General features: G+C 41.8%; 5 protein-coding genes across 8 annotated transcripts in view; 2 read left to right on the top strand and 3 right to left on the bottom strand.

Annotated features, from left to right (window-relative positions):
- drap1 (DR1-associated protein 1 (negative cofactor 2 alpha)) overlaps positions 1 to 3,762 on the bottom strand; it is a 4,947-nt gene extending 1,185 nt beyond the window's left edge. Inside the window, exons 1-7 of one of the 2 annotated variants that reach the window (XM_079670968.1) lie at positions 3,569 to 3,762; positions 2,879 to 2,951; positions 2,529 to 2,622; positions 2,192 to 2,317; positions 1,430 to 1,520; positions 1,154 to 1,242; positions 1 to 215 (exon numbers count right to left, since the gene is read on the bottom strand). The exon at positions 1 to 215 is cut by the window's left edge and continues 1,185 nt beyond it. In XM_079670968.1, coding sequence (XP_079527094.1) covers positions 41 to 215; positions 1,154 to 1,242; positions 1,430 to 1,520; positions 2,192 to 2,317; positions 2,529 to 2,622; positions 2,879 to 2,951; positions 3,569 to 3,610 — 690 coding nt within the window. In that variant the 5' untranslated portion in view covers positions 3,611 to 3,762 and the 3' untranslated portion in view covers positions 1 to 40. Of the gene's footprint in view, positions 216 to 1,153; positions 1,243 to 1,429; positions 1,521 to 2,191; positions 2,318 to 2,528; positions 2,623 to 2,878; positions 2,952 to 3,417; positions 3,497 to 3,568 lie in introns of those variants that run through there. The other variant, XM_079670969.1, reaches the window with a different exon arrangement.
- A 371-nt stretch (positions 3,763 to 4,133) lies between these two features.
- Positions 4,134 to 5,935, top strand: cUnh11orf68 (chromosome Un C11orf68 homolog). The gene is made up of 2 exons (XM_079670967.1): positions 4,134 to 4,285; positions 4,738 to 5,935. Exon 2 carries the CDS (start codon positions 4,782 to 4,784, stop codon positions 5,523 to 5,525), a length of 744 nt encoding a protein of 247 aa, XP_079527093.1. The 5' UTR covers positions 4,134 to 4,285; positions 4,738 to 4,781; the 3' UTR covers positions 5,526 to 5,935.
- Positions 5,936 to 18,494, bottom strand: rela (v-rel avian reticuloendotheliosis viral oncogene homolog A). 2 transcript variants are annotated; one of them, XM_079670966.1, is made up of 11 exons: positions 18,330 to 18,494; positions 15,752 to 15,787; positions 15,384 to 15,529; positions 14,097 to 14,242; positions 12,373 to 12,464; positions 11,363 to 11,497; positions 9,020 to 9,124; positions 8,358 to 8,573; positions 8,180 to 8,260; positions 7,995 to 8,078; positions 5,936 to 7,712 (listed from the first exon to the last, which is right to left on the bottom strand). In XM_079670966.1, the coding sequence occupies exons 1-11, from the start codon at positions 18,334 to 18,336 to the stop codon at positions 6,883 to 6,885; spliced, it is 1,878 nt and encodes a 625-aa protein (XP_079527092.1). In that variant the 5' UTR covers positions 18,337 to 18,494; the 3' UTR covers positions 5,936 to 6,882. The 2 variants fall into 2 exon arrangements, with proteins under 2 accessions (XP_079527092.1, XP_079527091.1); XM_079670965.1 differs by having other exon boundaries at positions 5,936 to 7,715; positions 18,330 to 18,493.
- A 2,069-nt stretch (positions 18,495 to 20,563) lies between these two features.
- Positions 20,564 to 45,310, top strand: LOC307031311 (serine/threonine-protein phosphatase PP1-beta catalytic subunit). Its single transcript, XM_079668300.1, has 8 exons — positions 20,564 to 20,719; positions 37,711 to 37,842; positions 38,607 to 38,837; positions 41,261 to 41,365; positions 41,561 to 41,632; positions 43,209 to 43,360; positions 43,760 to 43,894; positions 44,789 to 45,310. Exons 1-8 carry the CDS (start codon positions 20,668 to 20,670, stop codon positions 44,891 to 44,893), a joined length of 984 nt encoding a protein of 327 aa, XP_079524426.1. The 5' UTR covers positions 20,564 to 20,667; the 3' UTR covers positions 44,894 to 45,310.
- Positions 45,311 to 46,158: 848 nt separating this feature from the next.
- On the bottom strand, positions 46,159 to 63,007 carry LOC307031310 (equilibrative nucleoside transporter 2-like). 2 transcript variants are annotated; one of them, XM_079668298.1, is made up of 13 exons: positions 62,689 to 63,005; positions 58,743 to 58,799; positions 57,484 to 57,565; positions 56,068 to 56,213; positions 55,391 to 55,530; positions 54,290 to 54,424; positions 53,815 to 53,912; positions 53,423 to 53,492; positions 52,770 to 52,957; positions 51,750 to 51,852; positions 51,551 to 51,636; positions 51,049 to 51,248; positions 46,159 to 49,510 (listed from the first exon to the last, which is right to left on the bottom strand). In XM_079668298.1, exons 2-13 carry the CDS (start codon positions 58,772 to 58,774, stop codon positions 49,399 to 49,401), a joined length of 1,392 nt encoding a protein of 463 aa, XP_079524424.1. In that variant the 5' UTR covers positions 58,775 to 58,799; positions 62,689 to 63,005; the 3' UTR covers positions 46,159 to 49,398. The 2 variants fall into 2 exon arrangements, with proteins under 2 accessions (XP_079524424.1, XP_079524425.1); XM_079668299.1 differs by lacking the exon at positions 46,159 to 49,510 and adding an exon at positions 49,521 to 50,423 and having other exon boundaries at positions 62,689 to 63,007.
- Between the last annotated feature and the right edge of the window lie 8,184 nt (positions 63,008 to 71,191).

Here is a 71,191-nt window from a genome sequence, read left to right as displayed (position 1 = left end):
TGTGTGTGCGAGTAGTGGTGGTGGAGGAGAAGGAGGGGAGCTAAGAGTCATAGTCTTCGTCGTCGTCATCCTCCTCGTTTTTGTGCGGCTCCGGGGCGGGGGGAGGTGCTGCGACGCTGATCATGGAGGGGTGGGGGGCGAAGGCCACTGTGCCCTCCAACTGTGCGGGAGCCATGCTGACCGGCAGGGGCGTGTCCTGGGGGGGTGCTGTTGGGCTGTGGGGGGGGGGGAGACGAGCAAAACAGATGTCAATCAAATACAATTTAGACTAAAGACTAGTTCATATTTAACACATGGTACATATTTAAGACTGCTACTAATATTTTACTGGGGATGTGTGTGTTTTATTTTTTTAGCCTGTGTTTGCGTCTTTTTTTTAATATATATCTACACTAATAATTGTTATCTTTTTATCTGCACCGTATCTCTGCTGTTGTAAATGTACCTGCTGTGGGACGGATGATGGATTTATAATTCTGATACTCCAATGAGTCAGTAAACAAAAACAAATCAACATATGTTATTCCAACAAGTATGATAAACGTGGGCAATAGATTTAAAGGTCACTACCAATTAAGAGACAACAATATTATTTCCATGGACCTTTTTTTCTACATTGCAATTGTCCCGGTGATGAGAAACTCATCCATTTCCATTTAGTGTCTAGCCACACCTTAGACTTTTTTTTTGTGTACACTTTATATGGAAATGTATACAATGCAAATATAAAATATTCAAAAAACCTGCTTAAAATACTAAAGTAATGTGGAATTAGCCACAGCAAGAGCTGTTTCAGAGGAAAAACAGCGCCACCTCCATGTCCACCGGATATCTGAACATCATTTTTTAATAATTTACAATAGGAGCATTGGACTTACAGTGGACATAATGAAACCAAACAGCTCATTCATCTGTTGTAAAAGTGAGACTTTTTCAATGTTGAAAGAAGAAAAAAACACATATTTTATATTAAAATGATAAGTAAAGATATGATACATACCATTGCTCAATTAAACAAACTTTTTCAGATACAGTGTGGCTAATCTTAGCAAAATTCTGACTGATTCTGTTACCTACGTTTCTGTCTGCTTTGATAACCTTGATTGTTGTGCTACAGTTACTGTGTATTGATTTATATGTGATGGGTTCATACCTGTGGAACCTGGATGCAGCCTGCAGGTTTGTGCTGGACTGAGAGCCGTCCTCCTCATCCCCGTCCGTCTCGCTTTCTTCTGAGTCATCCTGTTTTATCACAAAAAACACACCAGTGAGACTTCTTACCTCACACACACATCATTGCAACTGTACGAAATATCATTTATAGGCTTGGAAATAAAGTATTTTTCTGTGCTCATAATGTCCAATTGTATGTTCCGGATGAAACAACTTGTGGATAGCTTTTTTCCTCTGCATGCAAATAAATCCCCACCTCCTGCTCTGACTCTGTGCCAGACAACTTCTTGTCCTTTCCTTTGGAGCCAGCCCCCCCATTCTTGCGGCCAGACCCGGGTTTTCTACCCCTTTGGGAGAAGACAAAAAAGAACATGTGGATTATTCGGAAAAAAACAACAATTGTGATGTCTAGAAAACATTACATTACTTTTAGTTATTTATATACAAAACATGCTCCACATGCCCACAGCTGAGACGATGTTTAAAATAAGATCAGTTTACAACTCATTTAAATTGAATCACAATCGAATCAGCAACACTCTTTGGGGTTTTCACTTAATTTATGTGCGATTCTCTGCCAAGCCCTCTGCTTCTATTTAGCAGTTCCAGTGTTTGATTTGACAATCAATAATGCTTTCATCCTTCTACAATCCTCAATAATTAGTTTTCTTCTCTTGTTGTTTTAATCTACTTTACTTTTTTGCAAATCAAAAACAGAATGGAGATAAGGGAAAGTCGTTAAGATAACAAACATTTGGTCAAAAAACCTTAGTCAATTTAAAGCAGCAGCTGGAGCTCGAAAGGCAAAAGGTAACTCTACTTGTTTCCATATAAGGAGTTAAAATGTGTGTGCATGACTCATCAGAAATTAATGAGTGAAAAATCATGTGGTATACCAGATTAATGAATCAACGTTATCTGCACGACAGACAAAGCTATTATTGTTCTATTCCTTTTAGTTATCATGCCATACAAGCATGTCAGTGTGTGTATGCGAGCGTGAGAAAGAGACACATACCTGCGTGGGACTTTTTCTCCACCCCCCTCGGTGTGGTTCTCCTCCCCCTCGCCCTGCATGTCTGGCACAGTTGCCACCAGGTCTTTCAAGAAATCAAACTGTTGCTCCAGCTCGATACACTGCTTTCTGTGGAAACACAATGTCCAAGTCAGCACACTGCTTTCTCCACAGACTCGCATGCATTCTGGTTTGAGTAAAGAGTCGTACCATCAAATTACATCTGTGGTATGTCAGTCAGAATGAACTGAGCAGAGGACGACTCCCAAACAAGTCCAACTCCAACACAGTGCAATCTAGACCAGGTTATTTATCAAGACACACAAACACACAAACTTACAGATGCGATGTTGTCATCGTCTTTGCATTCCTAGACTGGGTGACTTGACAGGCCTTTGTAAGCAATGATTCCAAAAAAAGCTCCAGGGCTCTCGCTGACATCTTAGATAAGGAAATGTATATGCAACAGGTTTGCTGACTTTATCAATAACTAACTAAATAGTTTAATCATTTTCTGTTTGACTTGTTAACAAAGTTAATGTTTAAACTTACAGTCAGATCATTAGTTTAATGACCTAAATGCCATGTACACAACTTAATCAAATCAAACATACTTTTGTGGATTCAAAACAAATACTGATGATTGATACTTGGAACATGCACAGTGAAGCTTTTTGTCAGGAAGGATACAGATAATAACAGGTACTGCTGCAGCCACTTTGCCTATTTCTTCATCCGTCTGCATAATCTTCTTTATCCTGGCCTGTAAGTACAAAAAAGGTAAGTATTACACATGTGTGTGTATAGTGAGTCAATGCATTGACACACATTTGGAAATAATGAAAAATAAACTTTTAAAGAATGTTTAAATGTATGAACAATGTTAGGGTAACTTATTACTCATACACATTAACGGTACAACACATTTTTGGATAGTCGGTTCCCTGATACGAGGACTTGCATAGCATGCCTGTTTAGCCCTTTTCATCACTGTCCTGTATTATAATGTGTGTGCTATCAAAACACTCACAAACAACGGATTTACCAAGATGTATAACGTTAAGTCTCACTTAGCTTGGCATGCTAAAAACAACGCTAACTGCTGGACTCGCTAGCTAACTTGCGTTGCACGTCTAAACTGTACTATAGGTATCACTGGGACGCAAAGTAAATGGGACAACCAATTATAAAAGCAATTCCGTTTTAATAATGGCACTAATACAACTTACATTTTGAGTTGTAAAGGTTTGCGCTTATTAGCTATTTATGCAAGCAGACAGGCCAAACCCCGATCAAGCTTGCTAGACAAGTTAGCTTTCCATCACACAGTATGCTAGCGCTGCCTACTCTCAACACCGGTTCAGCGAAGTTTAAACTCACCGGAGGGAATCTGGCGTTGTATTTCTTCTTTTTGCTCGGCATAATTAAATAACCCGGGTGGCTTCCCTAAATTAAAATGGAATACACTGTGAAATATTATTCTATATTGTATACCGCGTACACACTTGATAGCGATAGCTACCCTGCTAACTCATTAGCACGTCGTCACTCGTTCCCCGTTGGCTGGTTGCTCGGCTTGGTTCCGCATGGTCCCAGTGCCGTCATTTTGGATCAACTTTGTACAGGATTCAAATGTAAACATGACTTTAACAGTAGTTGGACCCCCCTAACTGCAGTGTGTTGTAGTTTAACGTAAATGCAACAATAACACACATACACTTCGTTTTTACAAACCCCACATTGTACTTTATTTGTATTAACACAGATTGGTCTCATATTTATGAACATATTTAATTTCCGAGGTAAACTTGTGTAATGTAGCACTGGTCTATAGGCGAGTGAAAGTCCCTACTGTTAAACTTTGGGTCATTTTGATGGAGTTTCTCATACAACTCTTTGATACAGAGGTGTGTCAGATGTGAGAATATATTGAAGTTCTTTTAAATTATATTTTGGCTGCTCAAAGCACATGTACCGTAACTGCACGAATAGAATAAACTGCAACATAATCTAAACGGCAACTAGCTTTACCGCAGTCAGTTAGTGCTGCGCGTGAGCGGAAGAACAACACTGGACAACCAACGCCACCAACTGCAGGTACGTTAAGCCTCAACGTCCACAGTTTGACATCTTACCTATTATCCACATGTAAAGTATTTATATTAAAACGTTAGGTGTGATATCAAGCTTGCGGTTACGCTACAACCCTTCTTCAAATTTGCAAATAATGTAACCGTGGACGATTGTTTAATGGCAAGCTAGCCGTTTAGCTAGCTTCAAATATATTTTCGTGTTTAGCTTCCTGTTAACTGTATCACTTACACACACAATTGATAAAAAAGCTTATTTATAGCAATTAACTTTTGTTGGACAAACGTTAGCTTTAGAACCAGGTTTGCTAATGTTGCAGGCTAGTAATTTAGCAGCATTAGTAAACAATCCAGCGGTTCACTTTAGCCTAGATTTGGAAATAGTCCAAACTAATCGACAATGTGCTCATTTGATTTTAATGACCATTTTAATAAAGAACGCATTTCTCATTTCAACAGGGTAAGACGAAGGACTTGTTAAATTCCCCTAAACTAACAGCAACATGGAGGAGGAAGGGGCCCCTGGAGGTGTCGAGGTGGCGACTCCCTTCGCTGCAGAAACCCATGCTGCTGAGGCCATGGCTGCAGACATGGACCCTTGGATTGTGTTTGACTCGAGAAGAACTCCCAGATCCGAGTTCGATGCCTGGCTGAAAACCAACGGGCCCTCCCAAGTGGACAGATTTGGCAATGAAGAAGGTGGAGTGAGCCCTGTGGGGTGGATCGCTGTGCTGGGCCTGAACCACTGCCCCAGCGTTGGGGATGTCACTGGTCTGCAGGAGAGCTGGGAGAAACTTTTGGCCAGCGGCCGGCCAGCCAGCTTCCAGACAGTGAAGGAGCTGGCCCTCAACCACGGAGTGCTCACAGGCAAATGGCTGATGCACTTGGACACTGGTTTCAAGTTGGACAATGCCTGGGAGTGTGTGGCGAGAGCGGCCCTGGATGGCAAGATCTCCTTAGTTAAAGTCAGTCCGCATAACTCCAAGGGAGAGGGCAAGCAGGTCATTTGTGCCTATAACGAGAACTTCACTGACGAGAGCGAGGTCTTGAGGCTAGACTCTGTCATCCGTGCCGCAGGGGTCAAGTGCTCTCTCACCTACAAGCCAGATGTGTACACATACCTGGGAATCTACAGAAACAACCGCTGGAAACTCTGTCCGACCATATACGAGAGCAAATTTGACCTGGAGTGTGTGCCCCGCCGTTCACACATTATCAACAGAGTCACCAATCTTGAAGTAACATAAGTCCGTCAGAAGAAGAGGGTAGTTTTGTGGGATGAAGAAGCACTTCTTGATCCCACGAGCCGACTGTGCTGTACAGCTCACTGACAAATGCTTTTGAATGTCAGTCGCTGAATTTTGATCAAGTTCTTCCTTTTGGCAAAAAATAATCTAATTTATACTTGTGTTTTCATGCTGTTATATTTCCAAAGTGACCAGAACGGTTGTCACATATTTTGTTATGATTATAGTGTGTTCATAAGTAAGAAAATGTGTGTTCTTCATGTTGTAACACCTACCTGATGGACAGGGTGGAAAAGCATTTGTTTTTTGCTTTTACAAAATGCATTTGTCTAATCTTTTGGGCTTTATTTTTTCATTAGTACTGAACCACGATAACAGAGTTGCCAAATAAAGTCTACTTTTGAAGACAATTTGTACACGCAGTAGGTTTTATTTCCAAGAAAAATGTTTGGGATTTTGACAGAATGAATCATTCATAACAGCAAAAAGGCACATATACTATGTTTACATCATACTAGTATAAAATGGCATCTGAAAGCATTTTTTTTACTACAGAGTAAAACAAGTTGACATACAAGTCTTTAAGGGAAACTGCAGCCATAACTTATGAAATAAGTGTAGAAAAACGGACCAGAGGCCGACAGCAAAACATAATCTGATACAGCTCTGAGTGTGAGCTCCTGCTATAAGCATGTACTTATTAATGTAGCTTGATAATTATATATATATATATATATATATATGTAGACCTTCATTTGGTTTGTAACGCATTACTGTACGTGTTGAGACTCAAAGGCACGAGTATAAGAACATCATTTGTTGCTGCTGACCTTAAAAGACAACGTATTTGGAAGTCATAGTCATAAATGCGGATATTTAACTACAAGGATATTATTTGTATAGACTTACCTCCAGGTGTGATTAAAATCCTACTGCGAGCCCCTACCGCTTTAACCAAACTTACAGAATTATAATCACATTAACACTGACCAGAGTTACTACAATTGTACAAAAACATGCTTAACATGTTCCACAGAAAATAACTTCAACAGGAAAACTTTTGATAAAATGCATTCAGCTATGCACATGATCTGATTGTCTTTATAGAACAAAGTTAATGATTGATGCTGAACAATGATATCCGAGAAATAAATCCTACTTATTGAATACCAGAAAGAGTCCTTGTTTTGGTGTTATTAAAAAGCATGTACACAGTGAGCAGTTTTGCTACATATCATCTTTTACAAGCCCTAATTAATCCACCCTCTTTCCTTTTGTAACAACTAAGGACTTACAGTTCTGAAGGGCAGATACATGTGGTCTTAGTTTGTCCGTATAAAAATCACTTGGACAAACTTTAAGTCGGGTGTCCTGACACAAACCCAGCTTGGCTTCCACTGTTAAAAATGGAAATAAGACGATCCTCGTCTGCAGACATCAACTCGTCAAACTCATCGAGCACGGTGGAGCGGTGGTTGCCATTGTTGGACGACATGTCAATCATGCCCTCGTTCTGGAGCAGGTGGACAATGCTGTTGGGGTAATTCATCCAGGTGCTTCCTGGGAGGCCGGCGGGGTCAGATGTGTTCTGGGATGCTGCGGCGTGAGCAGCGGAAGACGAGCTGTGAGCTTGTTGGCATGAAGCTGAAGGCAACATCACTGGGACGTTTCCACCCTCGTTCATGAGGTTCGGGTTCAGGAGGTCCTCAAAGTCGTCCATGTTTAGGTTATCCAGAACACCTGGAGGCTGGGCTTCGGAAAAGCTTGGGAACTCTGGGATATCATCGTCCACAAGTGGTGGGTCCACCCGGTAGTGAGAGCCCTGCAGGGTGAAGGAGCTGCTGCTCTGTGAGGAGGACGCGCCGGCCTGAGAAGCTGCTGTCTCCTGGGCCATGGCCGAGGAGATGTTGGGGAAGAACTCGTGCAGGTCTGCCAGGTTGACGGTTGAGTAGTCCTGGTTGGCGGTGGACGTGGTGCAAGAGGATGGAGCCTGGCTCATTGTGAAGTTGGGCACTGGAGTGGCCTTGGGTTGGGAGCCCAGGCGCAGGCTCTCCATGATTTTCCATGTTTGGTTTGTAGTTGCAGCAGAGACTGGCTCCATCTTGGGCTGGACTGAGAAAAGCTGGCCCGGTTGATATGAGTAGGAAGACTGGGGTTTGGCTCCACTGGCACCAGGGGGCACCACAGCTGCTGGAGACACACATGACACAAGCAAGAAGGAATTTAAATGTCACTATTGAAAATCACATTATCTTTATGCTGAAAATGACCTACAAATAATCAGTTTATGGCAAAGGTGTGCCGATCGTTGGGGTGATAGAGGGGATGACGTGTAAATACAAACCCAGGACCACCGCAGATGGGACTGAGCCCCAGTACATGGCCCATGTTTTAGATTATTGCAGGTCAAATTTACTGCATTTTGTAACATATGCAAATGTTTCTTTCAGACATATTAAACAGACTCACCAACTTGTGGGTTCATAGATGGAGGCTTGGTTGTGATTGTTCTCCTTGCCGGGCTTATGTGCCGTCTATCTTGTGGAATGGACACTAACATTTCAGCAGACATGATTAGATTACATTGAAACAGAACATTTAAATACAATATTATATATATAGCAGTGGTAGTGACACAAACAAATATGTCATACCACTAGAGAGCATGGGCCCCAGCTTCAGGCTCTGGAACATGTCCCCTGTACGCTTCCTCTTCTCATTCAGCCTGTATTCATCTACAGGGGTCAATGAACAGTTAATAAACAGGAACATCTTAGAGTGACTTAGGCATTTATTTGACATTACAGGAATAATGGGAACAATGCCTCTTACCTGGGTCAGAGGGCAGGTACTGGAAGTCCATTGGCTCGCTGACCTCGCGGTCTGAGGGCCGACGCAGCTGCATCTTGACTCTGATGGGCTCGGTGAGGTTAGCATCGCGGTACGGCGGTGTGCGGAACACAATGGCCACCTGCCTGTGGACGTCAGCCTGCGAGAAAGTGCCTTTTCCCTCCCAGGAGTCCTGGAAGAAGCGCACCTCGATGTCCTCTACAAAGAACACAGAATGGGAAATGTAGAGAGATAAGATAGAGAACATAAACTTCACATTATTAACAGCACAACCAAAATACTGCAAGTGGGATCTTTGATAATGATCATATATCTTTGCTTTGTTTTTCTCAGTGTTCTACAGTTGACTCATTTAGTAGGCACAAATACACAGTGCAAAGAAGTTGTCAATGAACATAGCATGTTCATAATTGAATTAGAGCATTGGAAAAAGTGGACAGGGGAATAGAGGAAGACATCTTTTGGTTTGTGATTGAAGTCACTTAGAAATAATGCGTCTGCTTTGCATTACCCTGTGACACAACGCAACCACATATGAACTAAATGTTATAGAGCCATCTTATTCTTAATCACACACTAAATAATATTAAAGTATTTATTCCTTAAATATGTAACCCATCCCATTCTCTACAGGCTTATTGTACCTTTTTGCACTTTGTCACACAGTAGAAATATTTCATCCCCTCCTTTGCAGCTTCCATTGTTGCGGTTGACTCGGCAGATCTTCAGCTCAGCTGTGTTTGGCGCCCCTTTTAGAGAAAAAAAGCATTTATGAAAACTTGTAAATACCACTGAGCTATTGGGCGACCCTGAAAACCTGTAAATACAAATAACCTGACATATTTAAATGCAGAAGGACTCAGGCTATTATTGAAGAATCAATATTGCAACCCTTCGGCAGGAATTTAAAAAATATATTTAGTTTCAATGTATCTTTTCTGTTTGTATGTTTTTTGTATTTTTATAAATTCATTATATTTTTTTTATGAATCTTGATTTGTAGAATTATTTTGTTATTTATTGTATTTCCTCAGATTTTAATCTCAGCACTAACACTTATTCACGTTTTGGACTACCTAAAATATTTATCTAATAAAACCTCAACTTCAACACTGTGCAGACTCAACATTCAGAGTTTCTGGTAGCTGGTAATTACCGGACTATGACCGGTAAAATATGCTGAAGACCGGCAAATCTAAATCTCTCCGGTCAAAATGTCTGGTCAAAATAATTCCCCCTTAGCGCAATATCGCATCAGTTGCACCACTTATGTGACAGACAAGAAGAGTCAATTCTAATGTCTAACAGTGTGGAGAAAGAGATTTATCCTCCTGAAGGGGACATTTTGGCCCCTCATGTAAACAAATGCATAATTCTGCGCTATACTTTGCCGCCACACCCCGTTGCCAAGCAACGCTTATTGTTTGGTGTCCTTTGATAAGCAGGCAGTCATATCATTAGCCAGAACTAGCTAGATCTGATCGATATGGACAAAAACGCGAGTGAAGTCTAATCGGACGCGAGAGAGAGGGAGATCAGATGAGCTGCTGCTGCTGACGGAGACAAGCAGCTCTGCATGATCACCTGCAGCTCTACACGATGCAGCTCTATGATCACCTGCAGCTCTACATGATGCAGCTCTATGATCACCTGCAGCTCTACATGATGCAGCTCTATGATCACCTGCAGCTCTACATGATGCAGCTCTATGATCACCAGCAGCTCTGTCCGCTGTGAAGGACTGGTGAGCGGAGCAAAACACACACTTCAAGTTAGAACTAACACACTTAGCTATTTTATCTACCTCCGGAACAACCTAACCTAGATATAAATATATTTATTCTTCACTGTCGGGTCACTCATTACTGGATCAGTGAGCTGCATGAGACGATACTGACAGGCTGTCAGGAGAGAGAGAGAGAGAAAGAGGAAAAGAGAGGCTCTGTTTATTATTCCTTTGTTATTATCCAAAGTTACTGTACACTTTTGAATAATGTAGTTGATCTACAGTACTATAATTAGTTTGTTTAATATAGAGTCGTTATCAATTTGTTTTAAAGCTCAATAAACAACAAAGAAGACCTTTGACCGGCACTTTTCTCATTTTGTCCGGAAGATTTAAACTTTAACGGACATGTTGACCGGCAAACGGAAACTCTGGCAACAGTACTTAAATAATCCTCTCTGAAAAGAAACAATATTCATGTTTGAAACAGCATGAGAGCATACAATCATTTCACTTCAACATTTATTTACTGGACTTAGTGACACACAATTCAGGAAAGAGATGCGTACATACTATACATCTATGTATAGAGCTGTGTTTTGTGGGTAGGGTTTTGTAGTGTGAATGCTCAGCAACTGAGTAAGAATCGGGATACTTGCTATAAATATATAGACTAATTATTGTAAATACCTTGGGGCTGACAAGAAAAGTTCAAGTGCAAAGAGGAACAAAGAGTGTCTGAGGGAGTTTAATGATGTTTAGGATGATTGTGAACTTGTTTACACAGAAACAAAAAGCCCTTCCAGGGAGGGGTGTAACAGACCTGCTTCTGCTATAAACGCCATGCGACTTGCATTAGATAGCCGTTAGTCTATGTAAACTGTATCTGTCCCTATCAAATAACTAATCAATAAAATAAACACTGGTATTTCCCCCAAATTCATATTAGTTAACCCTGTCCAAAAAATATGTTATATTAAAGAGATTCTACCCAAAAGTATATTTATAAGCCAGGGTTGCAACTACCAACACAAATGTTATTCCTTCAAATGTCAAAACTATTTAGTTTACAATAATATATGAGAAAGAAAGGTACAGAATCCTCCCATTTGCTGGAATCAGACATTTGTTATTAACATCATTAATTGGTTATCACAATAGTCCCCAATTAGTTTACTGTTGATTAACTAATAGATCAACTAATGGTTTCAGCTCTGACATTAGAGTTCCAAAATCTGCAACATATGTGTTGCCAACTCACTGTTGTCAAAGATGGGCTGCGATACCACAGGCTTCAGGGGAATCAGATCCCCGGTAGGCAGAGTGATGGTGGCCTGGACGCAAAGCCGGACCGCGTTCAAGTCAAATTCCTCCTCCCACACCTTCGCATCGGGAACTGCAACCAACACACAGCAGGGAAAAGGGTGGGGTTCACAATGTGTCTGGCAGAGCATTGCAAGCTGTAATATGTAGGCTATCAGATTTAAAAGGGTCAGGGTATTTACGTTTCCTGATCTTATTGTAACGGTACATAGACTTGTTTTTCTAAAATACAGAACCGTTCATATCATAACTATCATGGAATTGTTCCTATTTTGTGTTAAGCGTCCACTGCTGTAGATTCAGAGAAGTTAGTAAAACTGTTGGGACACATTCTATGTTTAGGTGGGCATCATTGCTAATGCTAACTCTACCCAGTTAGCTAGTTTTTAAACATAGCTAAGGTAAAAGCTACATGCAAATCTGTTGTATAAATAGGTAGACAGAGAAACACAGCGATAAAGTAAAGGTATAAGACTCTTAAATTAAAAAAATGTGTATACATGACAGTAGCTAGCTTGATACTTCTTGAACCTATTTTATGCTTAGAACCCACTGCTGTGAACTCAAAGAAATTAGGTAAACAGTTGGAGTTTCTTGTAGCAGTGGCTATCACTGCTAATGCTAACTTTTAGCTAGTTCTTAACAGAGCGAAAAAAAAAGCTAAACTTGCTAAAAAGTTGAAAAACAAATGTGTTGTAGCAGCAATCATAGAGCTAATCTATCACACTGCCTTCTTTCTTTAGCATATTTAAAATGAGATTCCCCTTTTCTTTTTTTAGCAAGGTTTAAGACAGAAATCTAAATATCAGTTCAGTAAAATAGTGGCATCACACTTGAGCAGGACAATCAGGGACTCTCCATGCTGAAGATTAACTCCCCCCCCCCCCCCCCAAAAGGTAACAACGCAGAGTCCTTTGGGTCCAACTCGCTTCTCTCTGCAGAACTTACTGTTGAAGGGGTTGTTGTTGGTCTGCAGCCGACACGTGATGGCTTCATTCACATCCTTCTTCTTGACACACTGTATGCCCAGGTTCTGAAAACTGAAAGCAAATACAGTCTTAGACCGAAACCAGAAGACAGAAACCAATGAAGCATGCATGTACTTTCTAACTGACGATATTCATTCTCATTGGTTTTACAGTGAAACAAAGTAATCTAGAACCGACACATATTGGTGGTCAAACACTTACACTTACAGTTAACACAGGGTAAAGGTTGAAAGGACTCTGTGTGAGTAGAAACATGCTCAGTACCAATATATAAAGATATTTTATACATCCAATATTATGAATATGTTAATGACTAACTGATATTTCACTAACAGAAATGATTATCTGTTTCTGTTCTGTATATTAATGTTGATGAGCACAAAAAACAATGTTTTATTTGGGAAAATAACTCTCTCGCCAAGAAGACCTTATTCTAATTTTGTTGTAGTACTGAGACACTAAGGGTGTTAACCACAAGTTTCAAGATGATGAGATATTATCTCAACTATCAGGACAACAATACTATATTTGCTGCAACAATATGATTGAATTTAGGGTTTTGCAAATATTATAATACAATACCCTGTGCCTATTTGACACAATCTTATATTTATAGCACCCGAGTAAAAAGCTCATTCAATACACTTTGACCATTGTTTTATTTGAACGGAAAACAATCTATTCTTTATGATCAAAGAAATAAAAAAGACCAGCAGTTATGTGCCGCATTCCCCATGATTAACAATTGTTTTAATATTTATAAGGAGGTGTGTTGAAATTAGGCTTGGGAATTTCACTATAATTCTAAAATATTTCATTTCATTTTAATCGTTTATTTGAATAGGGACAAAGCACATTAATGACGCTTTAGACAAATAATGCTTCAAGTGTAAATATGCTGGATTTTAGGTTTGAGCTCATTTCCATCCATAGTCCCTGATAAAAGATCAGGGTATTTTCTTTTCACTTTAGATTCATGATATTGGATAATTGAATCAATCCAAATTAATATATCATTACACCCTAATATCTTAGTGTGTAGTAAAATAACTTATAGCTCTTTTTCTAGCTTTTTATTATGCAATGTACCATTTTCGATGTGAAAAAAAACTAATGACTAATATAAACAAGTGCACTCACCTTTGAATCACAATACACTGACAGTGGTGGGCAGTACACACTGTTTGTTTGAATTGCATCACACTTCTGATAAAGATAGACAGGTCTCTGCTCAGATAGACTGGTCAAATGATGCAATAATAAACCTTATATCATTGAAAAATAGTCTCATTTGCTGTTATTGTGCATTTATTGCAAAGCCCCCCCAATGCTTTTTATTTTATTTATTTGTAGCAGTGACATGTATGATTGTCAAGCAGGATACGATACTGAACCGTATTTCTGTAAGTGGTGTGTTCTGTTAATGTTTGACACATCTATAAACTCGTGATGAAACTGACGACTAAATGTACACGCCAGAAAACACGTCATCTCCCACAAAGGATGAATCTCTTTATCTAGATCAATCTTAAACAAATGCCACAATGTTTTCATGTGGAACAGTAGTTTCCCCTGAGGTCATTCAGTGTCAATTTGAACATTTTTTAAAAAGTGGCATCATTTCCTCCAGTTTCTCTTACGTGCGAGATGTTTCTGTCACACATTAGCCACACCCCAGTCTACCTGTGTATTCTTCTCTCCTGCAGGTCTGCCTCGTAGTAGCCATGTTTGCAGTCTTTTCCGACCAGTTCATGCGGGTGAGGTTTGTGGGGTGGGTTCTTCGTCACCAATGAGATGCGAACATGCAGGGGGCCACTGTAGTTGTGCACCTGTGAGAGGAATATGCAATAGTTTCATATTTCCAAAAGGAAATCCTAATGACACATGAGCAATGTTTATTCGGGTTTAGAGGCTAGTTGAGGGTTATTGTCAATGGCCGACAACTGCTAAAACGGACACATTTCATGTAATATCTCAAAATTGATGTAACGTAGCCCTGTTTTACATTGTAGAATACAACAGATTTTAAAATGTTGTGTTATTTTTGTTTTGTCATGGTCAACGACAGTAAATTCCATTTAAAGTTCAAATTAAAAGTAATATGTTAAAGTTAAAGCTTGACTGCTTTTATTGTTAAGCACTTTGTAACTTTTGTTAAGACAATTCATTTATGTGATGAGTTTCTTATGTCCATTATAGATTACTCTGCCAATTGTTCTTTTCTTATTATTAAAGAGGCCCTAATATAGGCCCTCCTATCCAGAGCACCTCCATTGGAGTCCTTTGTTTGCTTACTTAACATAATGACACCACAATGTAACTCTCTCACTTCTATTGGCTAGCACTCCAACACGTTGTACGTGATAGGCCAAGGGGCGGGATATCTCTAAACTGTGGACCTATCTCAGTACATTTGTAGGGCTGCGCGAGTATGGCCAAAAGTATGGGAGTAAATCTCACTGTAAACTATTTCATCATCACCAAATTTGGTGATATTATGACCGATCATAACTCAGCCCCACACACACACACACACACACACACACACACACACACACACACACACACACACACACACACACACACACACACACACACACACACACACACACACACACACACACACACACACACACACACACACACACACACACACACACACACACACACACACACACACACACACACACACACACACACACACACACACACACACACACACACACGAAAATGAGCAAAATATGTCCTCTTTAACAAAATGGACTTGTCAGATATTTCTAATTGCATGCATTTTTAACAGCAAGAACAGTAGAGTAGTATTGTTTTATAATAGAGGAAGAGTAAAAGTTAATGACATTATGGTTGATACTTTACACCAACTTTGACCAAAGTGTATTATCATGTTATCTAAGCTACATTAAATGGATCCAACCTAGAAAACATCCTCAATAAATGGAGTTTAAGTCTCACCTTGATGGCTGGGTGGGTCTTGGTGGTTTCGTTGCTCTTCTCTCCGGGGATGCTTCCAGCTGACCGCCCCTCACACTTATACCTGAACCTCATGCCCCTCTGCTTCGGCTGCTCGATGATCTCTATGAAGGGGCCCGCTGCTTGGACTGATGGAGAAAGAAGAAGAAGAATGTGACGTACATGTGGTGTGCTGTCTTTTGGAAATACAGAAACAAAGTCTCTGTCCAGATTGTGAAAGCATGAATCACAGAATCAGTGCGTCAACACAGGAATCGGTCTGTTATAGGTACACAGTGTCAAATCTTTACTAGTTCAAAGTCAGAGCCGGGTCATATTAAACACTAATTATTTACAGAAAACCGTCTTACCTTGGTTGTGCGGGGTCATACCCCAACCATACACAGCTGCGGGGGACAACAAGAAGAAAAGAAAGGTTAAACGCTTGTTCGTCAAAGTCTTAGAGCAATTAGTGGTTCTCCATTCAAAGTACATTGAACACAGAATACACTGGTAGTGATGATGACATAAACCAAAGGCTGCTTTCCACACATATTTGTGGTTTGGTAAGGGTTTGTCATTGGGTGGCCAGGGTGGAAATCTACTAGACAGAGCTGTGTCCAAAGAGGTCAAAGGTCGCTGAAAAACAAGGGCTTCCCAGCTAAATATAAAAAATCGCCATAAACTGCCTGCCAAGTGCGGAAAGGAGAAGAAGAAGCAAACAATGACAGGCAGGGTGTAATATTGGTGTCAGATTACATGCCTTGTTGTGAGGAGCCTCCATTGTAATTGGAGCGCTCCGGTTTCAGACTTGGTTAATGAATTGTTAAGATTCATAGAAAGAAGCGGGGTGTGACAGAAAGTCAGGAGGCCGAAGCTCCACCCAAAGGCTAGTAGGACTTGTTTGATGTGAAAGCATTGGTAGGAGGATTCCCAAGTTGTAACATGCCTGCTTCCCAGACCAAACTCATAGAATGTGTTCCACATGCAGTGTTTCCCCTAGGTTTAATGCTTTGGGGGGGTGCTGCCTGAGCGGGGAGGGGGGATATATATTTTTTTTAATCCTCTGGAGCAGAGAGAAGAGCTGTGGATTATTGTTATTGATTAATGCATCAGTGTTTCTTAGGGTCAAAAACACTAAACTCACAACTTAAAATGAAAGTGTTTAGTTTATTTGATTAAAGAGCACATGTTCAATGTGAAAAGTGACAGTAGATATAGATTAGTTGCAATTTGGTGCTATATATATATATAGTTTTTTTTTAAACACCTTGAATTTCAGCGCAGCGCCCCTCCAAGACAATGGTAGGGGAAACACTGACATTACAACAAGCTCTGATTTAGATCAATGTATGCAAGATTAATACATGTGGATCTTGGAATAAGACAAACCAAAAAGGCCACAATAATTACAATTGTTATTATTTGAGAGGCAAATGAGGGCCTGATGTGAAAGGGAAAGTAAAGTAAATGTATACCACATGGCCTCCAAAACTGACTTAATGTACTAATATCAAATCAGAGATGAAGGAAGTGAGACATTTGTGTGAGTTATTTTTAACTTTAAATTACCCTAACAAAAGGGGTTTTGACATGGATTTAATTTCACTGTCTCTTTCCTATCCATATGGTAGACATGGATAAATCATATACAGTATATTAACAAAGTCAATATTTTTGGGAGTTTAGGTCATTGATGTTGTTGATTGTTTATCGTGGTATTTAATGTTATTTGGCTTGCAGACAAAGGTAAAAATTGAATAAAATAGAAAGATGGCAGTTTTTAAGTCATCACAGGACACTCTTCACATCAGCATGCTTTTGAGCCACTAAACAGCCTGTTTCTATTTGGGACTTGTACAAAGTATGAAGTGCTGTTTCCATACGTCCATCCACTAAGACTGAGGTGGGCGGTTCTCGAGCGGTGAGGACCATTCATAATACAATAGATTTTCAGAGGTGGTGAAAGTACTCAGATGTTGTACTTAATTAAAGTTGAAGTACCACAGTGTAGGAACACTCTGTTACAAGTAAAAGTCCTGTATCAAAATGTTACTCAAGTAAAAGTGTACAAAAGTATAAGCATCAAAATATACTTAAAGTAGCAAAAGTTAAAGTAATCATTCCACAGATTGGTCCATTTCAGAATAATATATATGATATGTTTTGATTATAATTATAATGCCTTAAACTAAGTGTTATTACACCTGGTTAAGGTGCAGCTAACTTATATTACTTTGAAAGGTAGATTTGAATTGTATTCCAGGTGACATAAAGTCTTATTCAAGTGTTGATTTCACATCATTAATCCAAATCTGCAAAGTAAACTATTTACCTCTGGATTGAAGGGAAGTAGAAGTAGCAAAACATTGAAATACTCAAGTAAAGTGCAAGTACCTCAAAACTGTACTTAAGTACAGTACTTCAGTAAATCAACTCAGTTAGTTTACACTGCTGGTTTTTAATTTAAACCAATCGCTACCTAGTGGGTTTATGTTTGCCGAACTGAAGATAATTTATCAACAACGAGAAACAACAACATAGTTTATCACATCTTTCAATAAATAGATAGGTAGGTAGGTAAATATAAATATATAGATATCTGAATGAGGTTTTGTATGTTCAGTCACTGAAGAAATCCATGAGTTGGACACCCAATAGGCCCTTTGGCAGCTCGAGACTGTCAGGTGAGTTAGCTACACACAGAGGAATAAACACACTCAATGTAGCATACTGTTACCGGATGTAGCAGGTATAAGCCATTAAAGCACAGTAATGTCAAACTTCCTACTGTACGGTAGCGTACTATCCGGGAACTGCAGACTCCCAATGTTAGCGCAGACCCAGTGATAGCGGGGCTTTCCCCTGTGCGCAAAACAACTCCCTGTACAGTTTCAGCTCCAGTGTCTAATGTGAGTAAACAGGCCGAGCAGCTTAACTTCCACTCACCGTCCATGGCTGTTTCCGTGTCCGACTCACGCTTCTCCGTCGACACCACTGTTTATCTGTTTGTGTTCTGTTGCTAAAAGACGATGCATACACGACAGTGCCAACTCCATAAACTTCTTGACATTGCTGTTCTGTCGCCTTCCTGGCTCCGCCCACCTCGGTGAACGACAGGTAGTAAAGCTGGACGTTGAGAGGGCGGTATGATAATGCAGGGCTTCCGGTGAGAACAGCGCTGAAAAAAGTCCATATTAACTTCAATATCTGCAAGAAAATGTATTTTACATGAAAAATCCACTTTACTGTCTTCATCAAAATGTATTGAAGCTATTCGTGAATTGCTGCTATTTCCATCAATTTATCTGAAAAGTTAACAATATTTAATAAGAATTAAATATCTACAAATACATACTTAGTCTTTTTGAAAATGTTATGAGAAAAAGGAAGACAAAATTAATAAATAGGATAAAATATAAATAACTGTTAAATAAATAATGAAAATAAAACCCAAATAAGACATTAATAATAAAAAGTTAATAATTAATAAGATTGATAAAAGTCAAAGGATTTAAACACCAACTTTAAAGGGAATTTTGCAAATGAAATGGTAAAATAGATAATACAAGTCGAAACCTATAATAGGCCTACCTATAAAATAGATGTAAGACATGATTAAAACAATATACATAATATTAAAGGTAATATTTCAGAAACACTTGCTGTTATATTCCATGGAATGCTCTTAACATCCCGAAAGCAATGAATATATTAAATGCTTTGACATAAATACATTTTAAAAAATGTTATCTGTGGAAGCCGTGGCACTGTAAAAAGCACGACCCATTATTTTAGCCGGCCCGGCTAAAATAACTGGATGGCTACTTGCACTTGAGCTGGTTTCTCCATTCTTACCTATCCTTCCTTTAAGGTCAAAACAACTAATCACTGAAGTTTAATGATCAGTTTAATGAATATTAAAAACAAAGAAGCTAAATTGTACCGTACAATGTCTGTTAAACTGTTAAACTTGATCTTGAGATTGTTGGTTTCTTTGTCAATTGAGGTAATATATCTGATTTAAGTTTTGACGTTATTATTTTTGGACATTGTGCTCAGATTACAGGGACTGTACGTGTTGAGGTTATACGGCTTCTTTTGTTTTGTAAAACATTTATCCTACACTTAGTACTAGGTTAATGTTATTACGACATCCTTACTGGATGCATTTGTTTTTACGTCAATTGACCGTTTTATTCTGAAGAGAAAACCATTCTGTTTCCGGTGCTGTCTCTTGGCTAGCTTGACCCAGTTGCAGCCCTTCGCCTTTTCTCTCTCTGCAGTGCAACTCGCCACCACCCACTCAAAACAGTGCGGAAATACCCAGATGACGCACTTGAAAGGAAACAAAAAAAGAGGTTGTGAGTGGGAGAGGCGAAAACATAACTTCTGGATTTAGTCATAAACTGGAGAGTGTTACACTCTGCTGCTGCTACAATAACATCTATTTCCAGGCCTTGACATTGGCAAAGTATTGCCATTAAACATGTAAGGCTACTACCTCTGTTTATTAAATAGTATTTGTTGTTTACTTTCATTTGTTCAACAAAAAAGAAATAATTTAATAATCATAAAAACAGTTGATCAAGAAACTTAAGAAACACAATTCCCTCTGACCAGAAGAGGGCGCTGTAGGTGAATAAATCAATGGTTTCATTAACAGCACTGTGCATTATTCCCCTCATACAACATGTCTCTTGTTTATTAGTTTGTCCAGACGTTTCATGGGTCGAAAAAAGCGTCTCATAATTACCAATATTATCTGAGTCAGTTGAGAGTCACCCTACAAGTTACCAGAAACGAAAGACACTTGAATATTAAACTCCAAAAGGGTACTCACTAAAGTTTTCAGCTTAGTTTATTACATTTATATTTTTTAAAACATTATTGTATTACTTTTTTATTCGTATTACATTGTAATATCACAGTGACCTGTTGCGAAGGAACTGGATATATCGATGCCTTCAACTACTGTCGGAAATCCCAATGAAAAGTTAAAAAAAACAATACAACAACATTCAGTTAGGCAACTGTTGGAAAGTGGGAATTGCCATTAAACATACGAATTATGTGTCAATATTGAATGTTACAATAATATGCTTGAAAGAACTTTAACGAGTAATTAAAAGCTCTCCACTTTATTTTTTAAGGTAGAAATTAGAGTATCCAAGGCACATTGAATGTAGCACAATAGTCCTAAACGGGAGCCCTGAGTGGGAGGCGTGGCCTGCCCTGCCCCTCTGCCTGCTCCACACTGCGGCGGGCAGAGCTGTTTGCTACAGAAATGGCGGAGGGGGAGTTGGACGTCGACTCGCTGATTTCCAGGCTCTTGGAGGGTGAGTTATCAACCATACTATATTCATATCTACCAGTTGTTGACGACTTTAGTGCTCGAGTATTGTTCGGGTTTAGTTTTGACACGAGTCGACAGAAAAACGGAACGCTCTGGAGTATCCCGCTTGAGGAGTAAACAGGACTAGTTAAGAAATAATAACCAGAACGTGATACTTTTAAAACATTAAGTTGAGTGTTGGTTAACTATTGAATAGTTAGAAAGTTATAGTTCCAGGTCAGGTCAAGTATTGGAGAAAAAAAGAACTAACTAAATTATGTTAGCCTTTATTAATGTTGCAATACTTATTTTACACTCTTATTACTTTGACATGCAGCATAAAACCATAGCTTAGATTCTTAGAAGCTTCTACTAAAATATCCTGGCTCTACTTGTATTTCCACAAGCTTTTCACAACAATATACACTGTGGTGGGCGGGAGCCTGCAATAGATATCTGTACTTTAAGTTGAATGTTTTTTTTAACACAAACTGCAGCTTGGTAAATAAAGTATGCCGAAACTTCCAGCACAATTGCATGTTTTCTAAAGATACTTAACATATTGGCTTTACTATGTATATATATTGTTTGCCGCAGTCATAAGTAAAAATGTCAAGTTTCAAATGGGATTTGGCTGGAGGGTTTGTCAGCTTCAAAGAATGCACGTCACAGGGCTGTGGTGTTTATATGGGAATGTTGCTGAATGGCAATGTTTACACAAGGACTTGATGATATTCCATTATAAATAGACCTTCAGAGTGTGTACCCTGTAAGCATTACAACATGAACTTAGTCTGTGACTCCCAAGTATTTTGTAATCCCAATGCCTATTTTTTGAAAGTTTCACATGCGAACATAACACTGTCTTAAACAGTTTCTGTTAAACACACAAGAGTATGTATTAAGCTGTTATCCTTCACATGTTTTAACATGAATGCAGCAGATTATCCCAAGCCTTATCTTCCTGAATTAAAAGATAATAAAATAAAATCTTTTCCAGATTAGCTGTGAATGACAATAAGTGCCTCTAATGAGTTGCTGTCTCCTTGGGTGGGACAGTTAGTATTGTATGAGACTGCACTAAAGTAACTTCAGTACTTTCGAAGAAAGCATTGTTGCTCCTACAACACTGCTATGTGTTGGGTGTCAGTGGATTCTTAGCATCGCCAATGCCCCTTTCACACCAACCCGGTTCCAGAGCCGGTTCGGAGCTAGAGCCTGATAAGCACCGGTTTTTCCTGTTCACACGGCAGCGGAGCCGGCTCTTTCCCCCGAAAACCGGTTCTTGCTAGGGATGCCAGAAACTGACCATGATCAAATTCGAAAATCGGACAGCCCTGGCGAATATTAATCGATTATTCTTTCGTTTTGTTTTGTATTATAGCAGCTATCGGATGGAATCAATACATGGGCTGTACAGGTTGTCATGTCTGACTATCACAAGTAGAATCAAAAAGAAAAATACGCCGGTAAAATGTGCCTGTAGAAAACGGCTTATGCCACAATAGGAAAGCAACAAGTAGTCAAGATAGTCAGTTTAGCTTCGGTTGCTATGCTAACATCACCCATTTTATACCAAAGAAACTTTCAAAGCAGCGTTGTGATGCCAAACCGCGGGCAGCACTGCAGCGGTCAGTAAATGCTGCTGAAACACATTAATAAACAATGAACCACGGCACTCACACAGAAGTTATTTAATGTAATCTGGCTTCGTACGATTAAAAGCAACACAATCATCGACCCGACGCAGTCCCCCATTGTTGTTGTTGTGAGCAGCGTTGGGGAGAAACGTGATCCGACGTAAACGTTGACGTCATGACGCAGCCGCAGGAGCACCAGTCGGGCTCTGGGCGGTGTGAACAAAACGGGGGTTGAAAAGAAGAACCGGTTCCGAACTAGAAGAGCGCAAGCACGGAGCTAGAACCGCGTTGGTGTGAAAGGGCTAAGGGATCCTGTATATTGAAATCCGTCTGACTGTCCTCTCGCCTTTTGTTGTCGACAGAACACAGAGACAGTGTCCCTCTGTGTCAGGGGCGGCGGGTACTGTAGGCTAGGGAAGGCTAAGCCTTCCCAAATATTTTTGTCACTGCATCCTGGTAAAATAAAAATATAATGTTTGTGTCTTTTCCATTAGCGCTGCTATGCAGCCACTTGTGCCCTGTGCACTACGAAGCCAGTTCAACATACCCTGGATATGTTTGAGTTATCTTAACTAACCCTAACAAACGAGATCTCGCTAAGCGGTCCTACGACGCTGGTTAACAACTCGATAAATCAAGCCAGAGGTTCACGTGAAAGGGGGCGGGGTTAGCTACATTTGACCAATCACAAACAGAGACTAGTCTACTGACAGTGCAGCGTCATACTTCATTAATGAAAAGTAAACTAATATTAGACAAATATGAACTTTAAACATCCATGATGTAAACATATAATCCAGGATACAAGCCACATAGTTGCATCTGCAAGGTGAATATAGAACAACTGGTTAAAACATAACTACAGAGTAGACTATTTTTGCTTCTAACTAACCTAATACATTTATGTGAAATATGTTACATTATTACATTACATTACATGTTACTTGTTAGATGCTTTTATCCAAAGTGACTTACATACTCAATACTGTGGACAATCCCCACAGGAGCAATTTGGGGTGAAGTGTCTCAGGGACACAACGACAGGTTTGAACCTGTGACCCCCTGATCCCAAAACCAAGGCTCTATCCACTGCGCCACACGCCTCCCGTGCACTACAGATTCTGAAAACCACACACACATGCTGGCAGATACAAATGAAATGAACAATGTGGATCAGTACCACCTAATCATCTTGATTGATTTGGACTGACTGATTACATAATAGTGTTTGTTGTGTGTCAGCTGTACATTAACTGCAATGTGAGCCTGTGTTGTCAGCTGGGAAAGGCTATACTGTAGCTAGTTTGCTGCATTTGCTTTTTTTGCAGCAACTAGGAAACCTCAGTAGAGGAAATTGGAGGGATCTGGCCCTAAAGGCTTCCAGATGTGAGCTGAGAATATATCCAACATCCATCTTCTTTCCGTCACTTTCTCTTCCCGTCTAAAGCAGCAATATGTGAAGGCTAACTCAAATAAAAGGTTGTAGTGGCAAAAAGCAAAATCTGTACTGGAGAGTTTGACCGCAAAATGTTTTCATTTTTATAAGCAGATTATATATTTTCCATTCTTTTGAATTCGCTTGTTGTCTATAGGATCTCAGGAAGCAGTAAAAAATGGCTGCACAGTTTACAAAATCTCAAGTTGACATGTTCAACAGGTTTCTCACATTAGACAAGTGTACAAAACAAAGCCAAACTAATCATGTCCAACACTAGGAGACCACACAGGCAGAAGTACTGTTAAACTGTCCGCCGTTTATCAGTTTGTCTTCCTAAGGTTTTTTTTTTTTTAAATTGACCTTTCAACAACACACTGTCTCACAGACACTGATGAAATCCTTTATATCTTTTAAACAGATTACATTTACAGCCTGCTTTTCATTAAGACCTTTACTAAATGTATTTCTTCTGGCACTCAGTTCAAGGAGCTCAGAAGGTTCCCCTTATCCACTTTAATAGGAGGTTGATCCCCCACTTTTTCCTCTGGTGCCAGTCGGGACACACACACACACACACACACACACACACACACACACACACACACACACACACACACACACACACACACACACACACACACACACACACACACACACACACACACACACACACACACACACACACACACACACACACACACACACACACACACACACACACACACACACACACACACACACACACACACACACACACACACACACACACACACACACACACACACACACACACACACACACACAGAGAGAGAGAGAGCTCTCTGATCTCCTATTACTATGTCAACAGGAACAGCTGCCCCTGGTAGAAATTAACTTACCCTTTTGGTGACACACACAGGGGGAGAGTGTAAAAAGCCGCAATACAGTAGAATTGACTAATCCTGCAATGTTTATTCATTTTGAACATTGATGAGGTAAAGAAGTATTTAAGCCTTATTGAAAACAAATACAAATAATTAAACTTCCATACAATTCCATCAAACATGTTTATGATATATGCTCACATAGGCGTGACAATAGTGTCTTAAATTAAATAAGAATCTAAAGACATGCTAGCAGCTGAGTTAGCTTTGGGTTTTAGCTAAATGCTATTGTCGGCAAGCTAATTTGCCTGCTGCACAAGTAATGTTGACCAGCATTTAAATCTAGGATGCTAGCAAGCTAAAATTAGTAAATTAGCACTAAACCCTTAGCAAATTATAATAATTTGAATGTCATTATTTTTCTTGCTTTTACAGGATATGTGGTCATAAACTCAAGTATCGATTGAATTGGAGTAATGTATGGACAATGTATGTCCTCCATCAGATGTTTTTAGGGGTTGTCAGGCGTATAGCTGACAGGCTAACCCTGATCATCTGACAACATGGTTTAGAATGAGTGACCGCACAGTGAAGCTTTCTGGCCTCTCTGGTTTCATTCGTCACTCTGAATACAATGACTTAGCACCTGCTGTCTTATGACCAGGCTAGTGAGTCACAGTTGAAAGGTAAGCAACACAATGGTGTATGGATTAATTTACCATCACCATTTGTCTGTATTTAATAAAATGGCATTCATATGTGTGTGTGTTTCTGTCTGTATGTGGATATCATGCAGTCAGTGTGGCCACACTTGTTCAGTCATGTCACTGGTACCCATTCCTCTCATGCCATAGTCATCAAATTAGAGTGGAATTAATCCATTTGGTTTATTTTGTATTTAAATTGGCCAGTTATCGCAGACCGGATTAAAAATATATATTTCCTATGGTGTGTGTATGAGGTATCAGAGCTGGAAATTGTTTCTTATTGGTCCAGAAATATGGCATGGAAAATGTAAAAACAATGCTTTTTTTTAGCATCGACCTGAAAACACAAAACGAGCACCATGGAGCCTAACGTTTGTTGATCTTGACAGTATTCCTGCTTTGGCGTTTCTTGCAAAACAGATGCCGAGATGTCAAACAAACATCGGACTTTTGGCGAAGTTCCACTCACTGCTTACCTGTTGTTTACTGGTTTCATGTCAACCAATTTGGGCGCAAGGAGCCCATACATTTGTTTACTTTACACCCTGCAATATTGCTAAAGTACTGGCCAATCCCAATGCAGCGGTATTAATGACTGCATCATTGAGTGTGTGCAGCTAATTTAGAAAAACCTACACTACCTAATTGTTGTAATCACTGGGGTGTAATGACCTGTTGCTGCGGTGAGAATCATTACTGACACATTACACAGTGTTGCATGGCATCGTGGAAACCAACCAGTCATCTGTTGTTTTACTACAAATCTCAGTTGCAGATTTCAGATTCCTCAGCAGAATCCCTACAGTTGGTCACACAGCATTTGAGCCGACGGTGTTGCACAGCCTCAGCACACTGAACAAATGGAAACGTTAACTTTAATTAAATGTATTATGTCAACAGAGTTCACATAACTGTATTAGGTTAGTTGAAAGCAATAATATGAAGTTTAAATAAAAAAGATTAGGTTCAACTTAATATTATTGCTTTCAACTAACCTATAATACAGTTATGTGAAATCTGCTTCCATGTGTGTTTCTGTTTGTTGATCTCTCCACAAACAGGCCCCTCCCTCCCCCCCTTATTAGTGTTTACTAGTGCTGCATGATTATGTGCAGCCATTACAGCCTTCCCAACATGCTAAACCCACGCTGGCCCAGCCTTCCCCACAACAGGCCCTCTGTCTGGCATGCCAGCACAGGTGGCCGTAGGCTTTACGCAGCACAATCAACACCACGGCCCCATCCATCAGCCAGCCAGAGCGGGGGGGGGAGGCAGGACGGAAAGTTGCATTTAAGAGCCATTTTGTCATTTTGGTTTATGAGCAAAGATGTCAGCCAAGTTGTGACCCTGTATGGGAACATAACGTCTCTCAAAAGGGCATTTCTGTTTATGGGCTGTTTATTTCCTGGAATGGAATTGTCACTATTTTGCTCCATGCTAAATGCTTGTACCACTTCGGGATCTGAACTCAGATATGAGGTGCGTTTATAAATGAAACTTATTATTATTATTATTATTATTACTGACTGCTGAGCTGCAGAGTTTTTTGGGGAAATCTGCCCTTTTCATTAATTTTATATTGAAATCATCTATTAGCACCAACTGAAAAATAGAAAAATAACCAGAAAATAACCAGATATTATTGTGTAAGTCATTCTCAATCATTTTTTAAAAAACTACCAAAAACTGTATACCTGCACATTTAAAATGTCCTTAAATGAAAAAAAAGATAATTATTCCTCACATAAATTGAACCTGAGAGCCAGCAGTATAGTATGAGGATGTTTGACATGCAACTCAACAATTGTGCATGACAATATTATTCTTTTACAATTCGTATGAAAATATGTTTTAGCATTTAATGCAAGATCTTAAAACATTTGCACCTCAAATGTTGCTGCAAATCCGCTATGCTTAAATGCATTGGAAAAGCAAAAGTCATCAACAGATACAGCAATGTGTAGCTAAATATTGTTAGCAACAGCTATCATAAGCTGCTGGTCACAGCATAACTTGTATGGCTTTAGTAGTGTTATGAATTCAACTTTTCATCTGTAAGAGTTATTTCTCTCAAATACGAAATAGTCTTTCAGTATCATAAAATGCACAATAATGTTTTCCAAATACTATGTTCATGCTTCTGATTGGTCAGGAATTCTCAACTTTCTCTTCAGCCTGATGCCACTTTTAGGATCTTTTCTGCCCGGCTGAACTGAGAGAGTTTAACAACAAATCAAGCATTCTGATTTTTCACAATGCATTGTACGTCGGTGTCACCCTCCTTGTTTTCTCCGGACGTGGAGCACTGCTGCTGCGTTGCGTGGTGCTCAGGCTGCTGGCGTGGCATTCTGTTATGGAAACAACAATGGAGGAGCCTGTGTGGCGGGGAGCGTTCGGCCCCTGGCACCAAACGTGGCACAGAGCTCACCCGGGCTTTCAGCTGCCCGGCGAGGCTTTCCAACTTACCCTCCCTCCTTCTATTCACTCCTCCGCCTTCTCAGACTCCCCACTCAAGCTTCACTTTCTCCCTACTTTTCTTTCATTTTCTCCTCTCCATCTCTCCCACTCTCTGTTTATTTCGCTCTCCTCTCAATTTCATCCTTTCTTTTGCCCCCACAAAGAACGCCATTCAGCCGTGGCACTTAAAGGCGAACAAAACGGCCTCTGAAAATGTGAAGCCCGCACAGAAATGCCATCGCAGTCGGGATTTCTGCCTCAAGATTCGCTCTCCAGCCAGAGTTGCTTTGTGTCTCTTGTTCACTGAGGGGTCAGTGTTTTCCATCGGCCCTGTGTGGGAGAGGGTTAGATGGAGGAGTTGGTGGGAGCTGCTGGCTTGGTACCCAGTTGGAAAGAATAGAGAGTGGAGGTGGAGAGCTTAAAAAAGGACTGACGGGGCATTTTATTGGCGCAGCAATGGCCAAAACATGCAAGTCATGCCTGCTTAAAATTCAAGGCTCTGCTCGGCCCATTAGAAGTTCTTTGCATATTTTTGCCCGGGAATTAGAGGAAGTTAGTGTTTCAGAATTTTTCGTTTTTAAGTAGTATTAAGCAGCACTAAGCAATATTTTTATATCAACAATGATAAAAATGGCTACATGTTTTGTGAAAGTTGACCAAAACTACAGAGACTTCCTCTGACCAGGGGCGCAGGCAACTGCTTGGGGCCCCAAAGAAGGTAGATTAAGACAACATGAATCATCTTTTAATTTACTGCAACGACATGCATAGCGCACCGTCAAAAGCTGCTTCCTAATTTCAGTTTCGCTGCTCCGCTCCGGGGGGGGGGGGGTGCTGTCAGAGGTGTCATGTCCCTTCTGGTTGGGGCCCCCGGAGTGTCTTGGGGCGCCTCTGACTCTACAGTTCGCTTGAGCTCGACTTAGCATTTTAACCTTTTTTTGCTCTTTGTTTTGGTCTTGTATCTTACATAATCAGTTTCTTTAACCTGCTAAGCCCCCATTCCCACAGGGGGGGAAATCGCAACATCTGCAAGAAACAGCGTCTGAGGGTTTCTTAACATTTAAAAACCTATTAACGTGTCATACCCACTATTAACCATTTTTAGCAAAAACAAAACATAAGGGTAATAACAAAGGCTCTGAATTAGCCCTGAGCGAAAAGATGCTAACACACTTAGCACAGAACTCACGATAAAATACCCTTATTACTTAACGTAATTGCAAAAACAAGATATCGATTAGCAAGCTGAGATTCCACAGATTTGACAGGGATTAGTATCGTTACTGACCGATCCGAACTCGCGACATGAGAAGCTAACAATGACATCTCACCACGTAGCATTAGGTAGCCAACACGGCAATATGTCTTACTTTTGTTGTTTTCTGATCAAAAGTTGTCTTCAATGGCATTAAAACGAGAAAACCGCTGCTGAAGGTTAATCCATAGGTTAATCCATAGGTTAATCCAATGTGTCTGTGTCACTTTGAAATGATTTCTGAGAATCCATCTGCAATAAACCTAGTTTTCAGTTTTCAGATTTCAGAGCGTAAAATAGGTTTCGCTTTGGGCAAACTGCGTGTGCATAGTTCTCACTTCTCAATGGTAACGTGTGTGTATGTGGAAATTCCCCTTCGATTCTATTGGCTCTAACGGTTCAAAAGAGATGACAATCATCAAATCGACCAATGGGTTCCAGAGAAACGGCAGATACACCCATTTCCACCCAAATTACCCCAGAGATGGAGTTTTTTGTTTTGTTTTGCTAAACCTCTCTAAAAAGGTCAAATGTCACTTGTTTTGCATCAATCTTGATACAGGGTACTTATTATATGTTATAGTTTGGATTCCTAAAGCTTTTAGCCTACTATCCCATCATTCAAGAGTGGTTTTCACTATAAGTAATGGTTTATGTTTGGACGGACACTATAATTTAATTTGTTTTACTATGTTCAATCTGAATTTACTTTAAAATAAAAAAATCTATATTGATTTTGACTTTTCTACATCCAACAGGTTTATCATTGCTTTGAGAAAAAGGAGGATTAATTTACCTCTTTTTAGAAGGGAAGTTATTATCATTTGTTCTGGGAATTTGATTTTCGAGCCTGAAACCTGAAAAACAGGCTTGGGCTTAACAGGTTAATCTCCTCAACCCTGTTTCCAGGTTCAGCGGGGAGCTGTTTTTGGCTAAAAATCTCAATGCAGTTATCTGGTGAAGACATTGGAGTAATCGTTCTTTGTTGTCAAAACTAAAATCCTGCCGACACAAGCACCGTTTTTGAAGATTCTCCAAAAAAGTCCAGATGAAAACCCCAAAACACCATTAATGCCCATTGCATTAATGGTGTTTTGGGGTTTTCATGTGGACTTTGGCCAGTGGGCAGTTTGGGTGATCCAAAACTAACAGCTAAGGTGGTGAGGTCTATGTTGTGGGAATGTTTGATAAGATGGAAGTGACCCCCAATTCTTACTACTAGTTCCTTATTATAGTAATAACACATTTAAAGGTTGCACAATTTTGGATAAGTTAGCCTTTGCGTTACATTTCGCCTTATAAGTGAAGCCTCAAAAACACAACACTGTGTTAGACCTGTTAAAGTGGGAATGGTCTTCCAGCTCTTCAGCAGAGCAGCTGTTACATTGTTGCGGATGGAGCCCCGAGCCGCCTGGCTAGTCCTGTTCTTTATCTCCCAGACAGCAGCAGAGCCTTGCAGGGCTCCCTCTTTGTCCTGACCGACGAGCTCACTTCCTCCTTCCTCCATACAGTAGCGCCCATATATGGTAATGCCTTCAAGACGCAATCTGTCTGCAATTCACTTATGTGTCGCTCTCCCTCTGTGTTTAGCTCTAATACACAAGTGAACTCTGCTCTTTTAAACACATGGAAAATAGTTGACCTTGTTGACCCATGAGCAAGAAGGGACTCCTCCAACATAGGTTTGGTTAGTTTGTGTATTCAGAGAGTGTCATGGTTTGTGCTGCAACAGCTCTGGTGTGGTTCAACATGCAGCACCATGGTGGGTTGGGCAGTAACCAAGATCCTGCCAAATATCGACTGAATTAATATAGAAATTATTTGACAAAGCCTGGACTTTAATTCGCGGAACTCTGGCTGTTATTACCCAGAAAGATCAACCAGTGTAAGGCAGATCATTGAGTAGTGATAGGCGTTAGTGCGTGTCAAGACTGGAATAACAGGCTATTACTGCTTCCCTGGAATATTAAATCACCTTATTAAGTATTTTCTTTCTTTCAGAATTGAAACGATAAGTCATCTCACAGAATTTATATGTGATAATAAATTATTTGTCATTTTTTAAAGCCGAAATATTTTTGACTCCACATTTTCCAATGTCGCTGCTTTTTATTTTATTTCATAGTTTGCTAGGGCTGTACCGAATGTAATTTTTTTATTTATTCGAAGCTTCTATTGAAGTTTTCGAATGACGCTACCAATCGTCAACCTACATTTTGTTTTTTTAAATATGGATTAATGCACAATATTTTTGGGATAAAAAACATATTTTTCCATTCAATTTGGACTTTTTGGAATTTACATCGGCTCAAGTTGTTGGAAATGATTGGATCCAACAAGTCGGAAACAAATGCAGCGAACTAAATAGTAAACTGATCAAGCCAGGAATTAAATCATAAGTTTTTTCCCCTATTTCAGTTGTTGTAACTTGCATAAGTTTGATAGTTTTTCGTATTAACCTAAATTAACCTGTTGAACCCCATGCGCCCGCCGGCGGGAGAAAAAACGCATCATCTGCAGGAAACAGCGTCTGAGGGCTTCTTAATATTTAATAAACTATGAATGTTTCATATCCATGTAACGGGAAGAAACTCGGCTAACTGATGATATGACCCATTTTTAGCAAAGAAAAACACAAGGCTAACGCTGAGCCTCTGAATTAGCCCTGAGCGAAAAGATGCTAACGCCGTTAGCACAGAAAACACGGTATAACACCCTTATTACTTATCGTAACTGCACAGCCAACATATCGATTAGCATCGTGGGAGTAGACAGAATCGATAGGTATCTATAGCATCACTCCATGGTCATAACTCGCGACATTATAAACAAAAACAGACATCACAACACGTGGCATTAGGTAGCAAACACGGCAATATGTCTTACCTGTGTCGTTGTCTGATCAAAAGTTGTCTTCAATGGCATTAAAACCATAAAAACGCTGCTGAAGGTTAATCCATAGGTTCATCCAATGTGTCTGTGTCACTTTGAAATGATTTATGAGAATCCATCAGCAATAAAACTAGTTTTCAGATTTCAGAGCGTAAGGCAGCTTTCGTTTTGGGCAAACTGCGTGCGCATAGCCCCCACTTCTCAATGGCAACGTTTGTGTGTATGTGGAAATTCCCCTTCAATTCTATTGGCTCTAACGGTTAAAAAGAGATGTCAATCATCAAAATCGATCAATGGTTTCCAGAGAAATGGCAAAAACGCCCATTTCCACCCAAATGACCCCAGAGGTGGAGTTTATTTTGCTAAACCTCTCTAAAAAGGTCAAATGTCACTTGTTTTGCATCAATCTTGATACAGGGTACTTATTATATGTTATAGTTTGGATTCCTAAAGCTTTTAGTCTACCATCCCATCATTCAAGGGTGGTTTTCACTATAAGTAAAAAATAATTTTTGGACAGACACTATAATTTACAGTTTTTTACTATGTTCATTCTGAATTTTCTTTAAAATAAAAAACATCTATATTGATTCTGACTCGTCTACATCCAACTCACAGGTTTATCATTACTTTGAGAAAAAAGATTATAAATGTTCCCCTTTTAGAAAGGAAGTTATTGTCGTTTGTTCTGGAAATTTCATTTTCGAGCCTGAAACCTGAAAAACAGGCTTGGGGCTTAACAGCTTAGGCCAAATATAATCCCAATGATTTATGGTAGTTTTAATGTTTGTCTCAGCTTTAGATCTGATAACATGTTATAGTTTCCTTGTGCATGCTTTCCTAGTGAGGTATCATGTTAGTCACAGTCCTAAAGACCAGAACCAACATTCATTCTCATAAAAATATTTTCAAACTGGTTAGATTCTGATGCGTCTTGCAGATGGCCTAACCAATGTGTATCACAGGCGGCACTGAGAGTCCCTGGAGCCTGAGGGGTTTGGCTCTGAGGGGTCTGTGATCTGGGAGGAATTTAAAAACTCACTTGGGGAGGGGTTCAAGGCCGAACTGCCCTCTGACGTCAGCAGAGTTCACAAGGCTCTGCAGAGGAAGACCGTGACCCAGGAGTTCAGCCGCAGCCAAGAATGAAACTTAAGGATAAATAGATGAGGAGGAAACGAGGGGTGAGGGAGGGAGGAAAGGAGGCCTAGAGAAACAAAGATACAGAGATCTAGCTAGAGGGAGGGCACAGAGTTCAATCTGAAGAGGTCAGAGGGTGTTCAAACTTAAACTAAAAGCTGAGGCAGACCGAAACATGCACCTGACCAAATTAGGAGATCTTATCCAGGACATAGAGAGCCTTCTCAAAGATTTTCACTAATCTCCCGAAGAACCAGCTGGGAAACGCTAGTGGAACATCAAGACATGGCTGACAGGAAGTGAGGCAGAACAGCTGTTTTACCCAGGGACGGAGAGAGCAGGGACACTAGGTGATGAACGCTGTGCATCTGTTTGGGTTGTGTGTCTATGAGCGAGTCTTTCAGCTTGTATTGGGTTTGCAGTATGCCTTGGGGCTTGATTTCAGGAGAATTGGACTCAAACACACTGTGGCAGTCAGTCAATAATTCATGGAATCTAATATAGAAAAGCTTCTGTATTTTATGTATTTAAAACGACTTCACCATTGGATTGTAAAACTGCTTTTTTAGAGATAATATATTATATAATATTACTACCTAAAGTAACAATAATCAGGGTTTCCCACACATAGACTATACTTGGGCGGGCCGCCCAGGTATATTAACGGCCGCCCAAGTATATTTCGCGACCCATTTAGTATTTTCTTTTAATAATTTTCTTTTCTTTTTTTCTTTTATTCGTCTGCAAACATGACGCCATCTGCGATCGATTAACTTGTGGACAATGATCCCTCGCTCTACGCCTCCTGTAACCAGTCCCGGACTGGCCATCAGGAGGACCGGGCGGTTTCCCGATGGCCTGGCCTGTTAAGTGGCCTGCCTCACACATGGTGACTGGCTGTCTACATGATGTGGCCTGCCGAAATGGCCACTGTCATACAGATCATAAATGAAAGCCCTTGATTGGTCTCTGTGTGTCATTCAAGCTCGGGATAACCTCAGCTCAGGTGAGGTTAAGGACTCTTGAGTGTTTAGATAGTTAACTTAGTGTAAGTTCTCAGTGGGTCTCCAACGGTTTGGTCACCATTTATGTAAACACATATTTCCATTTGAGGGTGTCAGTGTTTTTTCATATTGGATATGTTATTGGTTATGGTCCTGATTTTATGATTATTGAAATGTATACAGTTCTGTTTCATATAGGTGTTCCCATAGATCTAGTCTCTTTATTTTCCCAGATTGATGCATTTAACTCCAACATTTAAAAAAAAAAATCTTACCGGGGGAGCATGCCCCCGGACCCCCCTAGAGAATTTGAGGTCCACCCCCACTTAAAATCACATTGATATGTTCCTAAATACATTTACCATTTAAAAAAAATAAAATAATAATAACCCATGTTTATTTGTATTTGTGGGTAGTAGATTTAAACTATAGGGCTATCACTATGGGCCCTGCCTGTACCTGTTCGCTCTGCCATCATGTGAAGGGTCTGCTAACAAGCGACCAACAGAAAGGTTCATGTTAATGTTGTTGCACGTCACCTCAAAAACGCATCCGAAAGTGTACACAAACCTTGAATTATTATAGAATACTTCGGATATTCCAATAATATCTATTTGAACCCAACCTTAGCAGTTAGCTAGCTCCACTAGCTAGCCAGTTGCTACGTGTTGCTGTCACTCCTGTTCAGTGTTTGTGTAGAGCAGGAGGCGGGATGGAATGTTTCTGAGACACTTGTTATCTCACTTTTGAAAGTTATTTTTAACAATAGAAATGCAACATATTGCAGGGAATCTGATTGAAACCTGATTTCTGTGCACGCCTCCTGTAATCACAGTTGTAATGTTAGTATGCAGGGCGTGGGTTGGTAATTACCCCCCCGCCCCCTTAGCAGTAACAGCCTCGTCGCTCACCGACACACCTTCCAGGCTGGAAATTGGTCTTGCCTCGTTGCCATGGTGATCAGTCGTTGGGTACCACCATCTCGTTCCTTTTTTATTTTTTCTGCACGGTATCTCTCGCTCCCCCTGTTTCTCTACGCTGGGGAAGCTGCAGTGCGGTGGTGTCAGAGTAAAGGATGCTGGCATACCTCCCCCAGATGCCTTGTAGTGGTACGATCTGAAGTCAAGGTCACTGTGATTGTGTGTGTTTTCCCCGCGTTGCCTTTACTTAACCATATGATGAAAAGGGATCCTCCCAGTCGTGTGTGTGTGTGTGTGTGTGTGTGTGTGTGTGTGTGTGTGTGTGTGTGTGTGTGTGTGTGTGTGTGTGTGTGTGTGTGTGTGTGTGTGTGTGTGTGTGTGTGTGTGTGTGTGTGTGTGTGTGTGTGTGTGTGTGTGTGTGTGTGTGTGTGTGTGTGTGTGTGTGTGTGTGTGTGTGTGTGTGTGTGTGTGTGTGTGTGTGTGTGTGTGTGTGTGTGTGTGTGTGTGTGTGTGTGTGTGATTAGGCCTGTCAGCTGAGCCAGCACAGAACTGAAGCTGAGAGCGAGGGGTGTGAAACCCCCTCGACAGTCACTTTTCACTGGACACACGCACGCGCCTGTGTATTGTGCTCAGTGTAGGATAGCTGTACATTAAGGTGTTTTTATTTTAAGGGCACAATGAGTCAGAGGTTTTTTGCGGCATGAATTTGAATCTTGATTCATGTTTTTGTTTATTCCCCCCTAGAAATCCTACCTTTTGCACGGTCTAAATATAGCCCCTAATGTGCAGGTGGGGCGTGACCGGGGGCTGCAGTGGAGGAGACGGAAAGGTCTCCAGGCAGATTTAGTGGGGTCATGTTGTACATGTACACACACACACACACACACACACACACACACACACACACACACACACACACACACACACACACACACACACACACACACACACACACACACACACACACACACACACACACACACACACACACACTGTTGTCCTTTAACACTGGATTTAAAGCACCTTTAGAACCTGTGGGAATCTCAGAACACACACTCTCTCTTCTCCTTTAAACACACTGCTCTCATCCTGTCAGTTTGATTTACTCATTAAGTGCCATTGGCGCCCGTTAGGATTTATATCACGCTGCTTGGGTGTCATCTGACATCTTAGTCAGCTCTCACTCCAGCAGGGCAGTGTGACACTGGGGGGAGGGTTACTTCAGTAATGTAATATGTTACAATAACTAGTTACCTGTAAAACTGTAATCAGTAAGTATAGATATATATATAAAAGTAATGTCACTTGATTACTTCCCGTACTTCACTTTTGGATTGCTTCAATGTGAACGCAATGTAAATAAATCCAAGAGAAAATAAATACCATAAGATGTTTTCTAGTGTAATCTCCAATTTTTGGAAATGTAACAGTAATCTGATTACATGCTTTTTTGATGTAACTGTAAGGGAATACAGTTACCTTTTTTTTTGTATCCTGAGTATGTAATCCGTTACATGCAATCTGTTACTCCCCAAGACTGTTCATCTAATGCAGGGTCAGTAGAAACTTGGAAGCTGCAGGGACGCAGTGCTGGTTTACATTGATCAGTTTCAATACAGTAGCCATCATTAATAGTTTTTATGGACATCAACAGATTTCCAGAGGCTAGTGAGTGCAGGAATATAGTTCAGACATACTGTTAAGCGTTTTTATATTTAATCTAGAGCTGATCATTATTATTTTCTGGGGAGATCAATTATTTAATTTATTCGATCATACGTCAGAAAGGCAGCTATAATTGAATAAAGCCCGAGGTTACTTTAAAATGTTTATTTTTACCTGCGCCTTTGTACAGAAACTTTGAGTACTTAGAAAAGCGCTATATAAATTAAAAGTATCATTATTATTAATATTTTTTGCAAAACCAATAACCAAAATAATCTGAAACCAGAAAAGATGTTGTCTTTTTGCCTAAAAACAGACTGCAATTCATCAGCTTTGCTACCTTCTGGCTACTGCATGAAACATGTATTTGTGTGTCCCAGGTATCGACTGTCTTCTCGTGTTCAAAGTCTTGTTTACTTCTTTTTATTTAGAAAATTCTGCTTATTTTGGCCTGTAGTTTTTTAGGCAAAGTTATTATATTGATCATTTGTATGCCGACTAAATAAAACAAATTGGAGCAGTGTAAAAGTCGTAAGGGTATTGAAAACATAATTTTGGAAAGATATTTAAAGTTAGTTATCCTGTTAATAGTTTAAGATAGAATACTTGATTTCGTGAAAAATTCAGTTTTTAAATAGATGCAGAATGTTGTATGTGTATTCATCTCATACGGCCACATTACTAATTGATGAATGAATGGAGTGAGTTCATTTATCAAGTCTTCCAAATCCTCCACATCTGATGCATTACTGCAGAGTGATCCCATCCCTTGTTCCTCTAACATGCATCTACATGCTTCCCCTTTCTCTTTGCCTGTTACACAACAGGAAGTCCTCTCCAAAGCAACCCCAAAAACATCAACAGTCCCTTCACAAGCTATTTCCATCCTCCGCCTGTTGCCTAAACACCGCCTCCCATATTTAGTCTGAGGTTCATTTCAAAACTCATCGTGTCGGGGACGATGTGAGCGATATGCGGCGGTCAACAGAGTCATATCATTAACCTTCTCCTCCACAGTGCGAGGATGTCGTCCGGGGAAGATCGTCCAGATGTCAGAGGCCGAGGTGCGCGGCTTGTGCATCAAGTCTCGGGAGATCTTCCTCAGTCAGCCCATCCTGCTGGAGCTGGAGGCTCCGCTCAAAATCTGTGGTCAGTATTCTCCAGGTTTCTCCTTCTAGGGTTTCATTATGGTCTTATAGCACTTTAAACCCGGAAATGTTGAGTACCCCAACGTTTTATGATAGAAATGTACAGTACGGGTCCCCAGCACATAGACTCTGCTGTATGCTAACCTGCATATGTTGGGAAACTTGCACAGTTAGCGTACGTTGTGTTAATTAGCAATAGATTGAATTAGAGCCTATGCACACAATAGATTTTAAAAAATGGCTTGGCTGATTTGGACAATTCTTGAATGATTGTGGGAGTTATTGAGGATGCTGAATACATATCTGACATTTTCAGGATAAGAAATTGCAGTTTTATCAAGAAAATAGATAAGTGGTAACTGGCAGGCTGATTCTGACTACCATGAGTAGTGTTGCCACCATTGGATTTTGTGAGCACAAAATGAAAATGATTACCTCTACTGTGGACAGTTCTTTTTCAAATAAATAAGCCATCTGTCCTATCCAAATTATCCAGAGTCAACTAGATCTTCAAAATCGCCCGAAGATGAATCAAAATCAGCCCACAGAGTACAGATGTGGCCACTTTCTGTTTTAAATGATGCATTATGGATCCTGAAATCAGAACATATGCAGGTTAGCATCCGGCAGTTTCTATGTGCTGGGGACCCTTACTAACATCAATCTTTGGGCTACTCAACCTTTCCGGGTTCACAACGGGACTGGAAACTAGACTATTACCTGCTCCCCCTTCCTCCCCCCTCACTGCCTCCTCCCCCTCCCCAGGTGATATCCACGGACAGTACACAGACCTGCTCCGGCTCTTTGAGTATGGCGGCTTCCCTCCAGAGGCCAACTACCTGTTCCTGGGAGACTACGTGGACAGAGGGAAGCAGTCTCTGGAGACCATCTGCCTGCTGCTCGCCTACAAGATCAAATACCCCGAGAACTTCTTCCTGCTCAGAGGCAACCACGAGTGCGCCTCCATCAACCGCATCTACGGATTCTACGACGAGTGTGAGTGCTCTCATGGAAAGAGAGGGTTTCATTTTCACTTCCTCCCCAAGTCTTATTGTGGGACAGATGTTGGAACACACCTGTGACCAGAACAGTAGTTGCAATATAGAAGCAGGCAGACAAACCTAGAATAAACTCATGTTGGGGGTGAAACGGTTAACAAATGGGATTCTTTGTTTTGCTTTAAATTGGTGATATCTTTGTGATAAGCCTAATTATAATCATGACAAAAAACATGTTAAGATTACCGTTTGACCTGCTCTCCAAAGTTATGAAATAGTTACTTTTGGAACTTAAAATGTCGGAAATGAGATACTTGTGTAAAAGTTTTTGGGGTGTTCCCCTCTCCTGTAGTTTGTTCTATAGGTGTTAGTGCATGCAAATGGTCTGCAAAAGCTAGAATCCCCACGCTCCCTATCCCCTTTTTAACATCAACTTTTTTTGTATGGCTCCTAAAATGTCTTGTATTTTTACATCTTACAGTACCGTTTAACTCTCAGAACTACGGATACAAGGATTAGTTTGTAAGAAGTCAAATGTGTTATATAATGTACTTTAAAGTCTTAAAAGCTTTGTTTACATCAGTATTTTTTTTCTAAAATTGGAGCAAAACAGACTTGTATTTTCATTATGGTGCAATAATAACAGTTGTCGATCTATAATTCCTATTTTTCAAGAATATAGGACTAAATAACCCAATCTATAATCAGCGCACCTTTAATTAAAAGTCACAATTGGTTTATAATTAATCAGGTAAATGATGAATACACTAAATCCATGGCCTGCTCAATGGATTCGATTTGAGTGTGGAACAGGGGGAAACAGGACTTGGCCCTTTGATCAGTGTTACAGTTTTTCTAAATCGCTAAACCCACTATTTAGAATCAAAATTCCTTTCATCAAACCAACAGCACAGCCATCGAAACAGAAAACCATTTCTCTACAACAGTATACCATTTATCATTGATATCACACAAAATGCAGATGCTAAGCAGTGTTTTGCAAAACAGATCACACAATTCTCTAACTGAAGTTACAATTCTCTACACAAAGATCAAAAATCTTTTGTGTAACTCATGTCTACAAAACAAAAATATATCTTCTCACAGTGGATAACACTTCCTCATAAACTTAGACCATAGCTACACTAATTGACACTTGATGTGCAAAATATGAACACTTGTTATCAGTCAATCAGCCCATTGAAAAAGGTAACTCCATGGAATGTACTGTATACCTTACAGTAATGATGTTACATTGAAAACATTTACATGATAGAATTTGCATGACTGTACTTAAAATATTTTTTTAAATGGTGCCGGTAAAGCTATAATAGTGTTGATATGACTTGCATAGCTCTTTGAGATGTTCATATGGGGAGGATTAGCTATAGCTGATACAACATTTTTAAAGTCAGTAATTGTGGTCTTTTCCTTTTTGCACATTGAGAAATGTTTTTTTTTGTATTGGGGTGAATTGAGTACTTCACTTCCATGTAAATGAATTGCTCACAGCTGACATCAATGAATTTCCTATAGTAATTGTAATTAGTGAGAATCCTATAAAAGACCTCCCTCACTTCAGTAAGATGTTTGTCAAGGGTGGTGTCGACACGCAAGGAGATATTTCCCACGCTGCCTTGCAAGGGAAGACATACGCTGTGACGTAGATGAGGCTATGTGGCCAGACAGACGGCAAAGAGCAGATCAGTAAAGTTATATAGATCTCATTCTCTGCTTTACTGCTGATTTACATCATTTTTTTCCCAGTGTATTGCTATTCATCTTTTGTTTCTGTTACGGTGCTCTACTGAAAATGAGACATAAAAACAATGACATAGTTACAGTAACACACTGTTTTTCCTATATGTAAGTTTGTTTCTCCCAACTTGTCAGTTTTCCGTTCAGTTTCCAATATCGATAGCTTGAGGTTTGTGTATTGATGATTGTAGTCAGTATTTAGTGTGCCACTTAGTAATGACTGTTCAAATAGTCTTCTAATGAGCTGACAAATGTTTGTTTTTGGAGAAGGTATCTGGTTTTGGAAGGGGTATTTTTAGTTTTGAGTGCCTTAGAGCACTTTGCAAGAAATGTATATTGTTATGGTAGAATGTGTTATTATGGTGACCGGAGTTTCAGTTATGAAAACACATTTGTCTCATTAGAGGACAATTTGTTCTGTTTCGATCGACTTATTCTTTTTTGTGACCAGTATTTTCAGTTTTGGTCATGTAAGTGCATTTTGCAAAAGATATTCAGAGTTATGGCAAGTGTGTTTCTGTTTAGATGGCTATGTTCTTGTTTTGAAGAAATGAATTTTGATTCTAAACAGTGGGTTTAGCAATTGAGAAAAACTGTAAACCCCTCTCTCACAGCCTCACGTGGCTCTCTGCCTCCTGACTCACCTCCCTGTTGGTGTTGCAGGTAAACGCAGATTCAACATCAAGCTGTGGAAGACGTTCACCGACTGCTTCAACTGCCTGCCCATCGCCGCCATCGTGGACGAGAAGATTTTCTGCTGTCACGGAGGTACGAGACCGGCACATGAGTTCTGATATTTGCAGCATCTGGAGGAGGAAATATAACGAGAATGGAGCTTCTGGTGTGACTGATGTGAAGTGAATGGGTCGCAGCATGTTAATAGTGTTAGTGATATGGGTTCATACCTGCTGCAGACTAATGGAGAGATGAATGTGACGGTTTGTGTCGTCTCGTCCTGTGCAGGTCTCTCTCCAGACCTGCAGTCCATGGAGCAGATCAGACGCATCATGAGACCCACAGACGTGCCCGACACAGGTGGGAACACACACACACACACACACACACACACACACACACACACACACACACACACACACACACACACACACACACACACCATGTATACATCACTTCAGGGGACATTACATTGACTTCCATGCATTTCCTGGAGACTTATCCTAACCTTAACCATAACCAACACATGCCTAACCCTAACCCTAACCCTAATCCTAACCAAGTCTTCACCCTAAAATTAATGATTCCCCTCATGGGGACCTCCAATTTGTCCCCATAATGGAGGCCAGTCCCCACACGTGACTGTGTAAACAGATTTAGGTCCCCACAAGTATAGTAATGCTAGGACACACACACACACACAGCCAGTTAAAGAAAAATAGTTTTTTTAAACTGCTAGTATAACGTATTCCTCTACTGATGCTAATTCAACAAAACATGTTCTTTGTCACATTAACGTTGACATGCATTTATCAATGATTCCATTCACATTCAACTGGTAACTATTTTTATAGATAAATAATTGGGTCCAAAAAATATCAGAAAATAGTGTAAAATGCCCATCACCATCCCCAGTGGACATCTTTACAAACAATTTTGTCCGACCATCACATCCAAAGATAATCAGTGTACAATGACGTCTAAAAAAAGCATCAAATTATCCCAATTAGGATTGTATAACTTTAAATCTTTGACTTTTATGCCTAATAAATGCCTGAACAAGTCATCTAAAATCTGTTGATCGACTAATTCTTTAAATATTTTTAATTGTTGTGGTTTTATCATCTAATTAAATGCAGAACTATTCAGCTGCGACAAATACTGCTATACTTACTAGCTGTATCTTTAGCTGTATTTAGAAATAGAAATATATGCATCAGATGGATAGGGAACACCTTGTAATAGGAGTTCCATAACTAGTGGACTTTGCGATAAGAATGATCACCCTGTCCTGCCATGTTACATATTTTGATAGGGTAAGGGTCAAAACAAACCTGGGGCAATATTTATCCAGCTTCTCAGGGTTTAGTAATCAGCCTTAACTGGTCCAAAATGCTCAGTGACGCAGGTTCGGTCCTCTTTTAGCCCTCTGGGTAAAAACTATTTATCTTAAGTGAGGAACTTTTACATCTGCTGATATTTAAGGAGAAACACGCACGCATCCTGTGCAATATACTTATTTATAACATTGAGGACGCCATGATTCCATCCCTAATAACCTCTGCTGATGATGGATGTGTGCTAGAAAAGTGGAAGTGAGTGTTTGCCCCTCTTCACTAGAGCGGGTTGTTCTTGTCCTTATAAGGCCGCCAGTGTTAGACCCTAGCAGCCTCGGGCTCTCAGACCCTCTTATGGTCTTCAGACAGACTCAGAGTGGAGGTGAAGAATGTGTGTGTGTGTGTATATACATGGGCAGCCTTGATGTTTTAATACCAGACGTAATGTAAATCTAACATAACATTAACCTTAAGCAGTTTGGAACAGCAGAGCACATTGTTGTGAGTGGACCAGGTCTAATTGTCTTGCCTAAATGCAGCGGTTAAGACCTCCTCAGATGTTGTTTTGTAGTTTATATCCTGTCTTCTCTTCCTGCCAGGCCTCCTGTGTGATCTGCTGTGGTCGGACCCCGATAAGGACGTCCAGGGCTGGGGGGAAAACGACCGCGGCGTCTCCTTCACGTTCGGAGCTGATGTGGTCAGCAAGTTCCTGAACCGCCACGACCTGGACCTCATCTGCAGAGCCCACCAGGTACGGCAGAAGCTCAGTTCTTGAGACTTGGCTTGGGAAACAGAGGGTCACGGGTTCAAATCCCAGAACGGACCAAGTATGGAGAGTGGACTGGTGGTTTGAGAAATGCCAGTTCACTTTCTGGGTACTATTAAGGGGCCTAAATACAGAGACTAACTTTCTCTTTGTGGTGGTGTGTGACGATTAAAATGGAATACTCCATTTCCACCCACGTCCCCTTATCATTTATCCATTTATATAAATAGAAATGGATTCCAGGACAGGTAATGATATTTTTAGGCTTCCTCGTTGTTCAACACGTTCTATTTACAGTTTACATATTGGCATGATCTGCTGCTGTCCATATCAGATGTCTATGATCTGCTCTCCAATGACTCACTCTGTGTCTGGCGCCCCCAGGTGGTAGAAGACGGTTATGAGTTCTTCGCCAAGCGGCAGCTGGTGACTCTGTTCTCGGCTCCCAACTACTGCGGAGAGTTCGACAACGCCGGCGGCATGATGAGCGTGGACGAAACCCTGATGTGCTCCTTCCAGGTAGGACGTCACCGCAAAGTGCCGACATGGCTGTGCTCTAGTTAGCATGCAGGGAAACGGCATAACTTATCACTTAGTATGGGTACAAACCTGGGTAACTTACCAAGGTTATCTGTATGTAAATGCAAATATGTGTTGCCAAAATTAATAACGAGATGACAATCTTATTCTCTCAAACTGCACTTTTATTATAAAGAGCCAAAAATAAAGTAGTAAAATATAGGGCCACACATTAGTTCAAAAACAACAAACATATCCTTGTTTTCCTTTTGTGAAAACAATTCCATAGAATTATTAACACCTTTTCCTATACACCGTCTCAGCACACAATTGGAGAGTTTTCCTAATAAAAAAAAATGATAGTAAAGTGCAAGTTTACTAATAGCAGGATGAAATGAGTAAGAGAATATCTGTAATCCATGTGCAGTAAACACAAATGAAACAGTGTTATTTCAACAGAACATGTGTTTTGCGATGGTATCTGGTATACTGCCACTCCTGTTACATTAAAGAAGGCTACACACTACATTGTATTGTGTAGCCTTCTTTATAGTCAGAGCGTCACCTCTCTGGAGCTCTGCCCTCCCGCATTCATGAACGCACCATCAGCTTCTTTAAGTCTGATTTATTTGACTGAATTTCTTTAGTTTTTTGTGAGTTCTTTAAAAAGACTTGTAATCACGCAACTGTAGCAAAGTACAATACTTATGGTTAAAACTCCAAAATGAAAAAAAATACTTGTAGGCCCCAAAATTGATTCACTTTGAGAAGTGTTGGACACTTGGGAGTGATTTCCTACTCAGGACAGGACACAATCCTGAGCCTGGATTGTGAAGCATTTGAAAAACAGATCGTTTCTCTGCGAGTTCAAATATTTCCTGTGTCTTATCCTAGATCCTAAAGCCATCTGAGAAGAAAGCCAAGTACCAGTATGGAGGGATGAACTCGGGTCGGCCCATCACTCCTCCTCGCACAGCCCAACCTCCAAAGAAACGATGAAGAAGAGAGAGACATGAATGTCAAAGATTGTCTCCTGTTGGCTTTCCACAACACAAAAGAAGTCAAAGCAACACTTGGCAGAGGGAAACCGAACACAACTATTTCAAAAGACACCCCAACCTGTCTTTCATCTTCATTTCTTCCTGACCTCCCTGTCACTGAGCTGAGCTGCTGTCACTCTCTTCTTCTTCCTCAAAGCTTTTTATTCTCATCTGCGTAACATTTTTTTAAAACAAGTGTTTAAAAGGAACAATACAGGGGTTTCATTCAGTAGCATATCGGAGTGTTTTTGACTTTTGCTTTTTTTCCTTCTTGACAACAGAATGACAACTAGTTAACCCCCCCCCCCCCCCGGACACAACAGGTATTAATGACGACTGCTGGGTTTTCAATAAATAATACAGGAAATGAATACTTCTCCATGTTCTGTGTGGTTATTCCAGTTAAATCACTTGTCCAGGGAGCTCATTTGAAAACTGAAACGTGACACATGAAATGCAAATAGCACAAGGAAGCAAAGAAGATACATATTTGTTTGCCAAGTAAATCTGTGGCAGCTGTACAAATCCAGATCCTTTTATTCAGGCTAATGGTTGATTTTGGATTATTTTAATTGGCAACAAAAAATTACTTTGACTACACTTAATTTTAAATGTACTTTTGTGCCCATATGTCTGATATTGCTATTGGTGCATCTCTATTTTACAGAAGGTAAATTTGATTTATCAATTTACATGTGCAAATCAAAAATATTGACATGTTTGTCTATTAAGATTGGTTACTGAACTAATTCAAATATCATCGATCAGCACTGAGCCAGCCATATCGCCTTTCCAAATAGAAGACCAGTTAAATCAAGAAGACTTATACAAGACAATTCAAAAGGTTCTATTATGCTCTCTGGGGTTTTCTCTGCCTAGCCAATAGAAGCGTGAGTGTAACACAGTGATGTGATATAACAGAAGTAAACGAAGGAGTCCAGTGGAGGCGTGTCGGGCGGGAAGTGTGTGGGAGAGAAACTCCCTCTGGAGGGAACACAGGGATTTTAGCCTTTGCAGAGCATTTACATAAAAACCATATAAACACACTACTGGAAAGGAAATACCCCAAAAATACTTATTGGGCCTCTTTAACAAAGTACATGTCCACAGGTAATTTAAAAACATGACTCATGAAGAAGAATAAATAGTTTGAGCATTTCAGATTCAAAGGTTTGATCTTATACCCCATTTAACAGCATACAAAAGACCATTTCCAACAAACACTAGTTGAAAGCATCCATTTATTGACAGTCAGATCTATTAAGAAACATGATGCACATGCATGGATTCCCTTTACTGATGATCCTCTGTCTGTATGGAGCACAAGTCAGCTGCACATAATGGATCACATAACAGCAGTGTTAAGGATGTGCCCCCCCCCCCCCCCAACACCAGAGAAAACACATTTGAATGACATGTTGTTTTGGATGCATGGACCCAAGATTACTCTGGTGTTGTTGCTTCTGTTAGAGGACTGTTCTGTGCTCCATGTTAGCACATCTGGAATTAGCAGCACAAGCACACACACTACAAAAGAGGCAGACAGCAGTATTTACAGCCAATATGATGTGAACACAACATAAAACTGGGTTTCATTATTATTATTATTAAGGCTGATTATCACTGTTGTATACTGTTGTATTATTTTCCAGGTAACTCCAAAAACCTACATTCATCAAGTGTAGAAGTAGAAGGGAAAACTGTTTGTTTCTTATAATACATAGGATTTGTATAGCACTTTTCCTAGTGTTCAAAGATGCTTGGGCTATGTCTTTGAACTACACATAAGGATCCCGGGGTTAAATCATGGTCCGAGTTCTCCATCCCAAAAACTAATGCTGCATTCACATTCTGTCAGAAATATGGTTCACCTCACTTCCTACTGAAAGATGTTCTTCATCATCTGCAGATGTGTTTGTCTATTTTGGGCTTACATTGCCTTAGTTGTTTGCTGTAAACCATCAAGTCAAATATAAATGCATGTTTCCATCCATCTTCTCCCGCTTATCCGTGGTCGGGTCGTGGGGGTAGCAGTTCGAGCAGAGAGCCCCAAACGTTCTTTTCCCTGGCCACATCAACCAGCTCTGACTGGGGGATCCCAAGGCGCTCCCAGGCCAGAGAAGAGATATAATCCCTCCATCTGGTCCTAGGTCTACCCCTTGGTCTCTTCCCAGCTGGACGCGCCTGGAACACCTCCCTAGGGAGGCGCCCAGGTGGCATCCTAACTAGGTGCCCAAACCACCTCAACTGGCTCCTTTCGACACGAAGGAGGAGCGGTTCAACTCCGAGTCCCTCCCGGATGACTGAACTTCTCACCTTATCCCTAAGGGAGACACCAGCCACCCTGCGGAGAAAACCTATCTCGGCCGCTTGTACCCGCGATCTCGTTCTTTCGGTCATGACCCATCCTTCATGACCATAGGTGAGGGTAGGAACGAAAATGTGCCCCGGTAGACAGAGAGCTTTGCCTTCTGGCTCAGCTCCCTTTTCGTCACAACGGTGCGGTAAAGCGACTGCAGTACCGCTCCCGCTGCTCCGATTCTCCGGCCTATCTCACGCTCCATTGTTCCCTCACTCGAGAACACTCAAAATGCATGTTTGTTCAGTTCAAATTCCCACTAAATGTGAATGCAGCAGGAATCAAATAACTGCTAAAAGTCCCATTAATATGGCTCCTTCATCAGGACTCAGCCCTTGGTGGGAGGCTGTGGCTCAGTGGATAGTGCGCTGAACTTCGAATCAGGGGGTAGCAAGTTCGAGTCCCACTACAGAGCATGTCGTTGTGTCCCTGAGACACTTCACCTCAAATCGCTCCTGTGGGGATTGCCCACAGTATTGAGTATGTAAGTCGCTTTGGATAAAAGCATCTAACAAGTACCATGTCATATTATGTAATGTAATGTCCATTTGAAACAGCAGCGGTCAATTTTCCCCTTTTACATGAGACAGTAAACTCACTCATCATGAATCTCCTTATTTACATCATCACAAAATCTAATAAAAACACTTTGAATCATAAATGAACACTTTTTGAGCAAGTAAGCAATAAAGTCAACCTATATAGATATCGTAAACATAAACAAATCTACACCATTAAGTTGATTCCTATACATTTGTGTGCACTACAATAAGAAAACAAATCATAACAAAACTGTCAGTGGAGCTTGGCACATTGGCAGCAATGTCTAAAAAAGTCAAATACTATTTGACATAGTTAAATTCAATATCTGTACAAAAAAAGAAAATCTAATTTCCACATGATTCAAATGTTTTTTTGAATGGCTTACAGGAACAGCAGCACCACTACATGTGTAGAGTTAGTAACAAAATTGCAGCAGTTAGAGTAATTGAGAGTTAATCTTCTTCCTCGTGTCAGCAGAAGAATGTGGTCCTACTCATATAACCTGTCAACCCTAACCCAGGTCCACTTCCTGTCTGTCAGCAGTGACCTCAAAGAAGGGTTTACATGTGTTCACCAGTAGATGGCAGTAGTAGCCAGGAGGCTAAAGAAACAACTGATCCAGTTTGCTGCACGGAGAGAAGAGACAGGCAAGTGAAAGGATTCATCTCGAGTGTCATTTAGTTCATTTTGCATTTATATCTGTTAGTTTTGTATGTCTTTGTAGTAATTGTATGTGTTTTGTATTCATTTTGCGCCACTTTGTGGTAGTGTACATGTCTTTGTCATTGCATGTCTCTGTGGTAGTTTCAGTGTCTACAGTATATGGCATTGGATTTACCTTGCAACAGGAAATACTGTCACTTCAACAGGGGTCCGTGGCCCCCGACTGCTTGGCCCTGTTTATCAATCTACACAAGCCTTTGAGGTGGGTCCCTAGCCTTCCATTGTGAATTACACATGACTATATTACAAATCATTTTTTGTTCTACATCCGTAACATAAATCTATTGTATTAAAAAAAAACTAATCATATGAAGGAAATACATCAGAAATACCTGATATAATACATGTAACACAAAGCATTCAAGCCATCAATCAAATAAAAAAATATAGCGTAATGCCCTAAAGCGACTAACCTTAATTAAACATAAATACATCCAACAATGTAGAAATCTGAACAAAATCAGTCCTGTATCAGCTGCACGGAGAGGAAGTGTTTCCCAACATGTGTTTTAGCAGCAGGTAACAAAACCATTCATACCGTTTATCCCTTATTCCTACTTTCAACAGGAACCCTGGCGCTCATTATAACACCCAGCGAGCCAATCCACACACAGGACCTGACGGATAAAAGAAGGGAGGAAGTCGTCCTGGAGAGACAAAACAAATCTGATTCCTCCTTTTGGGAAAATATCTGTGTGTGTGTGTGTGTGTGTGTGTGTGTGTGTGTGTGTGTGTGTGTGTGTGTGTGTGTGTGTGTGTGTGTGTGTGTGTGTGTGTGTGTGTGTGTGTGTGTGTGTGTGTGTGTGTGTGTGTGTGTGTGTGTGTGTGTGTGTGTGTGTCTAGACCAGAGCCCTCAGGGGGAAGGACAGGGCGGCTCCTATGGACAGACCGAGGGCCAAGAAGAAGGTCATCAGGGCTCCAGCAGTCTCTCCGTCCTTCTTATCCACCAGCCTGAGGACGGAGGAACAAAGGGTCAGACATGATCACCACACTGGGGCTTTTGTTGAGGCTAAGCTTGTTGTTTGTGTCGCAGGTACGCAATGTTGCTATGGTGATGGAGCTCAAACAGAAGTGATTTTGGACACACCTTGTTGGTGCGTTCAAGGGGACTCAGAGATGTATTTGTTGGCTGCTGCTTTATGGGTTATATTTTAAGTTAGAACCATTACCGTCCAACATGTTGAAATCATCTTTGGCTTTACTACACGACTTACAAATACAATTGTATAAAAATAAACAAAAATACAAACATATGGAAAGATTATATGCATTTAAATACAGTTCAATTAAACCAATTCAGCCTAGGGTGGATTAAAAAAAGGTATCCAGCAATGAAGTTTCAGGCAGGGGGGAACACATGGATGTCAGCCTTTGCAGAAACCTATACAGAACCACACACACCTATACACCACACTACAGGGAAGGGAAAAGCCCAAAAAGCACAACAGGGCCTCTTAAATAAACGTGTTGGTATTCAGTACGTCTGCCTTCGCTTCTTTGTTTCCCTATCATTTCCCTGGACATTTGAATGCCTCCATATTTTACATTCAAATGTCCGTAGGGTCCATGTCCTAAAACAACAAGCTTTCCTGCAGACTCCTGCAAACCATTTCCAGAATATTCTGACACTGCGGAGGTCTTTACACTTCCTGAGTACATTTAAGGTTATAATTCTTAAGCTGTTAATGACACCTTACCTCTCTGTAAAGACGTTCAAGTTGCTTGTTCTAACTCACTGGTCTTAACTGTTGACTGTCCTACAGCTGTATTCACTTACAGCTGTGTAACCCGACCTTTTCACATTCAGGCATTCAGCGTCAAGAAATAGGCCAGTGTGTCTTGGCACAATGAGCTGGATGTGTGCCTGTAATGATATGAAACTATTTAAAATCATAAGCTACAAACATTTACAGGAGTAGTAAGAATGGTTTAAGTGGGGATCAATTGGTGGAGTATTATATATGGTTTTATTCTGTATGTTTTTAATATTTAGTTTCCACTTGAGTTAATGTTAGTTATTTGAATGCACATTCTTTTTGTAAAATCTCCATTAAGGAACAAAAAACAACGACTTGTATGACAACATGGTGCAGTGTCAAAAAGCATTGTTAATGTCTGCAAACAAAACTTAGCTCCGTTTAAAAGTCTCTTTTTGGGTGCATTACATTTGTAACTATATTATTAAGCTTCATACATTGAAAACCTCTTAGGTTGGAGAATCCTTGAACATAACATGATGAGTTGAAACAACAAACAGTCAACATACTGTAGTTGGGTATGCTGCCAAACCAACATTTGACACAGCAGTATTAGGTATGATGTGGCAACATTAAACCAGAACCAAAAGATGAGACATAAGATAAGAATAAATGGTATAAAAACATATATGAGACTTATTATAGTTGTGCAGTTGTAGCTATGGACGAGTATTGACATGTGTGTTTTTAATGTCACATCTATGCATGAAACATTCAGTAGTTTGGACTCACTGAGGAGCGTAGGACATGGACAGGCAGACGAAGTATCCACTGGACAGAGAGAAGAGCGTCATGATGGTGGCGAAGGCAGCGTCGTGGCTGAAGAAGACGGGCAGGAAGGAGCGGTTCTGGACGTTACAGAGCATCAGCAGCGGGACGAACACCACCCTGCAGACCACGAGCAGCGGGAACAGACGAGACTCCTTAGCGGGCTGCGAGGAGACAGGTGGGAGGAGATGAAGGGGTTAAAAGCTTTTAATGACATCAGGTAGAAAGAGGAATGGCGGGAAGTAGATTTGAAACAGTTGGAGATGTTTTTAAAAATAATAAGAGAGGGAAAGGCAATATATCTTACAGTTCATTCTAAACTATCACATTCCTGCGTGTGCAATATTTAGAAATGTCAGCAGGGAGTGACACACACACAGTTTCCATTGTAAACAATGCTTTGTGACCTATGTTAAACTCAAATGACAGATATATAAAGAGTAGACTTGTTTTATTAGATACTTACCCAACATATGAAAGTGGTGACGGTCCGACCGAACCAGTCGTTGAGGTTGAAAATCAAGAAGCAGCACACTGAGATGAAGAAGCGCTCTGAGGGGAGAACAAGCATCAGGAGGAATAGATGTAATCATCTCACAAGAGATAAACTGTTAATACACGAGTATAGATATCCAGTAGTTGAGCAGAGATCTGACTGGAAATACCCCATTTTCCTGGGAAGGAGGTCCTGACATCTACAGTGACAGCGGGGAAGACGGACAGAGTGACCGTGAACACAAACGTCACGCAGAACGCCATCACCCAGATCTAAACCAAAGAAAACAGACAAAATATTTCATACACTTAATGGGACTTAGATGCTTTGATTCTAAACAAAGACTAATAATAAATATGTTATTGTGTTATGTCACAACTGAACCCTAAAGAAAACTTTCTTTTGTAAATAGAACTAACCTAGTTGTAATATTATAATAATGTATATTTGATATATAAGGGAATAATATATACATAGAATATACATGAAAAAAGACTTCTTTAACAATAAGAACATCATTATTATTAAAAGTAAAAAAAAGTGATACAAAAATGTTTTGTAATGGATAGAATCCTCAAGACATGATAAAACATATTTTTTTATCTAAAAAAGTTGAATCAGTATTTGCAACACGCATATATATATATATATATATATATATATATATATATATATATATATATATACATATACATCAATAAGAACTATAGCAGGATGGAAATCTGTACCCTCTTCTCCACTCTGCTCTTATGTTCTTATTTATTTTCTACATCAGTGGTGGAGATTTGAATATTGAAGACAAAAGAAATAGTATTTTGCCTTGAGTGTACTCTGTACCAATCGGTGCTTAGGTCTCGGAGGCCACACATAAACCCAGAAGGATCTTCTTTCCCAGTCTTGAATACACTGAAAGAAGTATCTTTCACCTACTTCAAAACGCGTTACCAAGGGTGTAGCCCAGTGTTTATCTGTGTCAGACCCACCCTGAGAGCCCTGGGAGAAAAACAACACCTTGTGTGGTAGCTGAGATAAGTCTTGTTGTCAAAGTCAAATCTAATGAATAACCACTGATTGAACTTAACACTTAAATTGAAATGTTATTAAACCAATTTCAAAGAATTGCAGCAGTGAATAAATGTGAAGCACACAGAAAAGAGTAACTGTTGTTACCATCAAACCTCAGGGTTACCTTCTTAAAGACCTCTACGACGGAGGCTTTGGCCTGCCCCTTCTCCTCCTGCTCCAGCGACAGGAAGGCGGGCTTGGGCCGTTCTGTCCCGGGGTCTCCCTCCACCTCAGCCCCCCCCTCTGGGCTACTGCTGGTCGCTGTGCCGTTAGCATGGCCGTTCAGCTTGCCATTCTCCACTGTGCTGCTCTCTGAAATTCAACATTTAAAAAGATGTATTTCACTGTTCCATTACCACATAAAATGGTTGTTGTTCATAATGTATTGGGAGGAAATAGATCAAATATGACATGGGCATTTGTGAATTATTAGTTTTTGAGCAAAAACCAGTGTGTGCCTCTTTGAGTGAGGCACTTTTTGTCTGCCAGGACTCTAAATTGGATAAATGGAGGGACAACTCACTTAACGAGATAATGTCCACTGAATGGGTTTCATTCAACCAGACAGTGAGGCACAGAATCATGGACTAAGTCGCAAAGCAAACGAGTTCTCTCACTGTCAGACAAACGTTTCCTTATCTCGATTCTACAAACAAAATGAGCTTGCACTTTAAAATTGGAACAGATGATGAAAAGTGTCCCTTTGGTTCCCACTTGGATGCAAATAGCATTCATTCAGAGGGTGTGAAAAAGAGTTTGTTGAAGCCAAAATCCCACCTTTCAGCAACTCGTCCGTGGCGCCTGCCTCATACTTGACGCTTTTGTTCAGATAATGCTGGGCAAACTCCTGTGTGGAAGCAACAGACAGCAAACATGTGAACTCACAGCTAAAATAAAACATGGAAACAAGTAAAAACATAGATAGGACAAACATTAGAGTAGATGTCCCTCAGATACTCCTGTTTTACATATTTGATAATGAGCTATTTAGCTTTATTTAAATGTGTGCTGAAGTTTTTACAGAATTGTTTCCCAATAAATGAAGCAAACACTTTCTTAAAAAGCCTGGTTGTGTATTTACAAATCATGGTTCAACAAAAGAGACGATAGCCTAGTTAAGGTAAGATTGAGTGCATTGTGGGTAATGTATTGCTGAGTTTGGAACTGACCAGGCGGGGCAGCAAGACGTAGCTGCCCAGCGTGACCAGCGTCCCGACACATGGCGTGATGAAGTAACCCAACGCTGCCGTCTCAGAGTCCGCGTCGCCTGAGTGACAAACGTAAAGAGAGCCGATTAGGAATTCTGGGAGAGAGAAGCATGCGCTGTGTCTTCTGCTACTAAGCAACTGGGGATTTGGCACCAGGGGGATTTTGTGTGTGTGTGTGTGTGTGTGTGTGTGTGTGTGTGTGTGTGTGTGTGTGTGTGTGTGTGTGTGTGTGTGTGTGTGTGTGTGTGTGTGTGTGTGTGTGTGTGTGTGTGTGTGTGTGTGTGTGTGTGTGTGTGTGTGTGTGTGTGTGTGTGTGTGTGTGTGTGTGTGTGTGTGTGTGTGTGTGTGTGTGTGTGTGTGTGTGTGTGTGTGTGTGTGTGTGTGTGTGTGTGTGTGTGTGTGTGTGTGTGTGTGTGTGTGTGTGTGTGTGGCTCACTGGCGATGGCGAGCAGCATAGCGATGGCAGCGAAGGTCCCGGCAAGGCCCTGGCCACTCATGAACACCGTGCTGTACTTCTGAGGCAGGAGACCCACCAGGCCGAAACAACTGCCCTGCAGCACGGCCCCGAAGGCTGCGGAGAAAAAGCATCATTTATCATGGTCTTTTACGTGTGTAACGGCCATAGACTGTATATGGTTACGGCTGTATGTGTTCCCTGTGCCTATTCCCCCTCCAGTAGCTCCGCCCAGGTGTGCTGCATTGTGACGAGCTGCTCTACGAGGTGCACCTGGCCAAGGAAGAGCTCAAAGGCTCCAGTGCCAGCAGCAGAAGAGGATTTATATTTGATTGGTCAACTGCTTAGAGATGTCCCACCCCTTAGCCAATAACAAACAATGTGTTGAAGCCTAAGCAAATTGAAGCATGAGTGGTACATAGTGATGTCACGCCGCCTAAAGGTGGGACATAGAACACTCCGGTTCAAGGTAGAATGTAGTTTATGTGCTCAATGACAGACTGTGGGACCTGTCGCATACAAGACTAGGACATTTCTAATGTAAAAAATGCAAACTTAAATGTACAAGCTTTAGTGTGGTGTGCAGAGGTCATTGGGTATGGTGTGAGATTGATAACACTATAAAAGTGCTTTAGGCAGCAGTTGTTAGGCACAAATATCAGTAAGTTTGAATACAATAAATGGCTAAAGATTTAAACAAGTTTATCTTACTTTGGAATGCATTTATATATATGCCATTATTTTCCCTTGTAACGGGTCTGTGTTTAGTCTGATGAAATAAATGTCTTGGGAGCATTTAGGAGTTAATGTTGATAAGTCTAGTTTGATGGTGTGTGGACGGTGTTTAGCTTGAAATGTTTCTGTATAATACATGAGATCGGACCGATTCATTACATCTACGTAAATACTTAATGTTTAGAGTCTGGGCTCCTATTCTCATACATTTCACATTTCTCCATTATGACTTATGGTTGTTTTTTTAAAACTTGTAAAAAAATCAAATCACATCAAATTAAAACACATGCACTCTCAGCCTCTTTTTCTGTCAGGCTTCTACTCTCACACACACACACACTGACTTACAGTTGATGAACCAGATAGTAGCCATGGTGACGGAGAAGAAGCGATCTTCCTCCATGGGCACCTTGACGATCACTGCTGTGAGGATGAAGAGCAGCAGGATGAAAACCAGGCTGCCTGCGATGCGCACTGCCTCTGATATCCTGAAACAAGAAATATGTCATTCAAACAAACATCAAACATCAAAATGGATAAGATATAAACTTGATTTATTTCACATATTATTTATTTTGTAGAGATCACCATTGGAGCTTTAGTAGACTATTTACACAATGATGTATTTGATCAATAATCATGAGTAATGGAGATTTAATGACTGGGTTATGTCGACAATTTTAAATGACATCACTTTGCTGTAACGCAGCCTTTAATACCAGGGAAAGACAACACTTAAGATATTACAATATCTCAGATTTAACAAGATATCAAGTCCCATATTGCCCAGTCCGAAATACACCACAGACGAATATTTTGGCACGGAAACGCGTTATGTGTCGACTTTGTTAAGGCAAATACCTAAAGTCTAGGATTCAAAACAATTCATTACTTTTATTGAACATAAACGGAAGATTTAAATACTTCTGTGTATAGGAAAACTTCTTTATGTCCTATACAACTTTTGGCGAGTACCGATATCAACATCCCCTGACTCTGAATGACCTTCTAACCGTGTCACTGACCTATGGTACAGGAAGGAGTTGAGCAGGGTGAACAGCAGCAGGGGCAGCTGGGACAGCAGGGTCATCCAGTTGTTGAAGTAGTACTCTTTGGGGACAACCGTGGTGCTGTTGCTCCATTCTGTCGTGTTGAGGCGAGCCTGGAAATACTGCAGCCCAGAGAAAACGAGAAGTTGGATTATTACGGATTATTACTGTCAAATAAACCAGCATACAAATACAGTATACAATATCAACCTACCATGGGAAATGAGTTACTGTTGTCGGCATCACCTTAACATTCTATTCTGTTTTAAATGTACAAGTTCAGTCAAGTTTTTTTAAATTGTAATCCAATTGAGTTTATTCACTCAAAACAACTCCCAGAATGCTCTTGCCTTCCCGTCTGTCACATTAACTTACATCTTTTGGACCACAACAGATATATTGCACATACCTTTTAAAGTATTTTGTCCTTATCTTATTGTAACTTTTCTATTGTATATTTATGCATGTTGACTTTTGCTATATACATTTCATGCAATATTATTGCACTTTTTTCTCTTACAATGTTTATAAGTAAGTGAAAACCTAGTTGGCAATGAACCTGTATTTACTTCCGATAAAACCAGTTTGACCATTCTGCTTTTTAAGTGCAGGAATAGTTCAATTGTTGCCTATTTGAAAGCTGTACTAATTTGCCTTTACATCAAACATGACAATGATGACTGTGCGATATGAAATACGTTTCACTTAAGTCTTTAGCCCGTTTCAGCTTCACGGAGCATTTTAGTGTCTTTCAGCTTACCGTTTTGTTTTTATCGTTTGGGAATTTACCGCTTGAGTTCATTTTTATCATTGAAAACAATCCTGTTTATAGACACAGCACACAGACATTTCCATTTGTTAAGTTCAAATAAACGTATTGTAAACTTCGTATCCAGCGCCAAACAGTAAACGGATGTTCGCATTCAGCTTTTGGGCATTTAAAGAAAAGGCATTTAAAGAAAAGGCATTTAAAGAAAAGGCATTTAAAGAAAAGGCAGATATTTCCCTCAAGAGTTGTTGGTGAAAACTCTCCCATGTGGATCACATGTTCCACTGAAGTAAGCCACATAGTTACCTAGAGTCATATGATAGTGTCTGGATGTATAGGTCACTATAGGTCACTATAGGTCATTACCCTTTAACACCCTACACAATCTAGATATTTTCTTGAAAGAGATTAGTATCCATAAGCCGTACTCATCCATTTAGCATGTGATTCTATAAGAGGTTCAAGTGAGGAACCACAACATGTTCCATCTGAATGGGAAATGATGAGAAACGACCATGTTTTTGACTGAGTCTGTTTCTGTTCATGTTCTAAAACTTGGAAAGGCGCAGATAATGGGTCCGTTCCACTGTATTTGAGGGATTAAGTCATTGCCATGTTTTTACCAATGAGGCAGTCATGAAGAAGTTCCATGGTAGCAGTGTTCCCAGGCCCAGAATGAAGAAACAGATCCCCACCAGGCAGCCCCTGTACATGGGAAGAAAAGATCAATACATTGAAAATGGTTTACAATACAGAATGTAGCAGTACTGGAAATGTAATGTATCAACCAGGGCTGTCAATGTTGAAGCGTTAAGGCTCGGGATTATTCTGGAAACATTAAAGCGTTAAAAAAATATTGGAAATGTATCATATTACAAAGTTTGACCCCAATTACCTCCTACAAGTCCAGCGCAGATTGGAGCTGGTACAAGCTTCCTGTATTGATTTGACAGGAGATCATCACCCACTCTGTGTGACACCACAGTTTAACCATGACAAAAAGGTTCCGCACTCGTTCGCTTTCAGTGTGGTAGAAACGGAGGAGAAAGGCATTTTGCTGAACCATGCACTCGCCATTTTTATTGAAGTTGTAGAGGAGTGGGAACAGTAAGTGTTCGCAGCATGATAGCGGTAGAGAGAATATGCCTGGCTGTGTAGTGCACATTATACAGAGGGGAATGCTTAAGCTTAGTGTAGGAAAATTGGAGCACTCTAAGCCAATAATTCAGAATTCATGTAATAGTGAATTCAAAAACCCTGTGATTTCTCTTTCTACATTGCCATTAATTTCTGTACTACAACATCTCACACGTTTTTGCCTCACTTCCCACCAAAATACAATTCAATACTAATATTTAAACTTGTGATTATCATAATCAATAATGAAATGTTTTAATCCATTGACACCACTTGAATGAACATTCTGATATGCTTTATTTACGGTACTTTTCCAAAGCTGGATTTCAAGTGCTTTTATATGCAGGAGAGATTCACATGCATGTGAAACAATGCAGCTTGTAAACCAGCACCACTCTAATTTGACCCCATATAAACTTCACTCTTTACCCTCCTACATCCATTAGGGCTGTATTAAAGAGCCATCTCCACTTCTTGATAAAACTCTAGCTATTGTCTTCATGGAAAAATCTATTTTCTAACAAGCGGTACTTAGAGGATTTCTGTAATATCCATGTCAAAATGAGTACAATATGTCATAACACAAATATTTGAGATGGGATTATTTGAAGTATAATTATGTGAAGTATTGAAATGTTACATCCTTGCCTGACACAGAACCTGCGGTCGAGAGCAAAACAACAGTGAGGAACTCTGGTCGAGAGCAAACAGGGGGAAGTGAGAGTCTCACTTGCATCAAACTCACCGGTCCTGAGGAGCATCTGTCCGTTCCTTCATTCTGATGTAGGAAGTTCTGGCAAAACTGAAAGGGCAACAGGAGAAAAAAAAGGTCAGACACATTTGTATGAGTAACAAAGCCAGTAGTTGGTTTTCTAGACGCCCTTCTGCCGGGGTTTCACAACTTAGAGATGCAAGGACCCATTTACATTCTAGCAAGAGGCTGTCAAAATCTGTTTTCTAAGAAAGTAGAGTGTGTGTCTAGGAATTCTGGAAGTACAGTATGTTGCATAACTTCTACTTATTAGAGTTACCTTAATCTCTTACAACGTGTAGTTTAATGTCAGAAAGCCACTTGGAGAAGCAGTCACACACCAAGTAAAAGACCACCTGACTAAGTGCAATACATTTCCATTGAGCCTTGGAATCAGAACCCTGACGCTGAGAACTAATTGTTTTCCTGTTTAATGTACATTAGTCGACAATCTGGGCATCACCCATTATGTACACACTCCAGGTACTGACTTACTCACTGGCTAATCTAGTTCAGGAGGATCATACTAGACACACACTAGACTTAGAATCATCCTACTTTCAGAACCTGCACTAGTTCCCAAAATACAGCGCAATAAGTCTTACACAAATTCAATACAAAGAAATGATTATGTGGGAGGAGGATGTGGCCCGCCTGGCTAACACTTATTAATCCTACTGACAACACTGTTTTTTTTTGCACCAATGTTTATGTTTCCAAGTGTTGTCAGTGCTGTCTACTTCCCTAAGCATTGCCAAACTCCTTCTGCCCACGGACAAAAGCAGGTGTGACACAGGCGTCGGTAACCAGACACAAAAACAGCTCTGCCATGACCAGAGGCAGTTGAGTCAACATCCATCACACATCCTTCATTTTCCATGAATCACAGGGCTTGGGCTCAATGCTTCTGATAGTGAAGTGAATATAAAAAGGTTGGTTGCACAGCCTGCCTTTATCTCACAAGAAAGGATATGGTTTTCAAAGTCTGCAGGCCAGTAAATCATTATCGTCAAATCTAGAAAGCAACAATGTGTAAGGCAGCGGAGCAGAACTAATGAGAGCCAGCAAATCATATACAAAATGATCTTTAGGTCATACAACACCGTTAATTGGATCAAACAATGGACAGTATGGGAGGGGATCAGACTCCAATGGTGCAAGTTACACTGTTTGCTTGGCTAGAAAACCATTTGAATTGACCACCTGCTGCGTTAAAGCACCCCTAGCTTTCATTGTATGGCTAAATCGAGGCTGTGATGTAGACAAAAACACTCTGCATAAGTGAGCAAAACCAGTCACACAACCGGCAGGGGGTTTGCTTTCTGTGTGTTTGATACAAGGGTGCACTGAAGTCAACAGGAGAAATGTCCAAGGGTAAGTTCAGGCCTCAGACTTTTCAAAGGTCCACTGTGTCAATAGGAATGTCAGCTAATTGAATCTTATTAATAGCCTGATATAAGCTGCTTAACATATGTGTATGAGCAGAAGGGTCCATTCCTTTGAAACACACATGTCAGTCTCTTTTTTAAACTGTTTGTGAAGCTGAGAAAGATAAGATAAGACTTTATTGATCCCGAGAGGACAGCTTTGGTTTTTGTAGAAGCACAAGGACCAAAATAAAGAGAAAGTAAATACAAAAAAAACTTGAGTCTAAGTAATCGATCTGCACACAGATAACTCTTCGGATGCGATTGTCAGAAGTATACAGATATTTGGTGCCTGTGGGTAACTCTCCTCACACAACAGATGAATGTGAAGCAGCTGAAACAAGAGAAGCAACACTTAGCAAAACAGAGGAAGAGGACTTTAACATTCCAGTCCTTTTCTCTTTTACGTCGTTCAGCAACAAAATGCACAGGGCAGACAAGCTAAGCGGTTTCATTGTTTCATGTGTAAGACACCTCCTTCTTCATTGAGGAAAAAAATGAACAAACGTGAGAACAATTCTGAAGGAACACTGAGGTGGAATTTTCAAACCCATTTGCTTTTGTAAACAAAGGCATTTCACTCTTTAGGTCTATCTACTTCCAGCCGCTCGTTACACATGGTACACATACACTTCACTGTTTGTGAGCCTATTCAGTATGTGTAATAATACCTCTTCTTTGCCGACACTTGTTGTTCATTTTGATGGTGCCCACGAAGACATTTAAATGAGAATGTGTAGGATGAACAGCAGCCAAATGCTGTTGGACCCATTTATTTAGGGATAACCCTGATTCATTTCCAGACAGCCAACTACTTACTGTACACTTTATCTTACTCAAGCCACTCTAATTGACATTTTCCAAGAAGCTCTCACTTATAGTAATTGAGTAACACGCGCGCACACGCACACTTCCTTCCTTCCTTTCAGTAGTAGCATTTTCTCTTACATGGTGTATTCATCTATGGTAAACAACATTGTTAAAATGGAGGACAACAACACGCAGGCCGCTGGAATCATTTATACACACTATTATTTTCTATGTTTACACACAAACACACCCACAAGAAGCTGATTGTGAGCTGTCAGGCAGGTTCAAGCTGAACTCGCTCCCCCATTTGGTAAATCTGGTCAATCTAAATCCGTTTTTTTTCCTTTAAGTATGACACAAAAAGTCGACATTCATCAAAATCTATATAGCAAATCCATGAGACCTTTTCAAAATCTCTTGACTGCAGTTTTCTCTCTTGAACACATTAAAAAAGTGTCAATCAAATTCTAGAAGGATACTGATTAATACTGAGTCACAGGAGATTAAAACTCCTTACAATAAACCAGGCTGAGTCACAAAGACGATGTGTTCATGAGATGGCATGGGCCATGAGGCTTTTGCAAGTCTTCACAAATAAAGTGCAAAATCTATCTAATCTAAGGATATGGTTTTCAAAGCCTGCAGGCCAGTAAATCATTATCCTCAAATCTAGAAAGCAACAATGTTTAAGGCAGCGGAGCAGAACTAATGAGGCCTTACTAATAAAGTGCTAAATATATATTCCCTGCTGAGTGATATGTATAGTCGTGGTGTTAAATGAAGTTAATTCATTGTCTCACTCAATAGTAGTATGCCTGCACTGTAACAGGAAACGTAATAAGCAGCAAATACACAACCAGAGATAGAGGAAGTACTCAGATGATTTACTCTATTAAAAGTAGGAATATTACAGTGTTAAATTCAAAATTGTACTTAAAAGTAATCAAAATGCAGAATGGCCATGTTAAACCCCAGATATGTTCTTATTATTTGATTAAAATGAATGGTGCATTTATGTGTTAATCACTTGAATCATGTTGCACTTAGTAAAGGTGGGGTATTTTAATTGTTTTATTCACTACTGGGTGGCTTATGTGTATTGATTCATGTATTCTATAAGAACGTAAATCTGCAAAGTAACTACATTTGTCAAATAAATGAGTTGGAGTAAAAAGTGCAACATATGTTTTACAATAGTTTCTTTTCTTTTTTTGTCGTTTTTATTACAATGTATCTTCTTTAACTGTGTTTATGTAAGCACCATATACACCAAGGCAAATTCCACGTATGTGTAAACCTACTTCATAATAAACCTGTTTCTGATATAAAAAAGGATATTCCTAATGTTTATATGGCATGGCTAGCTTAATAATACACCTGGTCCGTTATGCGTAGAACAAATAAAGCAGCGAAGATAAACCAACAGGAGGCGATCATAACTTAGTCCAGTAATGACATTCATTCATTTAAAAATGACTGTTGAGGTTATATTTTTGGTTCAGTAGTTTGTACTCAGTCAGTCTGACACAGTAGTAGTAACGTTACTAGAGACAGATGGAATAACAGCCGTGTTGTCGACATTCAGTAACCAGTTTTGTGACGCCATTAAAACTGTAAATATAAAACACAGCGTTGCTAATATAAAACAAACAAGCCGTATTTTAACATAGCCATGTGTAAAGGCTAACATGACAGAGACTCACCTTGGAAAATGTTGCTTTTAAAACTGTATTTTCATATTGTTCCCACGGTAAATTCAATGCCTTGTGATTTCCAAAATGGTTAAAAAATGATTAAATAGGGAAAACAATTAACGGCTTTGTGTATTCGTTGCCCATACACGTGGGCAAATGGCTACGGCAGTTTATAAATCAGCTCCCTGTGTGGTAACTTCGACATGAGCGTCCATCGTCATAGCATCAATGCTTCAATGCTGCAAGGCTAGCATAAGCCCACCCCGAAAAAACACTTCCGGGGTCGTGTCAAATTGCACATAGCCTAGCCCAGCGCCATATAGATAGATAGATTGGTTATGGCTAGAAAGGATCCGTCTAGTGTAAATATGACGTCACGTTCTCGTTGTAACTCTCGTTGTAATCGGAGCGGCTCGGAAACACATCTACAGAAGTAACATGACGCAACATACACATTAATGCAGCAGCAATATTAATAGAGAAACATCAGACATAATAGTAAAACACTGCAAGGGAACATTTTATTGCACCAGGAACTATCTTGGGACTTTTATTGCGACAACGTTGATTTGCCTGTGACTAAAAAATAAACCATAGTGTTGGTGATCTACAGTGTTGTCATTCTTCTTTGAACAACAGCAAGACCGCTAACACCTTATTTCAACAATCACACTCCCTGTAATTGACATAATTAATAGATAGTTTAGCTTCTCATCATCATTTGATAGATTCTCTCTATATGGCGCTGGCCTAGCCTATACTCGAAGTTTCATATTCGCGGGAATTTTAAAACAGGCTGGCGGCCAGTATATGCATGTGTCTTCCGTAGGTGTAGTTAAAACACCTTATATTAATTATTTAGTTTATTGGTATTTTGCGCCCTCTGCTGGCCTACTCTGGGAACTGAAGGCACTTTGAATTGCCTTGTGTTGAGTGAGAGGAGCTATATAAATAAAGTTCAAAGCAATTCAGAGAGCTCTACAAAAATGAAAGACATTAAGAGCATTAAGAAATAGTGGCGGTAACACATTATAAAATGGCATTTAAAAAGTCATTAAAAAGCAAAGAGAATAAAAATAAACATAAACCAAGCCAATATAGAATAACCAAGGTTTAGATTACTGAATACAGTAACATAAATGTTTTTCTTCGCTACAGCTAACTGTAAAATAATGTATCAATTACATTACATTTAAAGTGTCCTCTCCTGCTGATGTTCAGGTGTATATCAGTATGTAGTGTCTCTACTTTAAAGAGTCCGCTCCTACTGATGTTCAGGTGTATATCAGTATGTAGTGTCTCTACTTTAACCATTATATTCTTGTGTAAAAACACTGTATACCGCCAAATTAAAACCATCAGCAAATAGTGAATTGTCCTTACCACATCCTTAAAAATAAAATCTCCTTTGGGATTGACTAAAAGTAGAATAATGCTATAGAGCAAATAGTAACAAGTAAGCAAACTATTACTGCTTTACAGCAATCTAAAAAAGCTAGATGATTGGATTCTGACTGGAGCCCGTACAAAACACTTTGAATATTAACTGAAACTAGAGAATGCAATTCCTGAAGAAATTGCTAGTGGGAATGCTTTATGCTGAAAAGCTGATGCTAAACTGCTATGCTGAAATGTAATGTGTAAGAAGAAAGTGAATAATTTAGATTGAAATGATACATGAACACTGGGGGCTTGAATGTGTGATGAGAGAAGAAAAGAAAGTAAAAAGGCTTGGAAAAGCAGCAGAATATTTGAACTGCAAACTTCTGAACTAACTTGATGGCGAATGATCTGTCGCCATGGTAACGGCATTTGACGACACCCCATAATACGCTTAGATGCTTTGATGGCTGCATCGTTACCAAACCTGTGAAGTTTTGGGCTGTTTGGAGTATTTTCACTGAAGTTTTTTGAAAACCGTGTTTCAAGGCGAGCATTGTGTTGCCATGGCAACGGCATTTGAAGAAATCTCAAAACTGTCCCGTAGATGTCTTCACGGCTGGACTGTTAGTACACATGTGAAGTTTGAGCACTTTTTGAACATTTTCATAGGAGTTATAGAGACATCATGTTTTATGGCGAGGGATGCATTTCCATGGAAACGGCTTATGGTGAGATCTCAGATTTGGCGTAGAGCTGTTGAGGCATGGACCGGTGATATACAAGTGAAGATTGGGGGACGATTGGACCGTGCCGATTTGACTTACAGCGACATCCTGTTTCATGGCGAGTTGTCTGTCGCCATGGCAACGGCATTTGATGACACCCCCTAATACGCTTAGTGAAGAGTTTATCGCCGGCCACTAGAGGGCAGTGTCACTGCTGTCGCCGCCCGGTTATGCCGTGCTCTGACCCGGAAGTGCCGAGCGGCCATTTTAGTTCAAACATTGTTCATGCACTCCGCCTCGAGTTGAGACGTTCGTCCACTCATTCATGTAAGACTGTTTCCACTATTATATTATACCATATATTATACTATATATATATTATACTATTATACTACTATACTCTGTTTCGTGGTATATATTTGTGTTGATTGAATTGCATGGATGTAATACTTTGTCAGCTTATCTTGCTGCATTATTCTGTTTTAGGGTGTCGTCATCCTTGTCAATAAATCACCGAAACTGACATTGAGGAGTGTGTTTCTTCATGACGACACCATGGTCGTTGTTGGATGCCCTGTCCCCGGCTGCGAGTTCAAATCCGATGACTTGTCTGAAGCACTCGTCATTGCTATATTGACGATTCATGGATGTAGCCACCAGCACGCAGCGCCTGTCATGGCCGCGCCAGCCCAGGCCCCAGCCCCTCACGGCCCGAGACTCGATCGGCCCAAAGTTGATGTGGGCGTGTCAATAGAGGAATGGAACGTGTTCATCCGCCGTTGGAATGTATTCCGCGCCGGCTCAGGCATAGGGGACGCACAGGCCCCCTTCCAGCTGTTTCAGTGCGCTGGGCCTGTACTTGGAGACAGCCTGTTGAAAGCCGTCCCCGAAGCCGCTTCCGGACCCTTGCCAGACCTGATCACCGTCATGCGTTCCCTAGCTGTCATCCCAGTTGCTACATGCGTCCTGCGCACCGAACTACTTCAGTTACGCCAGGAACGCGACGAGACATTCCGCGCATTCGCTGCCAGAGTGCGGGGTAAAGCAGAGACATGCGCATATAATGCGGTATGCGAGTGTGGTAAGGACGTGGACTATACCGACCACATTATCCGCGATGTGCTGCTCAATGGCATCTATGACTCGGACATACGCCGCGAGACGCTAGGGACAACTGACGTCCTGGTCAAGCCAGTTAATGACGTGATTGCACTCGTCGAGAACAAAGAGATGGCCCGTAACGCTCTCCCGTCATCCTCCCTATCAGCCATGTCGTCATTCCGGCGCTTGAAGACGACTCCACAGGCGAGCCCCGCCCCGAGCCCCGCGGACGGGGCTAAACGTGCCTCGTGTCCGGAATGTAAGAACGTCTTTAACGTCTTCACGGAGGGGCCTCGCGGGTGGAATCCTAAGCCTCACCAGGTGTGCATCGGCTGCTACAGGGCCCGCCGACAACAGAGGCGTCAACAGCCGTCATCCGACAGTCAACAGGCCGCCATGGGGTCGGAGCTGGTATCCCAGGTCTCGTCGGTGCAAGCTGGAGCCCGCCCTGGCCGACGTCGCGGGAGCCTTCGCCGACGCCGCGCCCCTACGTCGCACGGCTGTGTCGACAGGCCTTCACCTATCATACTCGAGCACCACATCTTCTCCAAGGGCGAATGGAGGCGAGCCAGGCTGAAAGACCACCCCCGGGCGTTAATCACCATCTCGATGGACATGCCAGTCGGGCCGAGGGATGGCACCAGCAACCGGGGCTCGGCCGACGGAGCTCGAATATCCGCCGTCGCAGACACTGGCGCGCAGTCGGACCTTTGGTCTCTGGAGGAGTTCCTGGCCTGCGGTTTCGCGCGGGACGACCTGCGACCCGTCAGCCTCAGCCTGTTGGCCGCCAACCGCTCCCCTATAGCCATCGAGGGAGCGTTCTTCGCTAGGCTCTCGACGACCTGCAGCGGGGGCCGTACTACATCCTGCCGTTCCATGGTATATGTGAGCAGCTCAGTCCGGGCCATGTACCTCTCCTACGAGTCGTTGCTCAACCTCGGCCTCTTGCCCATTAACTTCCCGTCGGACGACGTTGCAAGGGGGCCCAAGGACAGGCGTAGCCCTGACACGGCTGACACGCCAGTCCAGCCCCTGTCCATCAATGCGACGAGGTCAACCAACGGCGGCTGCGTGGGGCCAAGTGACCCCGGGGACGCCCAATGCTCATGTCCTCAGCGCACGGTCCCCCCGGCGCGCCCCGCAGCACTGCCGTTCCCTTGTACGCCAGAGAACAATAACCGGATGAAAGGTTGGCTACTCGGGAGATATGCCTCGTCGACATTCAATACTTGCCCCCATCGGGCACTACCATGCATGGAGGGGCCGCCTATCGAGATGCACGTGGACCCCGCAGCTACGCCTAAGGCATGCCACACCGCGGCTACGGTGCCTCTACACTGGCAGCGGAGGGTTCACGATGACCTCCTGCGGGACGAAGCCCTTGGGGTCATTGAACGCGTGCCGTACGGCGAGCCGGTGACGTGGTGCCATCGTATGGTAGTCACTCGGAAGCACGACGGTTCCCCCCGCAGGACCGTGGACCTCTCCCCCCTCAACAAGTTCTGCCAACGTGAGACCTTCGCCACTGAGTCCCCGTTCCACCTCGCACGCCGCGTCCCGAAGGGCACCTGGAAGACCGTCACGGACGCCTGGAACGGCTACCACAGTGTTCCCCTGCGTGAGTCGGATCGCCACCTCACTACCTTCATCACGCCCTTCGGCCGTTGGCGCTACACCAGGGCACCACAGGGTTTCCTGTCGTCAGGGGATGGCTACAACCGTCGGTTTGACGCCGTCCTCTCGGACTATGAACGCAAGGAACGTTGTGTGGATGACACCATCCACTATGACACCGACCTGGAGCAACACTGGTGGAGGACCATCGACTTCCTGACGCGTGTCGGCCGATCGGGGATCGTGCTGAATCCGGACAAGCTTCAGTTCGCGGAGAGGTGCGTCGACTTCGCTGGCTTCAGGGTGTCGGAATCTACCATCGAACCGCTCCCAAAATACTTGGACGCCATCCGGGACTTCCCCACCCCAGGCTCCACGACGGACATCAGGAGTTGGTTCGGCCTTGTCAACCAGGTGGCTAACTACGCCCAGTTGCGTGACACGATGGCTCCATTTAAGCCGTTCCTCAGCCCACGCTGTGCGTTCCTATGGTCCCCCGTTCTGGAGGAGGCCTTCCAGACGTCCAAGCAAGCCATAATGGAGGCCATCCGCGAGGGCGTGGAGATCTAGGACATGCAGAAGCGTACCTGCCTCCGCCCTGACTGGTCCATGCGTGGCATTGGCTACTTCCTGCTCCAGCAACATTGTCACTGTGCCTCGGGCATACCGGACTGCTGTCCAGGAGGGTGGAGGGTCACCCTCGCGGGCTCGCGTTTCCTGTCCCCTGCGGAGCAGCGCTATGCAGCCGTCGAGGGAGAGGCCCTAGCTGTGGCATGGGGCCTGGAACAGACGCGGTACTTCACGCAGGGGTCCGACAACCTCGTCGTGGTCACCGACCATAAGCCGTTGGTGAAAATCTTTGGCGACCGTACGCTGGATGAGATCACAAACTCGCGTCTGTTTAGACTGAAGCAGCGCACCCTCCCATGGCGCTTCGACATTGTGCATCTGCCTGGCAAGAGCAACTATGCCGCTGATGCCACGTCGAGGCATCCTTCCCCCTCGGGTTCAGCGAACGGCCTCTCATTGGGGCTGCCGAGCGGGCCTGACGCCATGGAGTCAGCACTCATGGCCTCCATCCGCGACGACGCAAGGGAGCTCGGAGCCGTCTCTTGGCCCCTCCTCGCACGGGAAACAGCGGCTGATGGATGCCTCGGCCACCTCCTCCAACTCATCGAGCAAGAGGGTGGGATTGACGTTAACGACCCTGCCCTGGCGAGTCTGTCATCGGTCTGTGAGTCCGTCTACGCCCAGGACGGCGTCCTGCTCTATCGGGACCGCGTCGTGGTTCCCCCATCCCTCCGTGGGAGGGTCCTTCGGCATCTCCATGCCGCTCACCAGGGGACCTCAGCCATGGGGCAGCATGCCCGAGCCATAGTTTACTGGCCCGGGATGTCCGGGGACATTCAGGCCACCAGGGACGGGTGTGCAGACTGCAACCGCAATGCTCCGTCACAGGCGGCTACACCCCCCCGGCCGTCCCCACCCCCGTCCACGCCATTCGAGGCGGTGTTTGCTGACTTCTTCGACTATGGGGGCCGTCACTACCTAGTTGTCGGGGATCGGCTCTCGGGCTGGGTAGAGGTCCTGAGCTCTACGGCGGGTACTGCCCTGGCGGGCTCAGCTGGCCTGGTCCAACACCTCCGGTCGTTCTTCGCCACCTTCGGCGTACCGGAGGAGCTCTCGAGCGACGGTGGTCCGGAATTCAAGGCGAGCCACACCGAGGACTTCCTCCGCTTATGGCACGTCGAACACCGTGTGTCTTCCGTTAGCTTTCCGCAGTCGAATGGGAGGGCGGAGGTTGCGGTTAAGACTGCTAAGCGCCTCTTGATGTCCAACACCGGCCCGTCGGGCAGCCTTGATCAGGACCGCTTCCTGCGCGCTATGCTGCAGTTGCGTAACACGCCTGACCCCGACTGCGACCTCTCGCCAGCACAGATCATCTTCGGCCGCCCACTTCGTGGCTCGCTCTCCTTCGTGAACCGCCTCGAGAAGTTCTCGAACCCGCATATCCGCCTGCTATGGCGCGAGGCATGGGCGGCGAAGGAGGACGCCCTTCGGACCCGTATGTCCCGTACCACCGAGTCTCTGGGGACTCACTCGAGACCGCTCCGCCCATTGGCACTCGGCGAAAGGGTATTCCTCCAGAACCAGCAAGGCCCGAGCCCCCACAAATGGGACAGGTCGGGGATCGTGGTGGAGTCGCCGGGCCACGACCAGTATCGGGTCAGGGTTGACGGTTCGGGACGTCTGACACTGCGCAACCGGCGGTTCCTCCGTGCCTACACGCCGGCCACACCCTGCGCCCGCGAGCGGTCGGCTGCGCCGTCGCCGCCGCCCGCTGCCCTGGGTCATCAGCCCCCACCTATCCACCCGGGCTGGGCGACGCCCCAGGGGATTGCTCAGCGGCCGGCTGTCGGGCCCCGCGACTCGGCTATTGGCGCTTCCCCACCGACGCCTGCTGATGGGGCGTCCTCTGACCTCGCTGTTCCTACGGGTGCCTTCCTGGGTGCACCGCTCCCGGTGCCGCAGTCGCCGCCGACGCTGCCCCAGCCGACTCGGCCGGGCCGCTTGAGGAGGCCGCCTGCACGTTACGAGCCCGAGTCTGGCAGCTGGATACGGGATGTAGACCGTTAACCTATTCCGGCCCATAGCTTTCCGGTCTGGGGGGGATGAAGAGTTTATCGCCGGCCACTAGAGGGCAGTGTCACTGCTGTCGCTGCCCGGTTATGCCGTGCTCTGACCCGGAAGTGCCGAGCGGCCATTTTAGTTCAAACATTGTTCATGCACTCCGCCTCGAGTTGAGACGTTCGTCCACTCATTCATGTAAGACTGTTTCCACTATTATATTATACCATATATTATACTATATATATATTATACTATTATACTACTATACTCTGTTTCGTGGTATATATTTGTGTTGATTGAATTGCATGGATGTAATACTTTGTCAGCTTATCTTGCTGCATTATTCTGTTTTAGGGTGTCGTCATCCTTGTCAATAAATCACCGAAACTGACATTGAGGAGTGTGTTTCTTCACTTAGATGCGTTGATGGCTGCATCGTTACCAAACCTGTGAAGTTTTGGGGCGTTTGGAGCAGTTTCACTGAAGTTATGAGAAAGCCGTGTTTTTCAAGGCGAGCATTGTGTTGCCATGGCAACGGCATTTGAAGAAATCTCAAAACTGTCCCGTAGATGTCTTCACGGCTGGACTGTTAGCACACATGTGAAGTTTGAGCACTTTTTGAACATTTTCATAGGAGTTATAGCGACATCATGTTTTATGGCGAGGGATGCGTTTCCATGGAAACGACATATGGTGAGATCTCAGAATTGGCGTAGAGCTGTTGAGGCATGGACCGGTGATATACAAGTGAAGATTGGGGGACGATTGGACCGTGTCGATGGGATTTACAGCCACATCGTGTTTCATGGCGAGTGGTCCGTCGCCATGGCAACAGCATTTGATGACACCTCATACTACGCTTAGATGCGTTGATGGCTGCATCGTTACCAAACCTGTGAAGTTCTAGGCTGTTTGGAGTATTTTCACTGAAGTTATGAGAAAACCGTGTTTGAAGAAGAGCATTGTGTTGCCATGGCAACGGCATTTGAAGAAATGTCAAAACTGTCCCGTAGATGTCTTCACGGCTGGACTGTTTACACACTGTTATCTGAAGTCTG

This window comes from Notothenia rossii (assembly GCF_949606895.1).
Source record: "Notothenia rossii genome assembly, chromosome: 3".
Lineage (NCBI taxonomy): Eukaryota > Metazoa > Chordata > Actinopteri > Perciformes > Nototheniidae > Notothenia > Notothenia rossii.
This window is presented reverse-complemented; position numbering and strand designations above follow the sequence as displayed.

Coding starts and splice junctions, on each gene's coding strand:
- cUnh11orf68 (XM_079670967.1), top strand. CDS start 4,782: ATGGAGGAGGAAGGGGCCCCTGGAGGTGTCGAGGTGGCGACTCCCTTC.
- rela (XM_079670965.1), bottom strand. Junction 14,243..15,383: donor AGACCCACCCAGCCATCAAG/GTGAGACTTAAA, acceptor TTCCTCTCACAG/GTGCACAACTACAGTGGCCC. Junction 11,498..12,372: donor CAACAACAACCCCTTCAACA/GTAAGTTCTGCA, acceptor TGTTGGTTGCAG/TTCCCGATGCGAAGGTGTGG.
- LOC307031311 (XM_079668300.1), top strand. CDS start 20,668: ATGGCGGAGGGGGAGTTGGACGTCGACTCGCTGATTTCCAGGCTCTTG. Junction 41,633..43,208: donor CACAGACGTGCCCGACACAG/GTGGGAACACAC, acceptor TCTTCCTGCCAG/GCCTCCTGTGTGATCTGCTG. Junction 43,895..44,788: donor CCCTGATGTGCTCCTTCCAG/GTAGGACGTCAC, acceptor GTCTTATCCTAG/ATCCTAAAGCCATCTGAGAA.
- LOC307031310 (XM_079668298.1), bottom strand. CDS start 58,774: ATGAAGGAACGGACAGATGCTCCTCAGGACCG. Junction 51,637..51,749: donor CTCCTTCCCAGGAAAATGGG/GTATTTCCAGTC, acceptor TTCTCCCCTCAG/AGCGCTTCTTCATCTCAGTG. Junction 51,249..51,550: donor TCACCACTTTCATATGTTGG/GTAAGTATCTAA, acceptor GTCTCCTCGCAG/CCCGCTAAGGAGTCTCGTCT.